Source organism: Pan paniscus, chromosome 5 (assembly GCF_029289425.2).
Source record: "Pan paniscus chromosome 5, NHGRI_mPanPan1-v2.0_pri, whole genome shotgun sequence".
NCBI lineage: Eukaryota > Metazoa > Chordata > Mammalia > Primates > Hominidae > Pan > Pan paniscus.
Window position 1 is genome coordinate 49,567,537 of NC_073254.2, and position 72,089 is coordinate 49,639,625.

General features: G+C 43.1%; 1 protein-coding gene across 3 annotated transcripts; it reads right to left on the reverse strand.

The window, feature by feature from the left end:
- Nucleotides 1–18,910: 18,910 nt before the first annotated feature.
- Nucleotides 18,911–49,796, reverse strand: TCP11 (t-complex 11). Of its 3 annotated transcripts, none has more exons than XM_003808532.5 (10): nucleotides 41,463–49,796; nucleotides 41,005–41,142; nucleotides 36,966–37,077; nucleotides 29,896–30,016; nucleotides 22,966–23,186; nucleotides 21,749–21,885; nucleotides 21,269–21,486; nucleotides 20,999–21,180; nucleotides 20,068–20,231; nucleotides 18,911–19,341 (listed from the first exon to the last, which is right to left on the reverse strand). In XM_003808532.5, exons 1-10 carry the CDS (start codon nucleotides 41,737–41,739, stop codon nucleotides 19,109–19,111), a joined length of 1,803 nt encoding a protein of 600 aa, XP_003808580.4. In that variant the 5' UTR covers nucleotides 41,740–49,796; the 3' UTR covers nucleotides 18,911–19,108. The 3 variants fall into 3 exon arrangements, with proteins under 3 accessions (XP_003808580.4, XP_008958847.3, XP_054969468.2); XM_008960599.5 differs by having other exon boundaries at nucleotides 36,966–37,062; nucleotides 41,463–41,657; XM_055113493.2 differs by lacking the exon at nucleotides 41,005–41,142 and having other exon boundaries at nucleotides 41,463–41,626.
- Nucleotides 49,797–72,089: the final 22,293 nt, after the last annotated feature.

The window sequence follows — 72,089 nt, forward strand, 5'->3', positions numbered from 1 at the left end:
GAGAGAGATATGAAGAAAGTTATAGGTATGAAGAGTATTTTTCATAAGTAAGTTAAAAAGAATAATTTTGTATGAGAAAGAATCTTGGGCCAGGTGCAGTGGCTCTCGTCTGTAATCCCAGCACTTTGGGAGGCCAAGGTGAGTGGATCGCTTAGCTTGGAAGTTTGAAACCAGCCTGGGTGACATGGCGAAACCCCATCTGTATAAAAAAATTACAAAAATTACCTGGGCATGGTGGTGCACACCTGTAGTCCCAGCCACTCAGGGAACTAAGGTGGGAGGATCACTTGAGCCCAGGAGGCAGAGGTTGCAGTGAGCCAAAATTGTGCCATTGTACTCCAGCTTAGGTGACAGAGTGAGACCCTGTCTCAAAAAAATAAATAAAAATAAATAAAATCTAAAGATTTTATGTTTTACCAAGATAAATTCCTATACTGTCTTTAATAGGTTTTTTTTTATTACTTAAGAAAACTGAGCTTTGAAAGGATTGTTTTTACATCCATATAATTTTCTCTATTTCTTCTGAAGTCTTGATTACCACTGTGGTTAAACGCATGACTATTATTTCACTGTGCCATATGATCCTGTTTTGATCAAGTGCTTTATATCTTTTGGCATCTTTGATGGGCTTCCCCAATATCAAAATTCTAAGTTAAGTCTTTTTAAGCTAGATTTAACTTTGGGATTTTCCAATTGGGCCCCAGAGAAGGTAAAAGAATGTTAGAGCTACTAAAATTAGGATTATTTAGAAAATGGTTTGGGAAACCTTGTCAAATAGTAAGTGAGGCAAGATCTTCTTTCAGTTACATGAATGGATAAGTTATTGATAAGAATGTTCCAAAATTGTATAAAACTCTTAGAAATCTAATTTATCAGTCATAAATCTGGTTATTATGTCATAAGCCAGAACATAGCCAAATTTCCTTGTCAATTGCTGATTATAATCAATTTCCATCCAATTTTTAATCATGATTATTCTAAGTCTCTGTCATCAACAGTTTTGACTTTTTCCAAAGATATCTGCAATCAGATTCACAGAAAAGACTGTAACAAAACTCTTCAGTCTAGGTTACTAATAACTATAAGATCAAGACTAAATAAAATTTTTTCAGAACTCTAATGAAGAGACTTGAATTCATGAAATTGCTAATCAAGATCAAGCAGAAAAAAATTAATTACATAAGATTAAGTAACACTGATGATGGTAATGTTTTGGTTACATTTTTTATTTTTTTTCCCCCAAGAGTTCCGCTCTGTCGATCAGGCTGGAGTGCAGTGGCGTGATCTGAGCTCACTGCAACCTCCACCTCCCAGGTCAAGTGATTCTCCTGCTCAGCCTCCCAAGTAGCTGGGATTACAGGCACGTGCCACCATGCCTGGCTAATTTTTGTATTTTTAGTAGAGACGGGGTTTCACCATGTTGGTCAGGCTGGTCTCAAACTCCTGACCTTGGGTGATCCACCTGCCTCAGCCTCCCAAAGTGCTGGGATTACAGGTATGAGCCACTGCACCTGGACTTTCTTGTTACTTTTATGTAAAATATTATTGGTTCTTTCCTTAAATGTTTCATTTTCAAGTTTAAGGAAATTTTTTCTCTTTAGAGTTTGGTAAAATATACTTTTGTGAAGAAACATGGAAGAATTTTCTTTTCTTCCCTACTTGATCCCTCCAAAATTTAGAAACTACTTGGGAGTATTCTTATTTTTTTATGGCAACATGGTTATGCGCATAAGTTCAATAAAAATTTGCTCTTTTTTTATAGAGTGCAATTGAAAATATTGGTTATATTACCAAGGCTCTGACTGGAACATCGTATTTGAGAACATAGAATGCCCTTCAAGGGTTCCCAGCCTGATAGTTTTGTTTTGTTTTTGAGACGGAGTTTCACTCTTGTTGTCCAGGCTGGAGTGCAATGGTGCGGTGTCGGCTCACTACAACCTCCGTCTCCTGGGTTCAAGCGATTCTCCTGCCTCAGCCTCCTGAGTAGCTGGCATTACAGGCATGTGCCACCACACCTGGCTAGTTTTTGTATTTTTAGTGGAGACGGGGTTTCACCATGTTGGTCAGGCTGGTCTCGAACTCCTGACCTCAGGTGATCCACCCACCTCGGCTCCCAAAGTGCTGGGATTACAGGCATGAGCCACTGTGCCCAGCCTCCAGCCTGATAGTTAATGAGTAAAAACTGTCACTTTCTAGCAGGCCCAAGAACTTTAAGACTATAGGTAAAATGTAAAATCTGCCTTGATTTGGCTTCTTAGCCTCAAAAGGTTTCTAAATCTGAAATTCCTATGTGATCAATGTAGAAAGAAAAAGTTAAGTTTCTAAAGAAATGCTACAGCCAGGCACTGTGGCTCATGCTTGTAATTCAGCACTTTGGGAGGCTGAGGCAGATGGATTGCTTGAGCCCAGGAGTTCAAGACCAGTCTGGGCAACATGGCAAAACCTCATCTCTACAAAAATACAAAAAATTAGCTGGGTGTGGTGGTGCGTGCCTGTAGTCCCAGCTATTCAGGAGGCAGAGGTGGGAGGATCACTGAGCCCAGGTGGCTGAGGCTGCAGTGAGCTATGATCGCACCACTACACTCCAGCCTGGGTGACAAAGTAAGATCCTGTCTCAAAAAAGAAAAGGCCAGGGGTGGTGGCTCACGCCTGTAATCCCAGCGCTTTGGGAGGCCGAGGCAGACAGATCACGAGGTCAGGAGATCTAGACCATCCTGGCTAACACGGTGAAACCCTGTCTCTACTAAAAAATACAAAAAATTGGCCAGGCGAGGTGGCTCACACCTGTAATCCCAGCACTTTGGGAGGCCAAGGTGGGAGGATCACGAGGTCAGGAGTTCGAGACCAGCCTGGCCAACATGGTGAAACCTCATCTCTACTAAAAATACAAAAATTACCCCGGTGTGGTGGCTGGTGCCTGTAATCCCAGCTACTCAGGATGCTGAGGCAAGAGAGTCACTTGAAACCAGAAGGCAGAGGTTGCAGTGAGCAGAGATCGCACCACTGCACTTCAACCTGGGAAAAAGAGCAAAACTCCGTCTCAAAAAAAAAAAAAAAAAAAAATTAGCTGGGCGTGGTGGCGATCACCTGTAGTCCCAGCTACTTGGGAGGCTGAGGCAGAAGAATTGCTTCTTCTGGAGGCGGAGGTTGCAGTGAGCCAAGATCACACCACTGCACTTCCGCCTGGGCGACAGAGCAAGACTCCATCTCAAGAGAAAAAAAAGAAAAAAAAATGCTGCAACATACCTGTTGTTAGATTCTAGCTCTATGCATTGTTTTCAAGTTCTTATTTTCTAACTATAATCTAGACTAGATCCTAAACCTAAATTCTTCCTGATTCTTCCAATCTAACTTTCTTCCATGGAATTAAAAAAAAAATAATTATTAAAAATTCTTCCAGCTACTCTACCATTCTATTCTTAAAGCCCTATGAGCTGAAACTAGATTAATTTTAAGAAACAAATGTCATGCCAGATTTATAGGCCACAAAAAAAGTTCAGCAAACCACAAGCTGAGATGAGAAGTTGACGTTCTCACACTATAGACAGCTTTTCCATAAGATTCAGTATCATGAGATGCTTACCCTCTTACTGCCTGCCATTTTCACTTGACAGGATAATGGTCATTTGATTTACACAACTGGTTGCCTTTTTAAGCCTGGTTTAATGGCTCAAAACCATTATGCAAACTGAGATTGTCATTACTATGAATTTTACTTTGTATTTTCCCTTTTTAAACTGTGTATCTGTTATGTTACTTGTCAAATTTTTGCAGAAGTACAACTCCTAACATAATATGCTTCTAACCAGAAATGCTGGTCCAGCACTTTGAGATGATAGCAAGACTACAGGAACAGACAAATTGAACTTAATAATGGACTCCAGGTAGACTTAATCTGACAGCCACTCCCTCAAACCTCCCTTGTTGCTCAAATGTGGCTAAAAAGGTTTTGACACTTACTCCTACTTGCCAAAACTCCTTCTAATGCAGAACCAAACCAGTAACCTGGGACAGGTTCATCCTGGCACTGAGGGACATCAAAATCTAACTACAGAATGATTGATCACTGATGCTTTTAGAGAAAGAATTTGATCAAAAGGGAGAAATGTGAAAGTTATCAGAATTAAAATGGAGTTACTTATGTTTAAAAAAAAAAAAAAAAACTCTGAAAAATAGAGCCAAGGTAGGCCATGAAGAGAAGGGTCATACATAAATACCTGATAACAAAAACTATTACAAAAGACTGCAAAAACCACGTTACACAAAAGCCATCACAACCACACAAAAAATACTTCTGTGAGGACATCTGCTCAACAACTGACTGTCCAACCTTGAACTGGCACACCCTTGTTATTGACCCTTGTAGCCAAGGATAATTTTTTTTTTATTTTTTATTTCTTTTCCTTTTGAGACAGGGTCTCTCCCTGTCTCCAGTCTGGCGTGCAATGCTGTGATCATATCTCACTGCAACCTCGAACTCCTGGGCTCAAGCAATCCTCCCACCTTAGCCTCCCAAGTAGCTAGGAGTACAGGTACATGCCACCATGCCCCACTAATTTATTTTTATTTTTGTAGAGATGGGTTCTCACCACATTGTCCAGGGTGGTCTAGAACTCCTGGGCTCAAGTGATCCTTTTGCCTCAGCCTCCCAAAGTGCAGGGATTACAAGCATGAGCCACCACACTTGGCTAGGATAATTATCTTAAAAGGATTTTATAATCCTCATTTTTTTCTTTAGAAACCTTTTTCTTCCTTTAATATGCACATAGTTTACTATCGCATGCATATTCTCATTGTAATGCCCTATTCCTGAATGAATATCATTTTCTTTTAGAGCACCTCTATTATTTAGGTTGACAACCCAAAGAAATTCACACCAAGATACCTCAAAATTAAATTTCTGAAAATGAAAGACAAAAAAAAAAAAAATTCATGGAAGCAGCTAGAGAAAAATGACACCTTACCTATATGGGAAAAGCAATTTGAATGACCGGATTTCTCCTCAGAAACCGTGGAGGCCAGAAGAAATTAGCACAATATTTTTCAGGTGCTGAAAGAAAACGCCTATAGCCTGCAAAAATATTCTTTAGGAAGGAAGGGGAATCAAGACATTCGCAGATGAAGGAAAACTAAGGAACTTCGTCAGGAGCAGATCTACCCTAAAACATTGGTGAAAAAAATTTTGGGTTTTTTTTTTTTTTTTTTTTTTTGAGAGAGAGAGAGAGACAGTTTCACTCTGTTGCCCAGGCTGGAGTGAAGTGGCATGATCTTCGGTCACTGCAACCTGTACCTCCTGGGTTCAAGTGATTCTTGTGCCTTAGCCTCCTGAGTAGCTGGAACTACCGGCACGCACCACCACGCCCAGCTAATTTTTGTATTATTAGTAGAGACAGGGTTTCACCATGTTGGCCAGGCTGGTCTCGAGCTCCTGACCTCAAGTGATCCACCCACCTCAGCCTCCCAAAGTGCTGGGATTACAGGCGTGAGCCACCATGCCCAGTGGTGAAAAAGAAGGAATGGAAATGATAAAAGAAGGAAACTTGGAACATCAGGAAGGATGAATGAACATTTAAGCAAAAATATGGGTAAATACACTAGACTCTCCTTCTCTAGAGTTTTCTAAATGATGCTTGATGGTTGAAGCAAAAATCATAACACTGTCTAATGTGGTTCTAAATGTATGTAAAGGAAATATTTAAGACAATTTTACTTTAAGCGGAGAGGGTAACGTGATATAAAGGGACATACAGGGAGGTACGGCTTCTATGCTTTCCTCAATTGGTAAATGGTGACACCAATAGACTTTGACAAGTTTTATGTGTGTATATAAATATCCAAGACAGCCACTAAAAAGTTATGCAAAGAGATATGCTCAAACACTGTCTAGGTAAATCAAAATTGGTTTTTAAAAATTGGTCAGGTAACTCACAAAGAGGCAGGCAAAAGAATAAAAAACAGGATAACTAGAAAATAATATAAAATGGCACACTTAAGCCCCAATATATCATAATTATATTAAATGTAAATGGTATAAAACACCAATTAAAAGAGATTGAGGCCAGGTGCAGAGGCTCATGCCTGTAATGTTAGCACTTTGGGAGGCTGAGGTGGGCAGATTGCTTGAGGTCAGGAGTTCAAGGCCAGCCTGGCCAACATGTTGAAACACTATCTCTACTAAGTATACAAAAATTAGCTGGGCGTGGTGGTGCGTGCCTGTAATCCCAACTACTGGGGAGGCTGAGGCATGAGAATCGCTTGAACCTGGGAGGTGGAGGTTCCAGTGAGCTGAGGTTGCACCACTGCACTCCAGCCCAGGCAACAGAGTGAGACCGTGTCTCAAAAATAAATAAAGAGATTGACAGAGTAGATTAAAAAGCATGAACCAACTATATGATGTCTATAAGAAACTCACCTCAAATAACAATATAGGCAAGTTGAAAGTAAAAAGATAGATATATTATGCAAACACTAATCAAAGGAAAGCAAGAGAAACTTTATTATTTTGGGGGAGACAAGGTCTCATTCTGTCACCCAGGCTAGAGTGCAGCGGCACAGTCACAGCTCACTGCAGCCCCAAATTCCTGGGCTCAAGCAATCCTCCAGCCTTGGCCTCCCCAAATGTTGGGATTACAGGTGTGAGACACCATGCCCAGCCAGGAGTGACTATATTAACAGCTCATAAAGTACACTTCACAGCAGAGAAAACTACAAGAGACAACGAGCATTATATAATGATAAAAGGGTCAATGAATCAAGAAGACATAGCAATCCTAAATGTGTATGCACTAAACAAAAGAGCTGCAAAACATGTGAAGGAAAAACTGACTGAACTGAGAAATGTAAACAAGTCTACAGATGTCATGGACTGAACTGTATCCCTCCCAAATTCATATGTTGAAGCCCTAACCTCCAATATGACTATACTTGGAGATGAGGTTTTTAGGAAGTAATTAAGTGTGGGGGGGATCGGTCAGAGTGGTGGGAAAAACTATAGGGAAAGGACGCAAACCTTCTGAAAGGTCAGAAGGTTTTGCAGAGCCCCAGGGGAGACTAGCTGAAGACAGCTGTTCTATATGAGCATTTTCATAAGCCAATTGCAACAATATCAGTGGCCTGGGCATGACTAATTTGTCTCTTAATTGCCTGGGTTAACCGATTGATAAATTCAACAAATGGCTCCTGAGGCCCTTGTCGAACATTTACAAAAGATCCCTGTTGAACTCTGCCTTCGGGAATTTGGTCCCAAGCCCTGCAGGTGCATAAGGACACTTGTACATATGCTTGGGGGACAATGTAATTGTTATTGTACATTGACATAGGGACCCCTCCCCTGGAGCATAGCAGCCTCGTTATGTTTTGCCCAGCCAATTGATTCTGGTTGGCTTGTTCTTCACACAACTCATCATATTCTGCCCTCCAGTAGAGGTACTGACTGGCCTCTAAAGTTGTTTTAGCTAGCACTGATAAGTCCCATGGGGTCATATGGAAGTTACCTGCTATGGCCTCAATTAATCCTTTCATACGTGGGCTAGCACTCCGTTTTCTCTAATGCTTTTTCTTGTTTCCTTGTAAGTGTTGAAAGTAATGGGTTCATGTACCTGATTGCCTTGTTGATCTTGCATCACCAGGCAGGCCAAGAGCTCCCCTTCTAATGCCACTTGCCTAAGACAGGGTGCCATAACTGTAGTGTATCTCTTGTCTTTTTTCCAATTTATTGGGGGAGGGGGCTCAGGGAAAATCTCTGTCTCCTCTGTGGCACCTTTACCCGGTAATGGCAGGCTGAGGGAAGAGGAGGAGGTGGTAAGGTAGATGATGGTTCTTCCTCCCTTTCCTTTTTAGGTTCTTCTGTGTAGAGCGGAGCCAAAGCAGCCCTAAGGCCCATAACGTTAAAGATGTTACTGGTATCCATTGCCCTTGCACATGATGTCGTTTAAGATTTCTTCCCACTTGTTCCCAGAGCTCTAGGTCTAGTGTGCCTTCTTCTGGGAAAACAAGTTTGTATTAGGTCCCTTAACTGGGCCTCCGAGACCAAGGCTCTACTTTAAGCAGCTGTTTCAATACTTTTATATACTGTTGCTGTTGAGCTTATAACTGTTGTCCCATGATGAAACCCTAGCTTGAAAATCCCCTCAAACATGGAAATCCCCAGCAGGCACCAATTACTTACTGCGCAGTCACTTCACTTTTGTTTTCAAGGGTTCTGTCGCGATCCATTGCAGCATTCCTCACGTGGGGCACCACCTGCCAGGTCTGTCCCGCAGACCCTGGCCGATGGATGAAATGAGTCCTCAGACACAGGTATGCAGTGTAAAAGCAGCTAGGTGACTGCTTGGCTCTAGTGGCTACAGAGCAGCCCCAAGAAGCTGGAGCTGCTCTTTTTTTTGTTTTGTTTTTTGAGACAGAGTCTCGCACTGTCTCCTGAGCTGGAATGCAATGACATGATCTCGGCTCACTGCAACCTCCGCCTCCCGGGTTCAAGTGACTCTTCCACCTCAGCCTCCCGAGTAGCTGGGATTACAGGCACGCGCCACCACACCCAGCCAATTTTTTTGTATTTTTGGTAGAGACGGGGTTTCACCGTGTTAGCCAGGATGACCTCAATCTCCTGACCTCATGATCTGCCTGCCTTGGCCTCCCAAAGTGCTGGGACTACAGGCATGAGCCACCACACCCAGCCCTGGAGCTGTTTGCTTTTATTCAGTGCAGGCACAATGCCAAAAACCTGGAGCCAACACAACCTGCAGATAATTAACATTTATTGTTCCCCTTTCAGGGAACACTCGCAGATGATAAAAGGTCAGTTCCTGGTCAACAAGCCTATTTAAGATAAACTCCCCCCACTCCCTTGTGCCTACTCCTTGCCCTCTGCCTCAGGGTTATCTATAACAGCTGCCTTCAGCTATTCTCCCCCAGGGCTCTGCAGAACCTTCCGACCTTTCAGAAGGTCTGCGTCCTTTCCCTATAGTTTTTGCCACCACTCTGACAGATCCCCTATACTTAAGGTTAAATGAAGTCATAAGGATAGGGTCCTTACCCGATAGGACTGGTGGCCTTATAGAAGAGAAAGAGTTTTCTCTCTCTTTCCCCTCACACACATGCATATGCATTACAGAAAGGCCATGTGTTGACATAGAAGAAAGCAACCATCTGCAAGCCATGAAGAGGACCCTCACCAGCAACTGACCCTGCCAGACCTTCATCAGGGAGTTAGTTAGCAGCCTCCAGAATTGAGAGAAATACATTTCTGTTGTCAAAACCACCCAGTTCATGGTATTTCGTTACAGCAGCCTGAGCAGACTAATACAACAAACATAGTTGAAGATGTCAACACACCTCTCTCAGCAATCAATAGAACAACTAGACAGAAAATAAGTAAGGAGATAGAAAAATTCAACACCACCACCAACCAACAGGATCTCATTGACATTTATAGAACAATCTAGCCAACAACAGCAGAACACATGGTCATTTTAAGTGCCCATGGAACATACACTAAGGTCATTTCCTGGGCCATAAAACTAACCTCGACAAATTTAGAAGAATTAAAATCATACACTAGCCAGGTGTGGTGGCTCACACCTGTAATCCCAGAACTTTGGGAGGCCAAGATGGGTGGATCATTTGAGGTCAGGAGTTTGAGAGCAGCTTGGCCAACATGGTGAAACCCTATTTCTACTAAAAATACAAAAAAAAAAAAAAAAAAAAAAGTTGGGTGTGCCCAGCTACTCAGGAGGCTGAGGCAGGAGAATCGCTTGAACCTGGGAGGCAGAGGTTGCAGTGAGCCGAGATTGTGCCACTGTACTCCAGCCTGGGCAACACAGCAAGACTCCATCTCAAAAAAAAAAAAAAAAAAAAGAATTAAAATAATATACAGTGTGTTCTTCGACCACAGTAGGGTCAAAGTAGAAATCAATAGCAATTAAGATAGGAAATTCTCTAAACACTTGGAAATAACACACTTCTAAATAATCCGTGGGTCAAAGAGCCAATCTCATGGGAAATAAAAATATACATTAAAATGAATGAAAATAAAATATTTCAAAATTTGTAGGACAAGGCAAAGCAGCACTGAGAGGGACATTTATAGCACTAAATGCAAACATTAGAAAAGAGAAAAAGCCTCAAATCAATAATCTAAGCTCCTCTCCCAAGAATCTTGAAAAAGAAGTGCAAATAAAAATAAATTCAAAATAAGCAGAAGGAAGGAAAAATAAAGATAAAATCATAAATCAATGAAATAGAAAACAGAAAACAATAGAAAAAAATCAATGAGCCGGGCGTGGTGGCTGCCACCTGCAATCCCAGCACTTTGGGAGGCTGAGGTGGGCGCATCACTTGAGGTCAGGAGTTTGAGACCAGCCTGGCCAACATGGTGAAACTCCATCTCTACTAAAAATACAAAAATTAGCTGGGCATAGTGGTGCACACCTGTAATCCCAGCTACTCAGGAGGCTGAGGCAACAGAATTGCTTGAACCCAGGAGGCGGAGGTTGCAGTGAGCTGAGATCGTGCCACTGCACTCCAGCCTGGGGTGACAGAGCAAGACTCCATCTCAAAAAAAAAAAAAAAAAGACAACAATGAAACAAAGAGCTGTTTTTTTGTTGTCTTTTATTTTATTTTATTTTTTATTTTTTGAGACAGAGTCTTACTCTGTCACCCAGGCTGAGTGCAGTGGTGCAATCTCGGCTCACTGCAACCTCTGCCTCCCAGGCTGAAGCGATTCTTCTGCCTCAGCCTCCTGAGTAGCTGGGATTACAGGCGCGTGCCACCACGCCCGACTAATTATTATTTTTTGTACTTTTAGCAGAGACGGGCTTTCACCACATTGGTCAGGCTAGTCTTGAACTCCTGACCTCGTGATCCACCTGCCTCTGCCTCCCAAAGTGCTGGGATTACAGGCATGAGCCACCACGCCCAGCCAAGAGCTGATTTTGTATATATAAATATCAATAAAATTTAGAAACCTATAGCCAAACTGACCCAAAAAACGAGAGAAAACATAGACGACCAATATCAAAATCAAATGGGCTATCACTATTGACCCTGCAAACATCAAAAGAATAATCAGAGAATACTATGCAGAGTTTGTCATATATAAATGGGACAACTTAGACCAAATAGATCAACTCCTCGAAAAACACACTGTCACAACTCAACCAGTGTGAAACAGATCATTCAAGCCTTATAAGTGTTGAATCTATAATTCTATTTTTTATCTTATTTTATATTTTGAGACAGGTTCTCTGTCGCCCAGGCACTGCAGCCTCGACCTCCCAGGCTCAAGCTACCCTCCTATCTCAGCCTCCTGGATAGCTAGGACCACAGGCATGCACCACCATACCCGGCCAATTTTTAAATTTTTGTAAAAACAGGTCTCAATATGTTGCACAGGCTGGTCTCAAACTCCTGGGCTCAAATGATCCTCCTGCCTTGGCCTCCCAAAGTGCTGAGATTACAGGCATGAGCTGCCATGCTGGCCTGAATCCATAATTTTAAAAAAACCAAATCTCTAAGTTGAGGTAATTTCACCAGAGAATTCTATCAAATGTTTAAAGAATTAAAACCAATTCCATGCAATCTGTTTTGGAAAACAGAAGGGAATGCTTCCTGATTCATTTATTCTATGAGGTTGACATAACCCTGATACCAAAACCAGACAAAGGAAATAGAAAAAAGAAAATTACAAACCAACACCCCTCAAGTATATAAGCACCAAAAAAATCCTTAACAAAATATTGGCAAATAGAATTTGTGTGTGTGCATGTGTGTGTATGTGTGTAGGATTATACATCATGACCAAGTAGAGTTTGTTCCAGGGCTGTGAGGCTGGTCACTATTTGAAGCTCAATCAATGTAATCCAACATATAGTCTAATAAACTAAAGAAGAATAAAAATATATCAATTGAGGCAGAAAAAAGTTTGACAAAATTCAACACCTGTTTGATAAAAACTCTCAGAAAAATGGAAATAGAGGATGAACAACAGCTCCCCAAATGTATCCACATCCTAATGAACGGAACCTGTGAATATGTTACCTTATATGAAATGGTACTTTGCAGATGTGATTAAATCAAAGATCTTGAGACGGAGGGTTTGCCCTGTCTGGAAGAGCCTGATGTAGTCACAAGGGCTACTAAAAGAGAGAAGTGATGATGACAGCAAAGGTTGTAGTGATGTGCTTTGAACATGGAGGAAAGGGCTACAAGCCAAGGAATAAGGTGTGCCCTAAATCCAATTGCAAGTATTCTTATAAGAGGCAGAGGGAGATTTGGTATACACAGAAAAGAACCATATGATTTCCATGTAACCATGGAGGCAAAGATTGGCATAATGGGGCCACATGTCAAGGAATGTCAGCAGCTACCAGAAGCTGGAAGAGGCAAGAAACAGATTCTTCCCTAGAGCATCCAGTGGACATATGGTCCTGCCAACACCTTGATTTTAGCCTGATGAAGCTGATTTATGGCCTCTAGAACTGTGAAATAATATATTACTGTTGTTTTAAGCTACCTAACTTGTGATGATTTGTTACACAAGCCAAAGGAAACAATTATGTCCATCCCTAGAGCCCCAAGAAGGAATTCAGCTCTGTATATTAATTTTAGCCCATGAAACACATTTCAGACTTCTCACATCCAGAACTATAAAAGAATAAATTTGCATTATCTTAAAGCACTAAATTTGTGGTATATTGTTATAATAGCAATACAATACTAATTCAGACAGGAACTTCCTCAACTTGATAAAGAGCATCTACAGAAAACCTGCAGCTAACATTATATTTAATGGTGAAAGACTCAATGTTTTTCCTCCTAAGACTGGGAACAGGGAAAGGATGTCTACTCTCACCAGTCTTATTAAACAAAGTGCTGGAAGTTCTAGCCAGTGCAATAAGGCAGGAAAAAGAAATAAAAGATATTCATATCAGAAAGAAGGAAAATGGTCTCTATTTGCAGCTTATATGACCATCTACGCAGAAAATTCCAAAAAAAAAAACTACAGAAAAACTAGAATAAATTAGTTAAGCAAGGTCATAGGATACATGATAAACATATAAAAAGCAATTGTATTTCTATACTAGCAATGAATATGTGGAAATATGATTTAAAATAAAAAACCATTAAGGATAAATATGACATGATTACACTTACATGAGGTATCTAAAATAATCAAACTCATAAAAGCAGAGAGTAAGGTGATGGTTGCCAGGGGCTGAGGGGAGAAGAAAATGGGGAATTATCCAATAGATGTAAAGTTTCAGTTATGCAAAATTAGTAAGTTCTAGAGATCCGCTGTATAACAAAGTACCCACAGTTAATAATATGGTATTGTGCACTTTATGTTAAGAGGCTAAAACTTAAATGTTCTTAGCAAAAAGCAAAACAAAACAAAAAAACACATGGAAGTTTTTGGAAATGATGGATATGTTTGGTACTTTGTGGTGAAAGTATCATGGGTCTATGCATATGTCCAAACTCATCAAGATGTATCCATTAAATATGGGCATTATTTGTGTATCCATTTTACTTCAACAAAGCTTAATATTAAAAAATAAACACCATTTGCAATCACTCAAAAAATGAAATCCATATGTGTAAATCTAACAACATACATACTAAACTTGTGTGTTAAAAACTATGCAATGCTGATAAAAGATCTACATTGATCACATAGGAATTTCAGATTTAGAAACCTTTTGAGGCTAAGAAGCCAAATCAAGGCAGATTTTTAGATTTTAGCTCTAGTCTTAAGGTTCTTGGGCCTGCTAGAAAGTGATAGTTTTTACTCATTAACTATCAGGCTGGAGGCTGGGCACAGTGGCTTATGCCTGTAATCGCAGTACTTTGGGAGCTGAGGTGGGTGGATCATCTGAGGTCAGGAGTTCGAGACCAACCTGACCAACATGGTGCAACCTTGTCTCCACTAAAAATACAAAAATTAGCCAGGCGTGGTGGCATGCGCCTGTAGTCCCAGCTACTCGGGAGGCTGAGAACCTGGGAGGTGGAGGTTGCAGTGAGCCAACATTGTGCCATTGCACTCCAGCCTGGGCAACAAGAGTGAAACTCCATCTAAAAAACAAAAACAAAAACAAAAAAACAAAAAACAAAAAACAAAATAAAACAAAACAACAGCTGGGTGTGGTGGCTCATGCCTGTAATCTCAGCACTTTGGGAGGCCAAGGCAGGCAGATCACTTGCAGCCAGGACTTCAAGACCAGCCTGGCCAACATAGTGAAACCCCATCTCTACTAAAAATACAAAAACTAGTTGGGGGTGGTGGCAGGCACCTGTAATCCCAGCTACTCAGGAAGCTGAGGCACGAGAATCGCTTGAACCCAGGAGGTGAGGCGGAGATTGCAGTGAGCCGAGATCGTGCCACTGCACTTCAGCCTGGGTGACAGAATGAGACTCCGTCTCAAAAAAAAGAAAAAAAGAGAACATATACATAATTAAAATCAGAAATAAGAGTGGGGAAATTACTACCAACTTTACAAAAACAAAAAGGATTATAAGAGTATACTATGAACAATCCATATGTAAAAAATTAGATAACCTAGATAAAATAGACAAAATCCTAGGCATATCAATTACCAAAATGGATTCAGCAAGAAAAAGAGAATCTAAATACAAGTAAAGAGTTTGGTAATCAAAACTTCCCAACAAAGAAAAGTCCAGTACTACATGGCTTCACTGGTGAATTCTACCACTCATTTAAAGAATTAACACCAATCCTTCTCGAACTCTTCCTCCCCCAAAAAACAGAAGAGGCCAGCATTACTTTGATTCCAAAGCCAGACAAAGACACCACAAGAAAACTACAGACCAATATCTCTTATGAATACAGATGCAAAAATCCTCCACAAAACACTAGCAAACTGAATCCAACAGCATATTAAAAGGATTATGCACCATGATCAAATGGGACTTATCCCACAAATGCAGTATTGATTCAATATAAGAAAAATCAAGGCCGGGTGCGGTGGCTCACGCCTGTAATCCCAGCACTTTGGGAGGCCGAGGCAGGTAGATCACGAGGTCAAGAGATCGAGATCATCCTGGCTAACATGGTGAAACCCCGTCTCTACTAAAAATACAAAAAGAAATTAGCCGGGCATGGTGGCGGGTGCCTGTAGTCCCAGCTACTCGGGAGGCTGAGGCAGGAGAATGGCATGAACCTGGGAGGCGGAGTTTGCAGTGAGCCGAGATCGTGCCACTACACTCCAGCCTGGGCGATAGAGTGAGACCCCATCTCAAAAAAAAAAAAAAAGAAAAGAAAATCAAACAACATATCATTAATAGACTGAAGGAAGAAAAGCACATGATTATCTCAATCGATGCAGAAAAAGCATTTGACAAAATCCAAGGCAAAGTGTGGTGGCTCATGCCTGTAATCTCAACATTTTAGGAGGCCAAGATGGGAGGATCTTTTGGGCCCAGGAATTTGAGACCAGTGTGGGCCACACAGTGAGACCTCATCTCTACAAAAAATACAAAAATTAGCCAGGCATGATGGCACACGCCTATAGTCCCAGCTACTCAAAAGGCTGTGGCAGGAGGATCACTTGAGGCCAGGAGGTCAAGGCTACAGTAAGCCGTGATCGCCCCACTGCACTCCAGCCTGGGTGACAGAGCGAGACCCTATCTACAAAAAAAAAAAAAAAAAAAAAAAAAAAAAAAAATCAAAAAAAAAACTCAATACCGTTTCATGATTAAAAAAAAAATTGTGAGCAAACTAGATAGAAGACAACTTCCTCAACACGATAAAAGGTATTTATGAAAAATCCATAGCTAACTGTATACTCAATGGTGAATGACTGAAAGCTTTCCCCCTAAGATCAGGATGCAAGACAAGTGCTTTTATCACTGCTATTAGACATTGTACTGGAAGTTCTAGCCAGAGAAATTAGGCAAGAAAAATAAATAAAAGGGATCAGAATTAGGAAAAAAAAAATGCAAAACTATTCCTATTCTCAGATAACATGATCTCATATGTAGAAAATACTAAAGAATTCACAGAGTATTCGATATAATAAACTCAGTGAAGTTGCAGGGTACAAGATCAACAAACAAATTGGTTTTACTTTTATACACTGCCAATGCACAATACGAAACGGAAATTAAGAGAACAATTCTATTAACAATTACATCCAAATGAATAAAATACTTAGGAATAAACTTAACCAAGGAAGTGCAAGGCTTGTACACTGAAAACTATAAAAGGTTGCTGAAAGAAATTAAAGACCTAACAAAAGGAAAAGACATTCTGTGTTCATGGATGGGAAGACAAGATAGCAATACTCCCCAAATTTATATATATATATCTCCTTATCAAAAATTCCAACTTCCTGTTTTACAGAAATGGATCCTAAAATTCATATGGAAATGGAAGGGATAGCCACATAATCTTGAAAAACAACCAAGCTGGAGAACTTATACTTCCTAATTTCAAAACTTACAAAGCTTACAGTAATCAAAACAATGTCTTACTGGCATAAGGATAAACATAGAGATAAATGGCATAAAATAGAGTCCAGAAATAAACCCTTGCATATATGGTCAATCGATTTTTGACAACAGTCAAAGACCAAGACCATTCATCAATGGGAATAGGACAGTCTCTTCAACAAATAATGCTAGGAAAACTGGATGTCCACATACAAAAGAATAAAGCTGGATCTGTTCCTTACACTATATACAAATACTAACTCAAAATGGTAGTTTCTCAATAAATTAAGCAGGGATTACCACAGAACTCAGCAATTCTATTCCTGGATATATGGGTAGACACTCAAAAACATAGAAGACAGGTGTTCAAACAAAAACTTATGTATGAGTTTTGTAAATAACGCCAAGTGTTCACTGTGGCATTGTTTACAAAAGCCAAAATGCTCAGCTCTATATGTTGAAAGGTACACATAGCCAGAGAAGAGAAAACTAAGGGCTTGCTGGCTTCTCAGCTAGTTGAGGGCTGAAGTCATACCCATGGACTAATGAGTGGATAAGCAAAATGTGGTATATTCATGCGACAGAATATTACTTAGCCATAAAAAGAATGAACTACCAATACATGCTAGAACACAAATGAATGTTGAAAAATGAGTGAAAGAAGCCAGTCACAAAAAGCTACATATTATATAATTCCATTTATAGGAAATATTCAGAGTCAGAAAGCCCATTGAGACAGAAAGATTAGTGGTTGCCAGGGGAAGGGAATGGGGGAAAATGGGCAGTGACTGGTTGCTGGAATGGGATTTCCTCTGGTGGTGATGAAAATGTTCTAGAACTAGTTAGTCGTGATGGCTGTACAACATTCTGAATGTACTCAATGTCACTAATAGCTTTCATATTACATGTATTTTCTCCACAATTTAAAATACAAATATACATTTTTTTAAAATTCCCTCAAACCAGTGGGCAGGATTGAATGGAGCTATCTTTCCTTGTTTAGGGACAAGATCCCTGTCTCCTCCATGAGAAAGCATAAGAAAATAAATTCAAATTTTCTAATGTACTGATGAGTCCCTATTTTAATTGTGAAGTACAAAGCAAGGTTCTATTATCAGTCCAGGGTCTGCACCTGCCAACTGGACAATCTTCTTCCCAGGAATCCCTTCAGAGTACTTTTACCTCTAAAATAATGAGGTTTCCAAAACGTGGATTTTTTAAAAATTCAAATTAATAGTTACAAATCAGAGAATCCAACTGGGCAAGCCTCACTGTTTATTAAACATACCACTTTATCTGGGCTTCCCCATCCTGAAGCTGTCTAGTTATAAGACGAAAAATGCGAATGATCCAGGCCCTCCAGCTTTTCTAGTCATAGTAAAAGTCACATTGTGTTGATCTAGCTCTGTCACCTACCTAGGATCTACCCTCTAAAAAAGGAAATCAATTAGAAGGAAACACTGGGCCTAATGGAACTCAAATCCCCCTTCTGTTGTTCTTCCTAGATTAGGTGTGTTAACACTCAGCAACTTCCATCACCTAAAATGATGAGAACATTGTTTTTCTTCACCTTGCCTTGAGAACACATAATTGAATTTCCATTTTCTAAATCTGAATTGAACATTTTCTTCATTTCAGCCATACTAGGTTGGAGCTGGTCTGCTGCAGTCAGCCTGAAAATGAGTTGGTCTCTACAATCTCAGGAGACAAGCCCAAATCCTTCCTAGAACCTCTCTTATTTGTGATGCCAACAACAGCTTACAACCACAACTGCCCAGAATGGAGAAGCCAGAAGGATGGAGGCTGCTCCACCTCTGAATGCCCACATCACCTCTGCCTGGAAAAACCGGGTGTTCTAAGCTTAGAGATGAGGGAAAGGAGACTTACTGGGCTAGAGAACAGGACCAGAATAAACCTGATACAAGTGAGTCACAGACCTAACTGTCCAAGTCTGAACTCCGGATAACTTGAGAGAGAGGTCCCATGAACTCTGAACTTGTCCTCAACAGAATGCTTGCTTGTAGCCAATATCCATTTTCATCCAGCCCCGGGTATGCATATTGCTTCAGACCATGCAACAGAAGAGGAAACTGAGGCTCTTAATATCCCTTGACTTCTTGTTGCATTCTCTGAAACCTTTAGGGAAATTTGGTCCTAGAAATGAACTAACTTCCCTAAACCATGTCCTCTCCTGAGGTGAACTGGACAAAACAAAGGCTTCCAAAAGAAACCCTTATATTCACAATTTGGATAATTCCAGAGGTATAAGAGCTCCCCAGGAGTAATGCTTTACCCTTAAAGAAAATAAGGCTAGCACCTGGGTATCTTGGCTGTTCAGCTCTATATGTTGAAAGGTACACATAGCCAGAGAGGGGAAAACTGAGGGCTTGCTGGCTTCTCAGCTAGTTGAGGGCTGAAGTCATTAGGGCTTGGCCTCAGCTGCAGCACAGGAAAAATGGAGGATTTCTTGCACTTAAGAAGTTTATTAATGAATGGGTATGGACCAGTTGGTGTTTACATGCTTGATCCCTACAGCCTTGGTGTACTGGCTGCAGGGCCTGGGATAGAAGCTCACTGTCTGCTGGTCACTGGTGATGTTACTCCAGGAAGATGAAGGGCCTCCTCTTGGGTCCAAGGTACCAGGGCTCTGAGCCGACGCTATCAAACAGACTCCACTTTTGTTTCCAGTGCCTGGGCTGGGGAAATGAGGGTTTTTAGGATCTCAGTGTAGTAGGGACCAAACACCTGCTGATTGTGTTGTGTCAAGTTGACAAACTTTTGGCCCAGTTCTGCCAGTTCTGCTTCAATGAGAGTAAGGCCTCCAGGAAGGTCTAATAGAGACCGCTGCACACCAAGAACCAAACAGCATTTGAGAAACAAATGGATCCGCTGATCTGTGAGCAGGAAAAGACAGTGATAAGGGAAAAGGCAAACAGATTTCAGGGAGAAAATTCCCCCTGCACTCTACTCACCCATGTTCTAAGTTAACAGATATGTACCAACCTGCCCACTTACCTATAGATAATGAAATTTGTTTTGTTTGGAAAGGGGGCTGCTATCTTGCTCTCAAGGACAAATATAAAAAACTAGTGTGTTAGTAAATTTCAGACTATTCAAAAGATTGTTTAAGTAGCCACCAGTTAGATCCTAGTGAGTGTTTGACATAACAGGAGGAACTTAGACTGATCCTTCAGATGGCTAAGGTTAGGAGCAAGCTGGCCAAGTTCATGGCCTCCACTCCAGCATGAGGGTAGGGGATTCCCCACTATAGGAACATGTCTTCCAGCTAAATTCAGCATTAGTTTCTTGTTGGGAGATGGGGGAATGTCAGATTTCTTGGGTGCCATCAGAGAATGACCTATAGGCCCAAGTGACTTAACCAGGTCGGTTGGACATATCCCACACCTAGAAGTCATGAATTTCTGGGTGCAAATCATCCTGAGAACCACAGTTAGTCTTTAAACTGAGACGGATATGATTTCAACCCAGCATTTTGAAAAAAATCAAGGCTAAACAATGACGTACCTAATGACCATGCTTCATGTTGTTAAAGGTTGGGGTTCCACAGTTGGGATCTATCTCTTCCCTCACCATTCTTACTACCCCACAAGCATACTCACCAATAACACTGCGGACACAGTTCTCCTTCTTGGCAATGTTCTGGAGCTGTCCCATTAGAGATGCTGTATTATCACTGCTTAGAGCAACAAGGCCCATATTCTTGAGGCTTTGATGGATTTCCTGAGATACCTGTTCACTCACAGTCAGTATAGCTTCCTCAGGCCTAGACCATGAAAGAAAGTAAGCTGGCACCCACCAGGTAACCCTGGCATAGGCCCAGGGCCCAGCACGCTGTATACCAGATGCCAGGCCCACTTGAGGGAGAATGTCAGCCACCCTCTCCACCCCTAAACCCCAGCCCCTGGCAGGCTATAGGGCCCAGTGGGTAAGTACAATGTCCTCACTGTAACCCTCAAGACACCAGCTATTCTCTATATGTGGCACTGTGTTCTACTTCTTAGCAAACAAGGTAAATGATAAAATCAACTCTGGAAAAGTGTTTAGTTGTGCTCTTGGATGCACTCAGCATTCTTTAGTCCCATGGACTTTATTTTTATATATATATGTTTAAGACTTTCTTAGGCATTTTCCAGAATCATCTGTCCCACCTCATCAGTTATAACTACAACCTGGCCTTCTGATTCCTCTTTTTCCTTTGGTGTGATGGCCTGCACACAGCGGGATGTTCAATAAATATTGCTGACCGACTGACCAAGTCCTGGATATATGTGATGATACCAGCCCACAGTCACCACTCAACTAGATAATGACCCTTTTGCAGCAAACTATCTTCCACACCCTTTTTGGAAGAAAGGTTTTTTTTTGTTACAGCCTCACGACCACTTATGGAAAGAAACCAACAATCTTTGTAGATGGTTCCACAGGGCCTTTCTGTGGTTTGTGGTAGACAGTAAGCAATCGTTCATTACCTGCCTATGTTCTAAATACCACATATCACCTTCTACTCTAAAAAGTAACTATGCAGCTCACCTGGAGTGAAAGTCTTCCAACAAGGATTTGGTTATGCGTTTCAGTTTATCTACAAATTGGGGTGAGCCAAACAAAACACTGCCAGAGAAACTACTGGCCACCAGCAAGACTGAGGCCATGACGGTTAACTGGTGCAACTGGGACTTCAGCTCCTGCAGCCGGGTTCTGTCCATCAGCAGGGTCTGGGAACCAGGGAAGAACAGGCTGTCAGGGGAAGTGCCGATGGAAGCCCTGAACACAAAACAAGGCAATGCCCCCAGACATTCCTACCTCAGGGAACTCTTCATTTTCAAGGTCCCAGAGAAGGAGGTTCAAGAAGCCCTGACACAGCACCATTGTGGGGCTGAGGGGCTCTGGGTTGTTGGCTGCCTCATTGGGAGAGGGGCCAGCCACACTGGAGGAGTCAGAAGTGTCTGGGCAAGTCGGAGGTGACATGGTGAGGTCTGCTGCTGCTTGGGTCAGCCATTTGGTGGTGTGATTAAGGAGACCTATGACAGGTAAGGGAGTGTGTAAGCATCTTTAGCATCTTCATCTCTGAGGCTTCAAGACCAAGGTTCTTTTCAAGTATACTCCTGGTCAATAAATAAATGCTTTGAGGGTCTTTCTGTCTTAGATAAATGTTCCTTCTCCCTCCCTTCACCTAATAAGCAACTTTCTATTCCTAAAAAGAGATAGAGTACTCTCTAACATTATAAAAGTCAGACCCAAGGTAATACCTTTCCCACTCCTGCCCTCACATTATATACATACTAGGCTGCTTATTGAGGAGTTCCTGGAATTTAGCCCGTTCATACTGAATGGAATGTTCCTGCAGGTGGGGTTGGAGGCTCTGGATAGTGTAGTTCACCATGTCCATTTTCATCCGGCCCAGAACCTGGAAGATCCCTCTGACACAGGGGGAAAGAGAATATTTATACTAGTAAGCTAGAAACCCACCCAAGGAGTCATTACATCACTGTATTTTAGAGTTAGGAGGGGCCTTAAGACTAACTTAGTCTTACCTCCTACATTTTCAGAAGATGACATGTGGCCCAGAACCCAATACCCAGGGTGAGTCAGTGGCAGAATTGGGAACAGCTAAGTCTCTGGACCTTGAAGCCTTCAGTCTAGATCTCCTTCACTATGGTCATTCTGTTGCCTCTTAAAAAGGGTAGTCAGTGGTAAGAAATACACCAGCATGCTAACAATTCTCTTCAGGAAGTAGGATTATAGGTGATGCTGTTTCTGACTCATTGGACCAACTGCTTTTTTTTTTTTTTTTTTTTAAACTTTCTGGGTCTTGGTTCCTAGAGTTGTGAAATACGGATGACCACCCATCACTGTCTCCTCATAGTGTGTGAACCGAAAGAAGAGAAAACCTGGGAAAGGGCCCGAGGGCTGGGCATGGTGGCTCATGCCCGTAATCCCAGCACTTTGGGAGGCCGAGGTGGGTGAATCACCTGAGGTCAGGAGTTTGAGACCAGCCTGGCCAACATGGTGAAACTTTGTCTCTATTAAAAATACAAAAGTTAGCCAGGTGTGGTGGTGTGTACCTGTAATCCCAGCTACTCGGGAGGCTGAGGCAGGAGAATCGCTTGAACCCAGGAGGCACAGGTTGCAGTGAGCTGAGATCTCACTGCTGTACCTGGGCAACAAGAGTGAAACTCCATCTCAAAAAAGAAAGAAAGAAAGAAAGAAAAAAAAACCTGGGAAAGGGATGTTTTAACTCCTTAAAAGAAAGAATATGTACTATAGTGTCTTATGGTATTACAGAGCGGGGGCCCAATCAAGCTAAGGATAACCAAAAGGCCCTGTGGGGCCATCTTTGGAAAAGAAGAGTGAATTGACCAGAGGGGAAAAAAAGGGTGTTAGTCAGGTCTTTAGCAGGGAAGAGCTGGTCAAGACGATGGCTATAATCTAGGTCTGGCCCAGCTTTTCCTGGCTCAGGGGCTAAAGCAGGTTTTTGGGGGCAGTATCAAGTTTCATACCTCAGTAGCCAAACAGGATCCGTAATGTTTTCTAGTTTCTGCACTGCTTCATCTCGAACTGGTGCACACAGCAAAGCCATCATGTTGAGAACGTACTTAGAGAGATAGAGGACTTTCAGGGCCCCATGTTCTGCCTCCTGCTTGAGCAAGTCCATGTCCAGAGCTTCTTCAATCTCAATTCTCAGGCGGTTCTGGCGTGGTAATAGCAGTGATATCAAGATCTGCCCAGGAAAGAAAGTCAAAGGAGTTGATCTGTTTAGATCCCCAAACTTTATCCAATGGGCAATCCCTTTAGCTAAAGACATACCAGCCTATGTTTTTTAAGGATCAAGAAGCTGGGTCCCTAAATTTCCCATGGAATATTATTTATCTTTGTTTAGAGGCCGGTGATAATTCAAGGATCAAGGGGATCAATTACAGGAATAGTATATCATTTTCTAGGCAGAATGAGATATAGAGATGAATAAAATCAAGGAATGTGGTAAAAAGACATACAGGGTACAACAAATATAAAATACCCACCATCACATGGTGATGAGGTCTCTTAACTTTAAAAGGGAGGCATTTTTTAGATTATTTTACTTCAAAGGGCAAGGATGAAATAGGCATAGGAGCTGTTGCAAGTCACTGAAATAGCCTATTAACCCCCAAAATAAGTTCATGGTAAACAGGGACTCTTATTCATCCCCTGCCTCTGTAACACACAGGACATGGTGGGGGCCTAGGGTATAGGATTCAATGAATATTTAATTGAATAGAATATGGTGTTGTCATAGCAAGATCTCAACTGTTTACCTTCATGTTAAACAAATAAAATCAAAGTTGCTCCATACTATCTACTTTAATTGCCAAACTCTGCCAGTTACCAATTTGGAGCCTCTCAGCTCCAAATCTACCCTTCAGTGCCTACTCTGCAAAAACGGAGCTGGGCCCTTGAATTATTTTTCCTTTGCTAGCTGACACAATGTTAGATTTTGTCAAAAGAAGGTGGTAAAAAGAAACTGCAAGAGAAAAGGGCCTTCCTTCTTGGCTCTGGTATGCTCCTCTCAGCAAGCTCCTGCATTGTGGAAGCTTCTTTGTTCAAATTACTGCATGGTTTCTGTCTCTTGATTGGCTCTGACTGGTAAAAAGTTGAGTGAGGTTTGATGACCAGCAAGTTTCAAGTACTTTAGATGCCTTAAACACATGCAAACTTGAGGATAGCAGATGATCTCCACAAAAATTCAGGGGCCTGTCACCTCAGTAAAGTTTCTAGAGTTTCAGTGGTCAGGAGCTTTTCAAGTGATATCCTCCAAGGTGAAGGACAAATTGCTGTACCTGAACCACCCACCATTAAAAAAAAGGCATAACACTTAGTAGGCCTTTTATAATATTTTTTTTCTTTTGAGACAGAGTTTCAATCTGTTGCTCAGGCTGAAGTGCAGTGGCATGATCATGGCCTCCAACTCCTGAGCCCAAGTGATCCTCCCACCTCAGCCTCCTGAGTAGCTAGGACTACAGGCACATGTCACCATGTCCAGCTTAGTTTTCTTTCTTTCTTTTTTTTTTTTTTTTTGGAGAGATGGGGTCTCGCTGTGTTGCCAGGCTGGCCTCAAATTCCTGGTCTCAATCTATCCTCCTGCCTTGGCCTCCCAAAGTGCTGGGATTATAATCATAAGCCACTACACCTGGTCCTCCTTTTTGGATTCTTTTGAGACAGAGTCTCACTCTGTTGCCCAGGCTGGAGTGTAGTAGCATGATCACAGCTCACTGTAGCCTCAACCTCCTGGGCTCAAGTGATCCTCCCACCTCAACCTCCTAAGTAGTTGGAACTACAGGTATGACCACCATGCCCAGCTAATTAAAAAGATTTTTTTTTTTCTAGAGATGGAGGTCTTGCTGTGTTGTCCCTCCTGGTCTTGAACTCCTGGGCTCAAGAAACTTACCCTCCTTGGCCTCTCAAAGTGCTAGAATTACAGGCCTGAGCCACCACAGCCAGCCCCTTTTCGGATTTTTGAGGCAACATGCACCACATTTGTGTTTGCTACTTTGACATTCATTTGAGTGATTTTGATTTATTTAGAATCACTCGAGGTTACTCATATGTCGTGGGGGATGGGGGAGTGCTAACTAACTAGAGCAAGAGTAGGCTCTGCAGCAAGTTTAGACTGTAGTACAAGCCACTCTACCATTTGGGCCTTATGATCCTGCAGATCCAATGACACTTTAAGTGTCCATAGCAAATAAGGGTGCTGTACAGAATGTCTTGCAAGCACCAATAAGGGAACCACATATGGACCTTTAGGAATTGGGAGCAAATCTATTCCTTCTTTACTGATAATTATTCACCTTTTGAGAAACAACTTCTTGGGCCTTGGTAGAAAGTAAACACCTTACTATAGAACACTGGGTAACCATGTGGCCTAAGCTTCCCATCAGGAATTAGGTATTGTCTAACTTACGTAGCTACAAGACTGGACATGCACAGCAGCAATCTATTATCAAATGAAAATGGCTTATAAGAGACCAAGCATATACTGGTAATAAGAACAGATACACAGACCAAAAGAATAGAGAGCTGATAAATAAAACCTGGATATATAAGGTCAAATAATTTTCAACAACAATGCCAAGAACCAATGGGGAAAGGACAGTCTTTTCAACAAATGGTGCTGGGAAAACAGGATATTCACATGCAAAAGAACAAAGTTGGACCTTTACCTTACCCCCATATAAAAATATTAATTCAGTTGTGCACATGTACCCTAAAACTTAAAGTATAATAAAAAATATATATATATTAATTCAAAATGGTAGTGGCTCACGTCTGTAATCCCAGCACTTTGGGAGGTCGAGGCAGGCAGATCACCTGAGGTCAGGAGTTTGAGACCAGCCTGAGCAAAATGGTGAAACCCCATCTCTACTAAAAATACAAAAAATTAGCCGGGCGCGATGGTGCACACTTGTAATCCAGCTACTACTTGGGAGGCTGAGGTGGGAGAATAGCTTGAACCGGGGAGGCAGAGATTGCAGTGGCCAAGATCGCACCACTGCACTCCAGCCTGGGTGACAGAGCAAGACTCTGTCTCAAAAAAAAAAAAAAAAGAAAGAAAAAAGAAAAAAAGGACCTAAACATAAGAGCTAAAACTACAAAACTCTTTGGAGAAAACATAGGTGTAAATATTCATGATCTAGGATTTGGCAGGATTTGACACCAAAAGCATAAAATTCAATAAAAGACAATCCAATTTAAAAATGGACAAAGTACCTGAGTAAACATTTCTTTGAAGAAGATGTACAAATAGCCAACAAACACACGAACAGATGCTCAATATCACTAGCCATTAAGAGAAATGCAAGTCAATGAGATACCACTTCACACCCACTAGAATGGCCATTACCAAAAATGGAAAACAGCAAATGCTGGCTAGGATGTGGAGAAATTGGAACCCTGGTACATTGCTGGTAGGAATATAAAATGGTGTGGCTACAACAGAAAACAGTTTGGCAGGTCCTCAAAAGTTAAACATAGAATTACCATAGGATCCAGCAATTCCAACTTTAGGTATATACCCAGAAAAATTAAAAGCAGGGACTCAAATATATACTTGTACACAAGGTTTACAGCAGCATTATTTACAATAGCCAAAAGGCATAAAGAACCTAAACGTCCATCAACAGATGTATGAACAAAATGTATTCTATCCATATAATAAGAATATTATTCAGCCATAAAAAGGAATTACATTCTGATATATGCTACAATATGGATGGACCTTTAAAACATTACACTAAGTTAAACAAGTCCAAAACTAAAAGGACAAATATTGTATTCCACTTATAAGTACCTAGAGTAGTCAAATTCATAGAGACAGAAAGTACAGGTGCTAGTGGGAGAGGGGAAAGGGAAATTATTCTTTAGTGAGTACAAAATTTCTGTTAGGGAAGATTCAAAGGTTCTGGAAATGGATAGTGGTCATGGTTATATTGTAAATATACTTAATGCCAGTGAACTGTAACACTAAAAAATAGTAAATTTTGTTATGAATATTTTGCCACAACAAAAACAAATCCTAAAAAAATTAAATAAATTTTTTAAAGCCCCCAATATGGCCCATTCCCCAGGGAGGATCAGTCAGCCATCTTATGGCAGATGATTTCACTGGACCTCTAACAGTTTAGAGAGGGCGAGATTCATCCTTACTGGGATAGACATATATTCTGGATATGGAGTTGTCTTCCCTGTTTGCCATGCTTCTGTCAGTACCAGCATCCACATAATCACAGAATGCCTTATCAGCTGTCCTGGGTCTTTGCCTACTCCATTGCATTGCATCTGCTCAAGGAACTCATTTCACAGCAAAGGAAATGCAGTGAATTCATACCTACTAAATTAACTGGTCTGACCAAAAAGCTTTCACTGAGAATCAGCTGGCCCTAACTAAAAAGTAGAATGGCTTATTTTAGACTCAATTACAGCATTAGGTGAGCAACAATACCTGAAAGGAAGGGAATTGGTCTTACAGGATGCAATATATGCTTTGAATCAAAGACTTTTTTTTTTTTGAGACAGGGTTTTGCTCTGTTGCCCAGGTTGGGGCACAGTGACACAATCATGGCTCACTGCAACCTGTGCCTCCCAGGCTCCAGCAATCCTTCCGTGTCAGTCTCCTGAGTAGCTGGGAATACAGGCATGTACCACCACACCCAGTTAATTTTTCTATTTTTTGTAGAGATGGGTTTCACCACATTACCCAAGCTGGCCTCAAATTCCTAGACTCAAGCATTCTGCCCACCTGAGCCTCCCAGAGTGTTGAGATTACAGGTGTGAGCCACTGTGCCTGGCTTCAAAGACCATTCTATGGTGCTGTCCCCTAATGCCAGAATACATGGGTCCAGGAATCAAGCAGTAGAAGTAGGACTGCTTCCTCTTACTAGCACACCTGATAACCCACTTGCAGGATTTTTGTTTCCCATTCTGCCAACTTTGAGGTCTGCTGATTTGTGTGAAATACTTGCATTGGTTCCAATGAAACAGAAGATGAAACTGACCATTGGGGGCTCCTTATACCACTGAACCAAAAGGGTAAAAAAAGGAGTTACTGTACTGGATGCAGTACTTGCCCCTGAGTACTAATGAGAAATTGGACTGTGGCCACACAATGGGGGTAAGAAAGACTATGCCTGAAACTCAGGAGATTCTCTGAGTTGCCTCTTAGTACTTCCAAGCTCAATATTAAAGGTTAATGGAAAACCACAACAAACAAAGCAAAATGTCTCAGACTCTTTGGCAATGAAGGTTTGGGTCACTGCACCAGATAAAGAACCCCAACTAGCTGAAGTTCTGGCCAAGGACAAGGGAAATATGGAATGAATGAATAGTGGAAGAAGGAAGCCATAGATAACAACTATAGCCTTGTGACCAGTTATGGAAACAAGGACTATAAATTTTATCTTTGCTTATTATATGTATGTTTATTTATATATGCCAACATTTTGTTCTTCCTCTTTCTTTCCATTGTTATTTTATATACAAGTTGTTAGAAGTTAAATTTTATTATTTAGCCTTTAGGTAACACAATAGTCAGTGAAACTGGCTGAATTTGAGGAGCGGCCAGTGATGGATACAATAACTATTTGGGCCATGTCTCCTCATTTTGGGGGAGGATAAATAATAAATAGCTATCTGTCTTGTAAGAGTTCTTTTCAGGAATTCAAATGTGTATAGAAGAGCGCATGTGGAAACTGAGTGGCCGAAGGGGTGGACTGTGCCATTTATCAATATATTGCCTCACAGATCCAAATCCATTGTTCTTTGCTCTGTGAAAATGGAACTAAGTCCTTTCCATAGCTTTCCTTTGCCAGATAGCACATTTTAAGCTTCACCGGCAGAAAGTGTTATTTAGTTTTCTGTGCTGTATAACATACTGCCATAATCCTAGCAGCTTATAACAACACACATTTATGATCTCAGTTACTGTGGGTCAGAAGTACAGACGCAGTTTAGCTAGGTCCTCTGTTCAGGGTCTCACAAGTCTGCAAGCAAAATGTTAGCTGAGCTGCATTCTCATTTGGAAACATGACTGGGAAAGATTCCGTTTCCAAGCTCATTCAGATTGTTGGCAGAATTCATTTCCTCACAACTGTACACTTGAGGGCCCCAGCTTCTTACTGGCTATTGTCTGGATGCTAACCCCGGGTCCTAGAAGCCACCTGCAGCTCCTTGCTATGTGGCCCTCTCGATAGGCAGTTCACAACACAGCTGTTTGCTTCTTCAGGGCCAGCAGGAGAATCTCTCCCTCCAGTCTCCTAAGACAGAGTATTACATGATGAAATGTAATCATGGGAGTTATATCCCATCACTTTTGCCGTACTGCTTAGAAGTTGCAAATCTCATCCACTCAAGGGGAGAAGACTATACAAGGGTGCAGAACATTGTGGGTCACCTTACGGTATGTCTGCCACATACTAGAAAGACATTGCAAAGGCAAGAGCTTTTATTCCCGGTTCTGGTGTGTTCACTCAGCAGGCTCCTGCAGTACTTGGCTCCTGCAGCATGAATAGCTTCTCCAGTGCTTGGTTCCTGCAGTGCACTGTGGTCAGCAGCATACACAGGCCAGTAACTTCTCATGGCATAGCTATGCCCTCTCAAATGAGGTCCTTGGTTGGCCTCTCTCAGCCCTAAGGGTATGATAGATGCCCTTTTATCTGATATTCAAGGATTCTTTAGTTTTCCTTACTCTTACTAGCCAAGCCCTCATTTCTCCTACTCTCTGTTATAATAATTTTTATATTAAACCCTCCCTGCTAAAATTACTGTATGATTTCTGTCTATTGCTTAGTCTCTGACTGATTCATGGACCATGTTCAGTTAAGATTTGCTAGCCACTGACACTCCAATGAGCTGGAGATGTCTAGAAACTTTACATTTACAAATGGAAGGTCACTCACCTCTTTAATTTCTTTCAGAAGTTCAAGAGCACAGCTGAAGTCAGGGGGAGTTGCTGATAGTTGCTCTTTAAGATGGTCCCAAAAGGCATTGTGCACTGTCTCCTTGACCTTGCCTTCCAGACTATAAGAGGGTTAAATGAGCAGATTACTCTCTCTCTCTCAACCCAAAAACAGTTACAGTGTCATAACCTCCTAAACCCCAAACTGAATTTGATATGGTAAAAGGCCATTATAATAACAGGGAAAGGCCAGGAACTATGTTGGAAATGCAGCAGAGTTGAACAAGCTAGGGTTAGATTTGTATTTCAAGGGCAATGGCAAAACCTCTCAGAAGGGCTCCTTGTCGTTCCAGAGCAGCCCTCTCTCTGCAGTAGAAAGAACCCTGAATGGAGAGAAGTCAGGCTGACTTTTAGCACTGACTGTGCATCTAGCCTAGATAACTTGATTTCCATTTGTGTATACACATAGCATTGAGCTAAATGATCTTTCATTTTCTTATACTCCTGAAATCTAGGAAAGGATATTGCTTCTTTGAAAATACCAAAGGTCCACAGATATTTCCAAATCAGCGTATCTAAAACTAAATTCATTATCTTCCTCCTCCAAACCTGCTCCTCTTGTATTCCCAATTTCAGTGGCACTACCATCTATATAGTAATGGAAGCCAGAAAGAAGTCTTTTTTTTCACCTTGAAAAAAATACAAGGAGCAAAGGAAATTTGTTTTATTTTATTTTTTGAGACAGGGTCTCACTCTGTTGCTCAGGTTGGAATGCGATGGCACAATCAAGACTCACTGAAGCCTCAACCTCCCAGGCGCAAGCAAATCTCTTGCCCCTGCCTCCTGAGTAGCTGGGACCACAGGCATGAGCCACTGTGCCAGCTAATTTTTTTATTTTTTTATTTTTAGTAGAGATGGGGGTCCCGCTATGTTGCTTGGGCTGGTCTTGAACTCCAGGGCTCAAGAAATCCACTTGCCTCTGCCTTCCAAAGTGCTGAGATTACAGACGTGAGCCACTGCACCCAGCCAAGGCAATTCAATTTAGAAATGAGGGTCTTTCAACAAATAATGTTGGAACAACTAGATATCTAAATACAAAAAAATAAAGAATCTAAACACAAGCCTTAAACTCTTCACAAAAGTTAACTCAAAATGGATCACAGACCTACTTGTAAAATACAAAACTGTAAAACTTGTAGAAGATAACATAGGAGGAAATATAGGTAACCTTGAGTTTGGTGATGACCTTTTAGATACAATGCCAAAAACATAATCCACAAAAGAAAAAATTGCTAAGTTGGACTTCATTAAAATTAAAAACTTCTGCTCTGTGAAAGACACTGTTAAGAGAACAAAAAAACAAGACACACACTAGGAAACAATCTTTGAAAAATACATATCTGATAAGGATATATATCCAAAACATACAAAGAACTCTTAAAACGCAACAATAAGAAAATGAACACCATTAAAAAATAGGCCAAAGACCTTAACAGACATCTCACCAAAGAGGATGTTCAGATGGCAAATAAGTATATGAGAAGACGCTCAACATCATTTGTCATTTGGGAGTTGCAAATTAAAACAACAAAAAGAAAAAAAAAAAGACACCGCTATATGACACCTATTAGAATGGCCAAAATCAGAAAACTGACAACACTAATGGCTGACCAGGATATAGAGAAATAGGAACTCACATTCACTGCTGGTCAGATGTAAATGGTACAACCAGTTTGGAAGGCAGCTGGGCAGTTTCTTACAAAAGTAAATATACTCTTACATATGATCTGGCTATCACGCTCCTGGGTATATACCAAAATGAGTTGAAAGCTTATGTTCACACGAAAACCTGCACACAAATGTTTATAGCAGCTTTATTCACAAGTGCCAAAACTTAGAAGCAACAAAAATGTCCTTCAACTGATAAATAAACTGTCCATAAAATGGAATATTATTCATTGATTAAAAAATGATTTGGGAGGCTGAGGCAGGTGGATTACTTGAGGTCAGGGGTTCAAGACCAGCCTGACCAACATGGTGAAAACCTATCTCTACTAAAAATACAAAAATTAGCTGGGTGTAGTGGTGTACGTCTGTAATCCCAGCTACGCAGGAGGCTGAGGCAGGAGAATCGCTTGAACCCAGGAGGCAGAGGTTGCAGTGAGCCAAGATTGTGCCACTACACTCCAGCCTGGGCAACAGAGCGAGACTCCATCTCAAAACAAAAAGAAGGCCGGGCGCAGTGGCTCATGCCTATAATCCCAGCACTTTGGGGGGCCGAGGCGGGCAGATCACCTGAGGCCAGGAGTTCGAGACCGGCCTGGCCAATATGGCAAAACCCTGTCTCTGCTAAAAATACAAATATTAGCAGGGCGTGGTGGCACACACCTATAATCCCAGCTACTTGGGAGGCTGAGGCAGGAGAATCACTTGAAACTGAGAGGCGGAGGTTGCAGTGAGCCGAGATTGTGCCACCGCACTCCAGCCTGGGTGACACAGCAAAACTCCATCTCAAAAACAAACAAACAAACAAAAAAACACAATGAAAAAGAAAAGAAAAATAAGCCATCAAGCCACAAAAAAACATAAAGGAAACTTAAATGAAATTACTAAGTGAAACAACTAATCGGAACAGGGTCCATACTGTATGATTCCAACAATATGACTTCCTGGAAAAGTCCTCCTGAGCAGCGGGGTTTACAGCTGCCTCATTTTTAAAAAATGTTTAGTACAGACAGAGTTTTGCCATGTTGGCCAGGCTGGTCTCCAACTCCTAGTTGCAAGTGATCCACTCGCCTCGGCCTCCCAAAGTGCTGGGATTACAGGGATGAACCACCGTGCCTGGCCCCCTCCTACCATCATCTCTTACAATTAACTAGTCTCCCTGCCTCTAGTCTTGTTGCTTTATAATCTGTTTTCCACACTGCCACCAATTCACTCTAAAAACAATGCTGTTTCTCAGATGCCATATTCAACATGATGTAATGCTTATTTAAAGTCCTTCGGGGGCTCCCCCATCACCAGCAAGATAAATGGCTTATGTTACCTTACATCATACTGCTCTGGCCTCTCTTTCCAATGTATTTTCTTCTACCTTGTAACACCTTGTGCTCAGCCATTGCAAGTCGCTTGTAAAGAACATACCATGTTCTACCACCATTCTCTGCCTCTGACATGTTGTCACCACTACCTGGTGCAACCTTTCACACCAAGACCACCTGGAAAGCACTTATTCAACATCCAAGACTCAAGTCTTCATAGGCCTAACCTTCCTCTGTAGGCAAATCTTCCCTGATCTTTCATAGGTAGCTGAACACTCTCATTAAACTCTATATATGCATAGCTACAAGTGAACTTATCAGTCTAATCAGTCATTTTCTATTATTCAACTGTCTCCCCTACAAAAGCTTCTTGACAGCAAAAACTGCCTTATCTATATCTCTATCCTTAGCACCCAGCATTTTGCCTGTGACATAATAAGGACTCAATAAATGCCTGGTAAATGAATATCTGAGAATGAAATTTCCCTTAGGAACCTACAATTGTAATTAACATCATCCTATGAACCTAAGGTAAAGCCAACTGCCAATAATGAGTAACCTCAAACAATTTCAGCCTTTTTCCCGACATAATTTTTTATATCACCATACCTGGAAACCCAGTTCTGAATACTATTTCTCCGGCTTCATTTCTCCCTCTCTCGTTTCTTCTACCTGCCATACCCCTCTATCCCTCCATACGCCTGCAACTCCCTCACCACCACCCTATCACAGACCTCATTCTCCCAGTTTCAGTTTTCTCTCCTCCCCTGTGAGCAACAAACATATCTAAACAGTGAGAGAGAAGCTGAGAGACCTGAGTTTGGTGAAAACTTGTTCCCAGAGTTGTGCCCGGCATGGAAACTTGCTAACATCAGTCAAGAACAAATCAAAGAAGCATGAAGACCAGAGGAGCAACATGTGATGGAGAAAGGCCCTTTAGTAACAGATACCCCACAATGGCCCTCTGACAAAAGCATTTAAGGACGCAAATGAATCACGAGTTGTTATTATTTGTCTTTTGGTGGAAAATTAGAACAATTTTATTTTTCAATTGTTTTTTCTTTTCTCAGCCTCATCTGTGATACAATATTTACAATCTTTTTTTTTAGAGACAGAGTCTTGCTCTGTTGCCTGGGCTGGAGTGCAGTAGCACTATCACAGCTTACTGCAGCCTTGACCTCCCAGGCTCAAGTAATCCTTCCACACCAGTCTCCTGCATAGCTAGGACTACAGGCGTGCACCACCACATTTTGCTAATTTAAAAAAAAATTTTTTTTTGTAGAGACGAGGTCTCACTATGTTGCCCAGGTTAGTCTTGAACTCTTGACCTCAAGCGATCCTCCCACCTCAGCCTCCCAAAGTGCTGGGATTACAGGCATGAGTCACTGTGCCTGACCAAGAACTGTTTTAAAATATAAAATCTGGGCCAGGTGTGGTGGCTCACGCCTGTAATCCTGGCACTTTGGGAGGCCAAGGCGGGTGGATCACGAGGTCAAGAGATCGAGACCACCCTGGCCAACATGGTGAAACCCCACCTCTGCTAAAAATACAAAAATTAACTGGGCATGGTGGCGCACACCTATAGTCCCAGCTACTCGGGAGGCTGAGGCAAGAGAATCGCTTGAACCCGGGAGGCTGAGGTTGCAGCAAGCTGAGATCACGCCACTGCACACCCCAGCTTGGCGACAAAGTGAGATTTCATCTCAGAAAAAAAAAAAATCTGACACTGAAATTTACCCACTTAATTGTCAATAAACCAGCAGAGCCAATTCAATTCATACTTACTGAATGGTTCTTCTTTACCACAATGTCAATATAACTAAGAATAATACAAATAAAGCCTGGTGTGGGTATGGAAGCATTCTTTATCAACAGTGTTCAGATTTTGATAAATAAGCTGAGTTATGAAGCTGGGGGAAAAAAAATCCCAAGAGTCAAAACACCACTAACCGAAAATCTTTATCTGTGCCTGTTTAGTATGAAGCCACTTAAAAGGGTAGCTGATAGGAGCTATACGGTAGGCAGCTGACAAGATAACCCCAAAGATCTCTGCTTCCTGATACAGTCATCCCTTGGTATCCAAGAGGGATTGGTTCCAGGATCCCCCTCGGAAATTCACGGATGCTCAAGTCCCTGATACAAAATGGCATAGTATCGCATATAACCTATGCACATCCACCCATAAGCTGTTTTTTTTTTTTTTTTTTTTTGGTTTTGTTTTGAGATGGAGTCTCGCTCTGTCACCAGGCTGGAGTGCAGTGGCGTGATCTTGGCTCACTGCAACCTCTGCCTCCTGGGTTCAAGCGATTCTCCTGCCTCAGCCTCCTGAGTAGCTGAGACTACAGGCTCGCACCACCATGCCCGGCTAATTTTTGTATTCTCAGTAGAGACAGGGTTTCACCATGTTGGCCAGGATGGTCTTTATCTCTTGACCTCATGATCCACCCGCCTTTGCCTCCCAAAGTGCTAGGATTACAGGCGTGAGCCACTGCGCCTGGCCCCATAAACTTTAAATCATCCCTAGATTACTTAAATATCTAATTCAATGTAAACGCTATGTAAGTAGTTGTTATACCATATTGGTTTTTAATTTTGTATTATTTTGTATTTTTTATTATTGTGTTATTTTTTATTTTTCTAATATTTTCTATATGCACTTGGTTGAATCCACGGGATGCAGAGCCCACAGATATAAGGGCCAACTGTATTCACATCTTTGTGGAAACCTCTTCCCTTGAGGGTGGGCAGGATGTAATGACTCATTTGTAGCAAACAGAATGTAGCAGAAGCGGGCCGGGTACGGTGGCTCACGCCTGTAATCCCAGCACTTTGGGAGGACAAGGCGGATCATCTGAGGTTGGGTGTTCGAGACCAGACTGACCAACATGGAGAAACCCCATCTCTACTAAAAATACAAAATTAGCTAGGCGTGGTGGTGCATGCCTGTAATCCCAGCTACTTGGGAGGCTGAGGCAGGATAATTGCTTGAACCTGGGAGGCAGAGGTTGCAGTGAGCCGAGATCGCGCCATTGCACTCCAGCCTGGGCAACAAGAGCAAAACTCCATCTCAAAAAAAAAAAAAAAAGAATGTAGCAGAAACAATGGGATGTCACTTCTGAGATCAGGTAACAAAAAGACTGGCTTCTGTCATGGGCACCATCTCTCACACACACTCTTGTTCTCTCCCTTGGAGGAAAGCCAGCTGCCATGTTTAGTATACATATACACACCATGTTTAGTATATAATATATAGTACATTATATATAGCTGCCCTATAGTAAATTCCATGTGGCAAATTGAGGGAGCCTCTGGCCAGTGTCAGCAGACTGACTACAACTCATGAGAGACTATAAGCCCGAGGTATACAGTTAAACCATGCCCATATCTCTCATCCACAGAAACTGTGACATAATGAATATTATTTTGCTGGGCACAGTGGCTCATGCCTGTAATCCCAGCACTTTGGGAAGCTGAGGTGGGAGGACTGCTTGAGCCTAGGAGTTCAAGACAACCCTGGGCAACACAGTGAGACCCCATCTCTAAAAAAAAAAAAAAAAAAAAAATCGAAAAATGAGGTAGGAGGATCACTTGAGCCCAGGAGGCCATGACCACACTACTGCATACCTGCCTAGGTAACAGAGTGAGACCCTGCCTCCAAAAAAATAAAAACAACCAAAACGGAAAAATGAAATGTTATTTTAAGATGCTAAATTTTGGGGTAATTTGTTATGCAGCAGCAGATAGTACTACAGGCTGCTTCCTCCAAGTTTGTCAGAGATCTGAAATCCACCATATTTATTCCAACAAGTGTTGCTTTGGTTTATTTGTTGACTAAGTAACATTTGCTTCTTGGCCTTCTTTGGTACTAATAATTACAACTTAGTACTCTTCTGTTTAAGTTGTTGAGACCTCTCAAGTTTAAATACTGATTGTATCATTAAATAAAAATGCTTCAAGTCTGATCTGAAGCCATCAGTGCTAAGTACCTAAGCCAGGATGAGCAACATGAAGAAAGAAGAAGAGTCTATACCTGCTTGGAGGTAAAACCTTCTCTTCCATGTAGTAATCACAATTCATCCCAATCTTGTTGCTCAGCTTGGAAACTTCATTAACGGTTTCTGTCAGACCTGTGACAGAAAGAACTGATGGTGGACAACAATGAGCCCATGCAAGTCTGAATTTCTATTTTATTCAGAGATTCACTCAATCTAGTAGGCCCCAAATTTAGATTAATCAAACTGGTCTTACACAGACTCACCCAACTATTCTAGTGATTTATGTTTTCTGCACTCTATGCCCCACGACAGTGCTAGAAACTTTCAGAATAGTAGTCTAACACTGGGGGAAGGCAGGACAAATAGCTAGTTTATAAAAAAAAGCAGGAAGTGAAACAGATGAAAAACTTTTCTCTTAAAAAGTAAAATCGTATTTATAGCAGCAAAGAAACAATAATTTGAAATTTGCAAAAATAAACATTTATCTAAGTATTAAGGTTCCACGTTCCTTTTCCTGTCTCTGATGCTATACATGATGAAAGCTAAACTCTCCCTACAGATAATACTCAGATGTTACTGAATAGTGCCAAAGTCATTTGGTCTTCTAAAGCGGTAGTTCTCAGATTTTAGGAATTCACAGACTAATAAAATTTCTGAAAATATTTTAAGCAACTGAAAACAACTTGCCAACTTTTTGTTTTGCCTAGTATGGACAGTGAAACAAGCAAATAAAAATCATCTACCACCACCAAAATCATCATTTCATCAAAGAAAAGATAGCTTAACCTCCGAAAAAAAACCAGAAAGGAAATATTGTCAAAATAAACAGCAGTCCCTTAAATCGAATTAACTTTAGGAAAACTCATTACAATATCTTTATGATTTCATTTCACTAAATAGTGCTAAGAATTTTGTCACAGACCAGCATGGGTATTTGGCAACCACTGTTCTAAGTTTTTAGTGCACACCTATAGTACAGCTGATAGCATTCACACATAATAGGTATATATGGTAGTTACAATGATTACGTGGTGTATAAAATGCAGCCGTATACAATAAATCATATTTTATCACTCTCTTTCGATGCAGCATCATGATTTTTCACAGAAAATTATTTGGCCCCAAGATGTGGAGGAGATGTAGATGAACAAAGATTGGCCACGAGTTGATCATTGTTGAAGCTGGATGATGGATAAATGGGGGCTCATTGTATTAGTCATTCTATTTCATAAATGTATAATTTTTCTATAGTAAAAAGATTTGAAAATGTAAAAAGGAAAAATAAGGTTACTGTAGAAAAGTTACACAGGAGAATGCCCCTGTTCTTAGATACATGATGAAATATTTAGAGGTAAAGTCATGACTTTGTATCTCACCCCAGTTAAAATGGCTTTTATCCAAAACTCAGGCAATAACAAACGCTGGTGAGGATGTGGAGGAAAGGGAACCCTCATACACTGTTGGTGGGAATGTAAATTAGTACAGCCACTATGGAGAATAGTTTGGAGGTTCCTCAAAAACCTAAAAATAGAGCTACCACATGATCCAGCAATCCCACTGCTGGGTATATACCCAAAAGAAAGGAAATCAATCTATCGAAGAGATATCTGCACTCCCATGTTTATTTCAGCACTATTTATGATAGCCAAGATTTGGAAGCAACCTGTGTCCATCAACAGACAAATGGTAGATATACACAATGGAGTGCTATTCAGCCAAAAACAAAAAAACAACACAAGATCTTGTTATCTGCAACAAGGCAGATGGAATGGGAGGTCATTATGTTAAGTGAATTAAGCCAGGCACAGAAAGAAAAACTTCACATGTTCTCACTTATTTGTGGGAGCTAAAAATTAAAACAATTGAACTCATGTAGATAGAGAATAGAATGATAGATAACCAGAGGCTGGGAAGGGTAGTTGGGTGGGGGGTTGGGGGGTTGCAGGGAAGCACAGATGGTTAATGGGTACAAAAAATAGAATGAATAAGATCTAGTATTTGAGAGAACAGAATGACTGTAGTCAACAATAATTTAGTTGCACATTTAAAATAACTAAAAGAGTATAATTGGATTGTTTGTAACACAAAGGATAAATCCTTGAGATGATGTATACCGCATTTACCCTGATGTGATTATTACACATTGTATGCCTGTATCAAAATATCCCATATACCTGATAAATATACACACCTACTATGTACCCACAAAAATTTAAAAATTAAAAGAAGTCAAGGCCAGGTGCTGTGGCTCTTGCCTATAATCCCAGCACTTTGGGAGGCTAAGGCAGGCAGATCACCTGAGGTCAGGAGTTCGAGACCAGCCTGGCCGACATGGTGAAACCCCGTCTCTCCTAAAAATAAAAAAATTAGCTGGGCATGGTGGCACATGCTTATAATCCCAGCTACTCAGGAGGCTAAGGCAGGAGAATCGCTTGAACCCAGGAGGTGGAGGTTGCAGTGAGCCGAGATCGCACCATTGCACTCTAGCCTGGGTGACAGAGACTCCGTCTCAAAAAACAGCTAGTTTATAAAAAAAAAAAAACCCATCAACAACAACAAAAATTAAAAGAAGTCAAGACGCTGTAATTTTAAAAGGCAGGAGGGGGAAATACAGGGAGAGAGAAAAAGCAATACGGCAGAATATTAACACTGTGGGCATTCACTGTATTATTTTTTACTTTCCAGCAGACTTAGGATATTTAAAAATAAAAAGTTAAGGGGATTGTAGACCTTTACCAAAAATCCACTGAGTCCCTGCTTAGGTAAACATGAAGGTGAACTGGACCTTAAGTGGATGCTTGAGGTTCCCTTTATTTCTGCAGCCTCTCTGAAGTCTTTAGTTTCAGCCAAAATGGCAAAACACAATCAAATATGTAAACAGACTCACTGCTAATTCACTAATGCTAAATGAGAGCTAAGAGAAAATCTTCAGAAGGGGATTGAACTACAGCAGCTTATTGAGGGACGGAGGGAAATATACACAGAAACACTTTCCAACTACAACAAATCAAAGTTCATAGCCTGCCTTGATAAGACTTCTGTTGCTCAAAAGTTACACAGCACTAAGCAATTCCAAAACAGCTCTAAAATTCAGGAATGAGGAGAGCTCAAAGAGAAATTAGAGATAAAATTTAACCGAAATAGATTTTAAAAATCCAGATCCCAAGGACAAAGACATTTTCAAGTAATATAACAACCAAGTCAACCTAATACACAAAATTTCAAATTTTTAAAAAAAGGAATTTGACTATTCATTTTACTGAGAGTTGTTTTATATATGGACTCATTTAAATAGACACCTCAAAAACTTAAATTGTATGTACAAAAAAATGGATTTTTCATCCTACATCAGGTTCATAGCTGTTGGAAATGCCCCCAATATGCCTTTTGGTGCCATTCAGTTAACCAGCAGCGACCTCATGTGGCCACAAGAAAAACCAATCTAATTCAGCCGCAAAGCCTCAATCTAATTTTTCGCATTTCAATAGTCAAGAATTTTATCTTGAGTTGTTGCACACGGACAGCTCCTCAGTTTGATGACTAGTTACGTTCTCTGGAGATTAAGAGAAATACAGCATGAGTCCCAGTGAGACTGGACCTACCACGAAGCGCGGAGAAGACCTTGTGCCCCAATAAGAACACAAAAGAACACCCACTACAGAACCGAGCTAGAGACTGGGCCCAGGACACTACTATTTCTTGAGTCAGCAAAGCGCTGAGAAAACCCAATTCCCGTCTGGGATCATTTGGGTTCTTTAAAATCAATCCCAGATCTATCTGCCAATCCCCTCTACATATTCAAAATACAATACAAAGGAGGGCTTTGAACCGACTCAGTCTCAAATCTTGTCAGATTCAAGTAATCACGCTTGGGTCACTTCTTTCTCTAGAACCAAAAACTCTTTGAAGACCTCTGCCCTCGGGCCTGTAAGTAAAGGCGGGTGGGGGAGAAACGGAGAAAGACAAACGAGAGAGGGATAGTGAAGAGAGAAAACTTGGGGGATGGGGGGGCCTGCGGACCCCCCACACTAAGCACCCCCTAGGGGGCCACAGGGACTGCCGAGCTGGACCTACAGGGAGGGGGATCCTCGGAGCCGCTCTTGTCTTCCTGGGGGAGTCCTGAGGTTTCGGGCTTACAGGACCCGCCCTCTGAGTCGCCAGGATATTTCGGGGGCACACTCTCCTTGACGTCTGGCATTTTGCTGATGGTATCTGGGTGAGGGAGAAAGGCGTGTTGCTGGCGTCGGGGAAGGGGCCTCCCCAATTGCCAAGGGGGTCCCTGGGGGCGGCGGGAAGGGGGGTAGCGGCCTCAGGGTCTTGGGGGTGCTGAGGGGCAGAAAGGGGCAAAGGAGCGTGGAGGAGCGGAAGTCGAGAGTGGGACAGAAGTGGAGCGCTGGGCGGCAACGAGGAAACTAAGGCCACAGAAGCCCGGCGCAGGGCGGGAAGCGTGGGAAGGCCCCTTCCTTCGCGGCGAGGTGCCCCCCTCGCCCGAAACGCCGGCCCAGGCCCGCCTCCGGCTCCCAGGCCGTCACCTCCTCCTCCCCTCCTCCTCCCCCGCCGCGGGTCATCCACTGGCGTCCGCTCGGGGGCCTCGCGGCCTGGCGGCCTGGAGCGTACCACCGCGGCGGAGCGGCGGGTTGGGGCGTCGCGCGGTGGGAAAAGCCGGGGCCTGAGAACAAACCGCCGCGGTCGCCGGGGCAACGGGGCGGGGCACGTGCCCCCCCGCCAGAGCCGGAAGCGGCAGGCTCGTGCGTCCCTCCTGAGCTCGAAGCCAACCAGGCCTCGAGCGGCTCGCTGCGGCCGGTTCATGCCGGTCAGCTCCCGCCCCTCGAGAAGGATGGCCTGGAACTGCTGAGACGAGGCCAGAGCATGCCTGGGGCTTTTCTTCAGGCTGTTTGGACAGCCGAGAAGCCGAGCCACACCCAGGAGGGTTGTTTCACAGCGTGTGCCACAGGGGCGCAGGGGCTGCGCTCTTTCCTCACATGTGGGAGAAGCTCACATGTGGGAGAAGCGGAGGAGCCGCCAGGGCTGGGGCCAGGCTCTGCCCACTGGGGTCTCCGCCCGTGGTCGCCCTCCGCCTCCTGGGCTCTAGCCCTTGCCTTTCTTGACTCTAAGTCTACTCTGTCGCCCTTGCAGTGATGTGAAGACCTGGAGTGCCCCAGCCTGAGAAAATAGAAAGGAAGCGTTTCCTCTTCACCTGCTCCCGTCCCTCTTTATTACTCTGTCATGACTTCTTACCATAAAAGTGTACAGTAACAAAACAAAAGATGAAAGTATTATGGTAAGAATCCGGGCGCGGTGGCTGACACCTGAGTCCAGCAGATCTCCTGTCAGGAGTTCGAGTCCAGCCTGGCCAACATGGTGAAACCCCGACTCTACTAAAAATACAAAAATTAGCCGGGCGTGGTGGCGGGCGCCTGCATTCCCAGCTATTCGGGAGGCTGAGGCAGAGAATTGCTTGAATCCGGGAGGCCGTGGTTGCAGTGAGCTGAGATTGCGCCACTGCACTCCAGCCTGGGCAACAGAGCGAGACTCTGTCTCAAAAAAACAAAACAAGGCCAGGCGTGGTGGCTCACACCTGTAATCCCAGGGCTTTGGGAAGCCGGGGCGGGTGGATCACCTGAGGTCAGGAGTTTGAGACCAGCCTGACCAACATGGAGAAACCCCGTCTCTACTAAAAATACAAAATTAGCTGGGCGTGGTGGCTCATGCCTGTAATCCCAGCTACTCAGGAGGCTGCAGCAGGAGAACCGCTTAAACCTGGGAGGCAGAGGTTGCGGTGAGCCGAGATCACGCCATTGCACTCCGGACTGGGCAACAAGAGCAAAACTCCGTCTCAAAAAACAAACAAACAAACAAACAAAAACAACCTTTGCCTTGTTAGTGTGGAGTGTGGATGTTTCTTGCACAACTCTTGGGTTTGGAGGGGGAAATTATAAAGACACCCAAAAGCATTTGTGCTTAAAAAAAGTCCATTCCACCTTGAGGCCCAGGCATATACCAGGGGAGTGGCCTAGCCAAGTTACTGTTTATCCAGAGCATCTCAGACTCATCCATACCAAACCTACCCCTTCCTCCTCCTCGCCCTCTCCTGCTATTTCCCTCAGGGATGCCAGCTGTGAAGCAGGCCAGCCTTCACCCTAAAACCACCAGAAGTGGGAGGAAGTTGCATGATGACTTCGGCAAAGAGTTCAATGAAATATGATGCTTCCTTATTACATAGGGAGATATTTAGGCTGGGTTATTGATTTCTCTTTAAAAATGCAAATCAGGAATTCCATTTGGCATTTTTACTTCTGGGAAAGTTTCCAGAATAACACCAGTTCGTTTCCCCCACAAAAATTGCATTGCTGTAAAACTCCCTACTGATGTCTGAAATTCCTCTAACAATTCTTTCATATATGTTAAATTGTCTATTTAAATATTCTCTTAATATTCGAATTGTCTGGGAAGGTCAGTGGGAAGAAATAGCAGTCCAGGAGCACATGGTAGTGTGAGAGGGGGTTGGGGGAGGGTGGAGAGTGGGGAGGGGACCGAAGCCAGAAGAGGAGGGAAAGGAGGTAGCAGAGAAAGACAAAATTAGTTTTCCCAGGGTCAGCCCAGGTACAGCATTTCATGATCTTTATCATTAATAGTCATCAGAACCAACCAAGCAAAAGTTAGAGGTTGAGGGGAGTAGAAAGATCAAGTAAGAGATATGCACTTCTTCCCTTTGGGGTCTTAGTTAATAACTGATTTCTCTGTAATGATTTACAGAATACTTTTACATCGCAGATCTATATGCTCTGCACACAATCTCATTCAGTAGGCAAGGCAGGTGTTATACTGGACTGTCTGAAAGGTGAACAAGCTGGGGATCAAAGAGGTTTCAGAGAGTAACCAAAAGTCACACAGTAAGCAAGATCTTGACTCTTGATCAGATACTTTTTCTTAATTCACACGACCTCCTTGACTCTGGTATCTATTATGTACACAATAAAATATAACATATAATGGCATGGTAAGTACCAGGGCCGGGGCTATGAACAAGAAGTGCTACCTGAGGACTGAGAAAGGGTGAAAGATCTTGCTAGTGTTTGGGTCAGTTCAAGCCTAGCCTTTAGCCAGGGTCCTCAGTAAGATTCTCTAACTCGGCTGGGCTCGGTGGCTCACGCCTGTAATCCTAGCACTTTGGGAGGCCGAGGCAGGCAGATCACCTGAGGTCAGGAGTTCAAGACCAGCCTGGCCAACATGGTGAAACCCTGTCTCTATTAAAATACAAGAATTAGCTGGGCATGGTGGTGGGCGCCTGTAATCCAAGCTACTCAGGAGGCTGAGGCAGAAGAATCGCTTAAACCCAGGAGGCAGAGGTTTCAGTGAGCTGAGATCGTGCCACTGCACTCCAGCCTGGGCAGCTGAGCGAGACTCTGTCTAAAAAAACAAAACACTCTTGGAAGCGAAGGCGGGTGGGGATCACTTGACGCCAAGAGTTTGAGGCCAGGTGTTTGAGACCAGCCTCGGCAACACAGCAAGACCCTGTAAAAAAAAAAAAAAAGAAAGAAAAAAAATTCTCTAACTCATTTGGTCTTTGGTTTATGTTAGGCCTGGCTCTCCCTCAACCTCAGGACCCTCTTTAAACTCTTCTAATGGGTAAAACTGAAGTTTCTACGTATGCCCATTATTTAGCAGGAATGCCCCTCCTGGATAACTTCACACCTTTGCCCTATTAAAGTGCACATACCTCAAATGACCCATAATGCAAGTATTTCCAAGCAACCCAAGAACAGAAGAGAAGCCCTGTTTCCTCTTACACTGAAATATGACCAAAGTTGTCCAGCCCAGGGTTCCCTTTTTCTACCAAGATGTTGTATGACTTTTCTATTCATAATACATCCATTTGTTTTAATACTAAAGTCTATTTCCCTTCCTCATTTTTTTTTTTTTTTTTTTGAGATAGAGGCTCACTTTGTCCCCCAGGCTGGAGTGCAGTGGTACAATCTTGGCTCACTGCAGCCTCGACCTCCTGGGTTCAAGCAATCCTCCTGCCTCATTCCTCCAAGTAGCTGGGACTACAAGTGTGTGCCACCACACCCTGTTAATTTTTGCATTTTTTGTTGAGACGGGGTTTCATCATGTTGCCTAGGCTGGTCTCAAACTCCTGAGCTCAAGCAGTCTGCCCACCTTGGCTTCCCAAAGTGCTGGAATTACAGGCGTGAGCCACTGCGCCTGGCCCCTCCCTCAAATCTTTGAATAGAATTCTTGTTCCAGGAGGAAGGGCTTCCTGTACTTGTTGGTACACCTCTGTATATCCCTATGGGTGCCTACAACCCAGTTTGAGAAGCAGTTCATGGTAATTTCAGGCCTGCAACTAGAATTTTCCTATTCTTCAACCATGTTCTCACATATGAGAGCTTTAACTCAAGCCCAGTAGTGTGGTCTATTCTCATTATTAAATACTATTCTGTGTACACTACCCCACAAAAGCACATTATGTAGAAAGTCAGTCCTATCCACAAAGACATTCTGAAAGAGGGGTGTATAAAGACAAAGATACAAGCGACATACTTGGAGGTGGCTGTAAGAGGTAGAGAATCACAGAATTTAAGAGGAATCCTGGATACAAATCTGCTAACTAAAACAAAACAAAAATGAAAAACCCCTCACTTTACAAAGAAACATTTTAGGCTCAGTGAGGTTAAATGACTTGGCTAAGGTCACCACCAGTTTATGGAAAATTCAGGACTAGAACCCATATCACCGTCTGTTTACTCTGTAATGTATAGAGGTATGCAAGAGTAAAAGCTAATACTGTAAATAAATATTTACATTTCCTAAAGAAAAATGTAAATGATAGGGCATGGAATGGAGAAAGTAAGGGATGAAGTTAAATAAAGGCCAAGATGCAAGTACAGTCGAGTATACTGGAAGATAAACAGTCAACTAAAGTGGTAGGGACACATAAATACAGGGTGGGACATTTAAATGGAACCATTTGGAGTCATGTAAACTCGGACTGACTTCATTATAGCCTCCCTTATGATACAGAACCGCACGTCAAAACTATTTGCTTTAGTCTTTTGACAAATGTGTTTTCTCCACAGAACCCAAGAGTAGGAGAAGGGTTGAGGGAATCTGGGGGCAGTCTGGAGGTGGTCCTTTGAAGCTGAATGTGAAGTGTGATGGATGGGAAAACCATTACAAATCTCTAAGGGAGGAGGCTCAAAGCGGAAGACAAAGAAGATTCTGGGAGCAATGTTTACTGCCTCCTTTTCTAGCCACATCTCACTCCATTAGCAACACCTCACAGGCTCTGCTCTTCCGACCTCAGGGTCTTTGCATATGCTGTTCCTTCCACCTAGCATGTTTCTCCCTGCTCTAAAAGCCCCTTTCGCCTCCCTGACTCTCATCCTTCAGAACTAGCTTACAAGGCCTAACTTCCTCAGAGGACCTTCCATGGCCCTCCATTAGCTTCTCTCAACACCCTGCATGTTTTCTCCATAGCACTCATCACATTTTGTAATCATATGTTTGTTGGCATACTTAACCTTTATTGAAATGTGACTCTCCCATGAGACTAAGCTTTCTGGGAGCAGGGACTGTGTGCATTTTATTCACTGTTGTGCCTGGGACGTAATAGGTGTCCAATCAATAATTATGGAATGAATGAACAGGGGAGACTGCATTGTAAGGGGAGTGACAGAGAATGGGCCACTGCTCCCCTCACACACCCAAGATGTCAAGCAAAGTATCTCTCTCTGGATCCAGTCTCGGTTACCAGGGTCTGTCTTTCTCTTTTTGTCTCATAAGCATATAGCCATGTTTTCTCTCTTTCTGTGTCTCCTCTGTCCTTAGCTTCCTGAGAGAGCCTTTTAAACCAGCAAAGACAATGTCTGAGAGAAAAGGACTTTTGAGGCCCTGTGACACTGGAGTGCCTCCCACCCCCAATCAGAAGGTGGCAGCAGGGGGCAGTGGCACCATGGGAGTAACTTAGAACCTGGCTCCTAGATGAAGGAGTTTCTCTCTCTCTCTCTGCAGAGCAACCCAGGGTCAGCAGCAGCCGAAAGCCACAAAAACTGACTTTAAAAGTACTCCTAAGAGCTGCATCTTTTGAGTCCCCAAAACAATCACGCCTTGTGCCCCAGGACACGGCGCGAGTTGCACACTTAAAGCAGTTTCCACAGAACCGCATTCAGTTGGTTTTAAACTCTGGGGAAAGCTGGCAGCCTCTTTGTGGGTTTTTTAAAAAACTAGTTAGAGGGACAATTAAACCTTTATGGGCCCCAGAATGTACCTATGCAGACATAAATAAGGATCATTCTTCATCACTGGAGAATCCACTTTCTGGCAACAGATATATTTTTCTGCCATTGCAGGACAGAGCTGAGCTCACGTCTGAGAACCTTTATGATTAAATGGGCAGGTGATGGGGGTTAGCATGAGCAGCGTTAGAACTTTGACCCTAAATTTGGCACAGGCCTTTTCTCAAAATGGATGTATCACAGGCCTTGGGCTTAGCTGGTCTTAAATAAATCACATAAACTCCCAAAGCCTTTCCAGAAAGCCGCCAGGATTTTAGGCCAAGAAAACTCATCTTGCTCTCTCTTTGTGTTACTTCAGGCCAAAATGCTCCATTTGTCAAAGAATCCTGACTCTTTTATTCCCACTCTTAACAACACAATACAATGTATTCATATATTTACAGTGCAGTGCCCTTCAATGGTCCAGATGATTTTTTTAATCCAATAACATCATTAAATGCACCGGGGGCTCTCTTCTTAAAGAACTTTTGAGTAAACTCTTTTGTTAAGGGAAGCGATCTTTCATAAGGCAAATCATCAGTCTCCAATTTGTTTTCCAAATCTGAGATTTTCTTAAACCAGGGTCTACTTTAGATGATGGCTTGTGCATTTTCTTTTATTTTTCTGACTTTGGTTAAGACAAGCTTTTCCTGACTAGACATTATTGGGTAGGGATGAAGGAACCTCAAACACTTGAGAAATAAATCAGTTTCAGTCATTTGTGTCATCCATAATTCTTTAGAACCACCAGCTTAAAGCAAAGCATAATGATCTCCTGACAAAGAACCCAGCCGCACAGATTCGAGGGCCAGCCTATTTGAAGTCCATCTCAAAAGAAATGTGGGGGGAGGGTGTTTAGGACATTATTGTAGTTTTTTTGTGTGTGTGGCCAAGTACATGGCATAATATTTATCATTTTAACCATTTGTAAGTGTGTACAATTCAGTGGCATTAAATAAAATAAATTCACAATGGTATGTAATCATCACCACTATCTATACCCAAAACTTTTTCATCGCCCCCAACAAAAACTCTGTAATCATTAAACAATAATTCCCTGTCCCTTGCTCCCTCCAGACCCTGGTAACCTCTATTTTATTTTCTGTCTCCATAAAGAGAGAACAGTTTTATACTCCAGTTTTTCTCTGGGACTTTTTTTCTTTCCACAGCGGTGTGGCAGGGGAATGGGGAAAGTCGTGGCCATCCTTTTTCACCTTGTAAGTCCTTCCCAGTACCGCCTCTCCACTCCCCTTTCCTTCACCGACAGCGTCTCTAAGATGAAGCCAGAGCTCATTTGAACAGTTTAAACTTGCAGAGGGGCTGCAGTCCCCAGCAGGAACAAAAGGAGGTCACTGGGTCTGAGTCTCTGTTACAAGCTCAGGAATGGCAGGAATTTTGTGACTTCAATAGTCTGAGGAAGTGGAACGCAATGAGCTAGATGGCTGTTTTGGTGTCTGAAGCCTATGTGGCCCCCTGTGTAGCACCAATCAGTTGCAGAGTTACTCACCTGAGATCTGTCAGGGCTAACAGAGATGGGATTGCAGTAAGAGGCACAGAGAGCTCCCTTGGGCACCCTCAAATTCCATGCTGTGGAATTTCTCATTGAAAAACACTGGCTAAGCCACTCACAACCTCTGCAGAATTTACATCTCTTGTACCCATTTGTGGCCAACAGAGGCACACTCAGAATGACTCATATCCTTCAGTTTGGGTTTGACTTTGCTCATAATGCTTGGAAACTCTCAAAGGAGCTAACCTCCCCCGTCTCCCCCACCCTCACACAACTCAGGATAAACAAGAGATTCAGCTTATGAAAAATCTGATTTTTGGTTGTTTCAAGAACTACTTGGGCACCCCCAGTCGCCCCTCCCCAACTTCCAGGACTGTGAGCCTGCTGAGGGGGCCCTTAGGACAACCATGGCAGGGCGATTCAATGGCTCAGAGAAACTGCAAACCATGGGATGGTGGAAGGATAGTCACCTTGAAGGCAGGAGGCATGGATTTCTTCTGCTTCCCACTTGCTAGTGACCCTGGGCAAGTCACGTCACAGCTCTGGCCTCATTTCCCTTATGTTGAGTGGAAGTGCCCTGAAACTCTGAGAATTTGGGAGTGAGGGGGTGGGGGAGCAAGGCTTTCTAATGTCTGGAACTCTTAAAACAGGGAACAAAACCTTTTGTTTCCCACAGGTGCTGACCTTAATGGAAAGAACGGTTGTAAGGAGGAGGAGGAGATTTGGGGAATGAGGAGAGTGGATGGGTGTTTTTAAGGTGTATTTTAGGATAGATTGAGAATTAAGTTTTGGCTGGATCTTTATGAGGAATTGTTCAGCAGGTATCTGGAAATAAGCACCTGGAGTTAAGAAGAGGGATTGGGACTGACAACAGGAGTAGAGTCAGGAGTCATGGTTGATAAATGAAATGGTAATAATACAAGAGACATCTATCAAGTGCTTACCATAATGCTAGGACCTTGGGGAGCCCTTCACGTAGACATGTTCCTACCATACACACAACAACCCTATGACAAATATGTTGTTTTTACACCACTTTACAGATGAGGAGAACTTAAATATCCCCCCAAGGCCATAGAGTGAGTAAGTGGTAAGCCAGGGTCTTGAACCCAGGGAGTCTGACTTCAGAACCCTTAACCTGACTTTTCTATCACCTTCTGAAGCTACAGTGCTGGAGAAGCATGGGAGAAAAGAAATACTAGTGAACAGAATCTTGACAAATACCTGTAACAAAGTACTCCTATACTTGATCAACTGCGACCTAAAATCAGATTCTGAGAAGATGAAGGGGTGGGTCAGAAACAGAGAACTATCCACTTCTATCTAGTGATGTTGGCAGTTGGGATGACTCTGCACAAGTTAAATAATAATGATACCCAAAATATATTGAGCACTCATTATATGCTAGGCACTGTACTAAAAGGACTTCACGTATAGTATCTCATTTAGTTATCTTACAAATCCTACATAAAAGCTACTATAGTGCCCATTTAACAGGAGAGGAAACTGAAGCTTCCAGAACTTAAGGGACTTAACCAGCTGGGAAATCTCAGGGCTGGGAACTCAAAGCCAAGCTGTGTGCTTCCAGAGACAGCTCAAGATTTGCCTCCCGAAAGCAGCCTTTCCTGACCGCCTCTCATAACAGACATGGAGTGAAACCTCTTGGCATTCCTGATTTGTTTCGTGTTAAGATACTCCCTAGTTTGCAGTTAACGCCAATATTTGAAGTCAGTACGTCTGGAAGCTGTTAAAGCGTTATCAGCTGTCTTGAACTACTGTTTAAGTTTATTACGTGCACCTTCGAGTTAATTTAAGACAACTAGAATAAGCAGTAACTAATTTTTGGTCCCCCGAGGCACGCCCAACTGATTCCCACCACACCCAGTTCCATGGAGAAGCTTGATTGGTCCACAGGTTCTGTCTCCCTTACAGTGATTGGTTCAAATAAAAGCACGTGACACAAGTCAGGCCAACGAGGCACAAGGAGAGGTCAGCTGTAGCGGCTTTCGGCAAAGTCCCTCCTCTTTGTACTTCATCAGGAGTTTTTTGGAAAGTGAGAGTCCTTCCTGCTCCAGACTTTGTCCTGCTGGAGTGGGAGGCCGCCTGACTACCAGCTTCACTAAGCGTGGAGAGGCAGGGAGCCCCTGAAGCCCACCCTCCTGCCCGAGATTCCCCAGCATCCAACCAGTACATTCTTGTTGAAGCTGGTTTGTTTTGGGATGCTTGCCGCTCCCCACCCGCGCTGAAATGTGAGCACCATGAGGGCACGCACCCTGTCCGTCTCCACTGCTGCACCCCTAGCCCTTATACATAGCTGGGCACGGAGAGATACCTTATCATGTAGCTGAATGATGAACGAGTGAAGTCATGAATGAACCTAATATAAGCTCAGAGCGGAGCGGGGCGGGGCGGGGCGGTGGGGATAGCTGGAAAACACCTTAAAATAATCTAATCCACATCTCTCTTTTCTAGTGTATAGTAAGAAAAGAAACAGGAGCTGCGTGTTAGAAAGTAGTTATCCTAACTAGGGCAAACACTCTCTAGTGCCATAATGAGGATCTTTGGTTACTGTAAGTCAAGCATCCCAGAGGGGCTCTGATGCCACGCCCGGTTCAAGTCGGAGAACAGGACACCCCGAAGGATCCAGCTAAATAAAACTTCAGCGTCAGTTGATGATAGAAATGGAGAGTTGGTAAGAAAGATACAAGATTTTGTATTCAGCATTTATTTTTTATTTTTTATTTTTATTTTTGAGACGGAGTCTTGCTCTGTCGCCCAGGCTGGAGTGCAGTGGCGCAATCTCCGCTCACTGCAAGCTCCGCCTCCCGGGTTCACGCCATTCTCCTGCCTCAGCCTCCCGAGTAGCTGGGACTACAGGCACCCACCACCATGCCCGGCTAATTTTGTATTTTTAGTAGAGACGGGATTTCACCATGTTAGCCAGAGTGGTCTCGATCTCCTGACCTCGTGATCCGCCCGCCTCTGCCTCCCAAAGTGCTGGGATTACAGGCATGAGCCACCGAGCCCGGCTTTTTTTTTTTTTAAGAACATACAATTTTTGTACTAGTTGATTAATGTTTAATGTTGGCTGTTTTGATGAATAAACTTTAGGAAACACACGGTTATGATTCCAGGGGCCTTTAGCATATAGAGCTCCATCTGCATCCCACTTTGGACTTAGGGGCGAGACTATGCAAAGCCTTGTGTGCTGGGAATGCACCTCTCTAAACATTCAAAATTGCAGAATGGAAGTTATGAAGCACTGGCAGACTTCACAACTCCCTTACATTCCATTCCATAGTTTGTCTATGCTTTTTACCAAATATTTTGTTTCCTTTTCTGAATATCAGACATCCACATTCCACAGAGAAATATTTTCTTTTAAAATCAACTTTATTGAGGTATAATTTTCATAAATGTGCCAATTTTAAGTGTACATTTTGATGTTTTACAAATACATATATCCATGCAGCCACCACCACAGTAAAACAGAATATTTCCATCATCCCCAAAGGTTTCCTTGTCCCCGTTTGCAGTCAATATCTGTCTCCTTATCCCAGGGCCCAGGCAACCACTGATCTGCCTTACCTGTTCTAAAACTTCATATAAATAGAATTGTACAATATGTAGTTGTATTTGGCAGGTAGAGCTGCCAAAAAATACCACAGACTGGGTGGCTTAAGCAATGGAAATTTATTTTTTACAGTTTTAAAGACTGGAAGTCCAAGATGAAGATGTCGGCAGGTTTGGTTTCTTCTGAGGCCTCTCTCTTTGGCTTGCAGATGGCTGTCTTCCGGCTGTGTCCTCACATGGCCTTTTCTCAGGACACACACATCTTTGGTGTCTCTTCCTCTTTTTATAAGGATGCTAGTCCTATTGGGTTAGAGCCCCAATTCAATAGGTTCCTATTGGATTTGACTTATTGGCCCTTTGACTTCATTTAACTTTAATTACCTCTTTAAAGGCCCCATCTCCAAATACAGTCACATTGTAGGAAAGGATTTCAACTTACGAATTTTGCGAGGGACACAATCAGTTCATAACAGTAGTCTTTTGTGTCTGACTTCTATGACTCAGCATGTCTATGTGATTTATCCATGCCATGGCATCTATCAGTAGCTTGTTCCTTTTAATTGCTGAGTAGAAGTCCATTGTATGAATATATCACAGTTTATCCTTTTATCTGTTGATGGACTTTGGGCTATTTCTAGTTTTTTACTATTATGAATAAAACTCCTGTAAACATCCTAGTATATCTTTTTGTGGACATATATCTTAGTTTATCTTGGGTAAATATCCAGGAGTAGGATTACTGGATGATATGGTGTTTAATTTTGTAAGAAACTGTCAAACATTTCTCCAAAGTGGGTGTACCATTTTATATTTCCACCAGCAGTGTATGAAAGTTTCAGTTGTTCTACATCTTTACCAACACTTGGAACTGTCAATTAAAAAAAAAAGTCATTCTAGTGAGTGTGTGATGGTTCCTTGTTGTGGTTTTAACTTGCATTTCCCTGATGACCAATTGTTGAGCATTTCTTCATGTACTTATTTATCATCCAGATGTCTCATTTAGTGGTGTCTGTGCAAGCCTTTTGAGCTTTTTTTTTTTTTTTTTAAAGGACTTTAGGCCAGGTGTGGTGGCTCATGCCTGTAATCCCAGCACTTTGGGAGGCTCAGACACGAGGACCACTTGAGCCCAGTAGTTTGAGACCAGCCTGGGCAACATTGCAAGACCTCATCTCTATGAAAAAAATATATTTTTTAAAAGGACTTTATTTTTTAAGAGCAGTTTTAGGTTTACAGCAAAACGGAAAGGAAGATACAGATTTCTCATCTACTCCCTGCCCCAACATGTGTAGACCTCCCCCATTATCAATATCCTCTACGAGTGTGGTGCAGTTGTTGCCATTGATGAACCAACAATGACACATCACAATCACCCAAAGTACATCATTTACATGAGGGTTCTCTCTTGGTGTCGTACATTCTGTGAGTTTGGACAAATGTATAATGATGTGTATCCATCATTATAGTGTCCTACAGAGTTTTCACTGCCCTAAAAATCCTCTGTGCTCTGCCTATTCATCACCCTTCCCCACTCCATCTTTAAATTGGCATTGGCAAAGTTTTTTTTTAAATTTTTTTAAATTTTCTATATATTTTTTTGAGATGGAGTCTTGCTGTGTCACCCAGGCTGGAGTGCAATGGTGCAATCTCGGCTCACTGCAGCCCCTGTCTCCCAGGTTCAAGTGATTCTCCTGCCTCAGCCTCCCGAGTAGCTGGGATTACAGGCGCCCACCACTATGCCTGGCTAATTTTTATATTTTTAGTAAAGACGGGGGTCTCACCATGTTGGCCAGGCTGGTCTCGAACTCCTGACTTCAAATCATCCACCGACCTCGGCCTCTCAAAGTGCTGAGATTACAGGCATGAGCCATCACATCCAGCCGGGCAAAGTTGTTTATAATAATCTCTTACAATATCCTTCTATTACTTGTAAAATCTGTCATTAAGTCACTTCTCTTATTTCTGATACTCTTAATTTGTGTTTTTTCTCTTTTTTCCTGATCCATGCCTAGAGGTTGATCAATATGATCTTTTCAAATAACTAGCTTCTGGTGTCATTGAGTTTCTCCATTGTTTTTCAGTATTCTATTTCATTAATTTCTGTTTTGATCTTCATTATTTCCTTTCCTCTGCTTACCTGGGTTTCATTTTCTCTTCTTTTTCTCATTTCTTAAGGTAGAGGCTGAAGTTATTGACTTGAAACCTTTCAAGTGCTGATTTAGTGGCACCCACAAATTTGGATATGTTGGGTTTCCATTTTCATTCCATTCAAAATACATTCTGATCCCTCCTGCCTTTTTGACTGATAGGTTATTAAGAAGTGCCTTATCTAGTTTCCAAATATTTGGAGATTTTTCTAAGACTCTTTCTATTACTCACTATTTATAACTTAATTCCATTGTGGTAAGATAAGTTTTTTATTATGACTTGAATCATTTCAAATGTTTGAGACTTGTTTTATGGCCCAGAATATGGCCTATTTTGTTAAATGTTCCTTGCGCATGTGAAAAGAATGTGCATTCTGCTGTTGTTGGATGGAGTGTTCTATAAGTGTCAACTAGGTCAAGTCGATTGATGGAGTTATTCAAATCCTCTATACACTTGCTTATTTTCTACCTAATTATCTATCGGTTATTAAGAGGGAGTAGTGAAATCTCTGATTATAATTATGATTTTTCTATTTGTCTTTGCAGCTCTATCCATTTTTGCTTCATGTATTTTGAAGCTCTGTTATTAGGCGCATAAACTTTTAGAATTTTGATGTATTGACTTATAATTATGAAATGATATTTATACTTGATAATATTCTTTGATCTAAAATCTTCATCTGATACTCATATAGCCATCCTATCTTTTGATTAATGTTAGCTTGGCATATCTTTTTCCATCCTCCTTTTACATTTTAACATATTGTGTCTCTATATTTTGTTTCTTATAAGCATTATATAATGTCTTGCTTTTTAATCCAATCTGACAATCTCTGCCTATTAATTAGAACATTTAGACCACTTACTTTTGTTTCTCACCTCAAAGAAATATGCGGGTTGTTTTGTTTTAATTGTGGTAAAATATATATAACATGAAATTTATCATCTTAACCATTTTAAGTATTCAGTACAGTAATGTTAAGTATATTCACATTGTTGTGCAACCAATCTCTAGAACTTTTTCATCTTGCAAAATTGAGACTCTTTGCCCATTAAATAACAACTCCCCATTTCCCTCCTCTCCAACTCCTGGCAACCACCATTCTACTTTCTGTTTCTATGAGTTTGGCTGCTCTAGATACCTTGTATAAGTGGAATCCTACAATATAGACCATTTACTTATAATGTGATTATTGACAGGTTAAGTTTAAGCCTATCAGCTTCTTTTTGTTCTATATTTGTTCCATTTCTTTTTTGTTTCTTTCTTTTCTCTTTTTCTCCCTTCTTTTGGATTGATTTTTTTTTTATAATTTCACTTTATTTTCTTTGTTGGGTTAATAGCTATAATTCTTTGTTTTGTTATTTTAGCGGTTGCTTCAGGGTTTATGGCTTGTATATCTTATCACAGTCTGCCTTCACCATTTTACATATAAGAATTTTAATATACTTCCATTTCTCCTCTCCTGACTTTTCTGCTTTCATTATCATACTTTTTACTTATTCATATGTTATAAACCGTACATCATTTTTTTTATTTCAGCAGTCAATTATCATTGAAAGAGATATAGTTTTTTATAAATCTTACATATTTGCCCATGTATTTACCTTTATTCCTTTGGGTAGATCCATGTTTCAATCTGGTATCATTTTCCTTCCGCTTTAAGGATTTTCTTTAACATTTCTTGTCTGTTTGTTTGAGACAGGGGCTTGCTCTGTCACCCAGGCTGGAGTGCAGTGATGTGATCACGGCTAACTGCAGCCTTCACCTCTTGGGCTCAGGCAATCTTCCTGCCTCAGCCTCCTGAGTAGCTGGGACTACAGGTATGTGCCACCACACCCAGCTAATTTTTAAATTTTTTGTAGTGACGGGGTCTAATCTTGTGGCCCAGTCTGGTCTTGAACTCCTGGGCTCAAAAGATCCTTCCATCTCAGCCTTCCAAGGTGTTGGGATTGCAGGTGTGAGCTACCGCGTCCAGCCTAACATTTTTTATAGTACGGTTTTGCCATTGATGATTTTTTTCAACTTTTGCATATCTAAAAAGGTCTCTATTATAGCTTCATTTTTGAAGATACTTCTGCTGATATAGGATTCAGATTGACAGATTTTTTTTTTTCTTTCAGCATTTAAAATATCTTGCTGAACTGTTTTCTCACTTGCCCTGTTTCCAGTGGGAAATCTGCTGCTATCCTTATATTTGTGCCTTTATATGTAATATGTCTTTTTTTCTCTGGCTGCTTCTAAGATTTTCTCTTTATTATATATATTGAGCGATTTGATTATATGTGCATTGGTGTAATTTTCTTCAGATTTCTTTTGCTGGGGCTCATTGAGCTTCTTGGATTTGTGGGCTTATAGTTTTCATAAAATGTAGAAAATTTTTGAGTGTTACTTCTTCAAATATTTTTTCTGTACTCCCTGTTTTTCAGGGACTCCAATTACATGTATATGAGGCTGCTTGAAGTTGTCCTGTAGCTCACTGATGCTCTTTTTATTTTTTAAGCATCTTTTTTCTCTGTATGTTTAATTTGGCATAGCTTCTATTGTTATATCTTTCTAATAACTAAAATTTTCCTCTGCTACATCTAGTCTGCTATCAACCTTAGCCAATGTAATTTTCGTCTTACTCATTGTAGTTTTCATGTTACTAATTGTAGTTTTCATCTCAAAAGTTCATTTTGCATCGTTTAAATATTATGCATGTTTTTGAACATATGGAATATAGCCATAATAACTGTTTTAACATACTCGTCTGTTAATTCTAACATCTTTGTCAGTTTTGGGTCAATTTTATTTTTTATTTTATTTTTATTTATTATTATTTTTTGAGACAGAGTCTCACTCTGTCCCCCAGGCTGGAGTACAGTGGCGCGATGTCGGCTCACTGCAACCTCCACCTCCTGAGTTCAAGCAATTCTCTTGCTTCAGCCTCCCTAGTAGCTGGGACTACAGGCATGTGCCACCACGCCCGGCTAATTTTTCGTAATTTTAGTAGAGACAGGGTTTTACCATGTTAGCCAGGATGGTCTCGATCTCCTGACCTCGTGATCTGCCCACTTCGGCCTCCCAAACTGCTGGGATTAGAGGCGTGAGCCACCGTGCCCAGCCAGTTCTGGGTCAATTTTAATTGATTGATCTTTCTTCTCATTATAGGTTATATTTTGCATGCCTGGTATTCTTTCATTAGATGCCTAATGTGAATTTTACCTGTTAAGTACAGGATATTTTGGTATTTCTATAATATTCTTGAGCTTTGTTATAGGATTGTTATAGGATTCGATTAGGTTACTTGGCAACAGTTTGATTCTTTTGTTCTTTCTTTTAAGAGTTACTAGGTGGGAGCCGGGTGCGGTGGCTCACACCTGTAATCTCAGCACTTTGGGAGGCCAAGGAGGGTGGATCACGAGGTCAGGAGATCGAGACCATCCTGTCTAACACAGTGAAACCCCATCTCTACTAAAAATACAAAAAAATTAGCTGGGCGTGGTGGTGGGCGCCTGTAGTCCCAGCTACTCGGGAGGCTGAGGCAGGAGAATGGCATGAACCCGGGAGGTGGAGGTTGCAGTGAGCCGAGATCGTGCCATTGCCCTCCATCTCAATAAAAAAAAAAATAGTTATTAGGTGGGAGCCAGGCGAGTTGGATCATGCCTATAATCCCATCACTTTGAACATTTTGGGAGGATGAGGCGGGAGGATCACTGGAGCCCAGGATTTCAAGACTAGCCTGGGTAACATAGTGAGACTCCATCTCTATTTAAAAATATAAAAATCAGCCAGGCAAGGTGGTGTGGGCCTATAGTCTTAGCTACTCAGGAGCCTGAGGTGGGATGATTGCTTGAGCACAGGAGGTTGAGGCTGCAGTGAGCCAAGCTTGTGCCACTACACCCCGGCCTGGGTGACAGAGTGAGACCCTGTTTACAAAAAAATTAAAAAGCATTATTAGGTGGGACCAAAGCAGTGTTTTGTGTTGGGGTAATTATTCCTCAATACCAAGGCAGTACCCTTTTGAGTATTTTACCCATGCCTCATGAATTATGAAGTTTTCCAGTCTGGCTGGTGGAAACACTCTTCCCACCTCTGTGTGAACACATAACATTGCTCTCTCATCCTCTTAGAAGGTTCTCTCCCTAGCCTTGGGTAGTTTTCTCACCCTATGGGTCAATAATGCCAGACACTTGTGGGAGACCTTCTACACATCTCCAGGCCTCTGTGTAGCTCTCTCCTGTCTAGTATTCTGTCCTGAAAACTCTAGCTACCTTGGTATCCTTTTAGCTCTGTCTCTTCAACTCAGAATTGGCTGAGACGTGCCTGGTTTTCTCTCCCTCTACCACAGCCTGGAAGCCTTCATAAAGCAGTAAGCTGTAGGGAAGTTGTGGGGCTTACCTTGTTTTTCCATCTCTCAGTAAATGTCCTTTCTTGCCTGAAACAGTCTTGAAAACCAACTTACCTTCTTTCCTTCCTTCTCCCTTTCTTCCCATTCCCTCCCTCTCTTATCTCTCTCATTCTTTCCTTATCTCCCTCCCTCACTTCCTCCTTTCTTCCATCCTTCTTTGTTTCATTTCAGGAAGGAGAGGAAATCCAGTCACTGTTGCTCCATCTTGGCTGGGAGCAAAATTCCTGTCTGTTCAAATTCTTTCTTATCCTTTGTTACAACTGTAATAGTGCTGGGCACATGGTTGGTTCATTGATTGAATGCTGCTTGAGTGCATTCATCTTTTAAGTAATAATATCCAAGTAAAAATTTGTTTAGAAATTCAATTGTAGGGCCAGGTCCTGTGGCTCACGCCTGTAATCCCAGCACTTTGGGAGGCTGAGGTGGGTGGATCATTTGAGGTCAGGAGTTCGAGACCAGCCTGGCCAACATGGTGAAACCCTATCTCTATTAAAAATACAAAAATTAGCCAGGCATGGTGGTGGATGCCTGTAGTCCTAGCTACTTGGGAGGAGAATTGCTTGAATGCGGAAGGCGGAGGTTGCAGTGAACCGAGATCATGCCACTGTATTCTAGCCTGGGTGACAGAGCGAGACTCCATCTCAAAACACACACACACACACACACACACACACACACACACACAAAGAATGATTGAGTGGGTAGGATACTTTTTTTTTTTTTTTAAGATGGAGTCTCCCTCCGTTACCCAGGCTAGAATGCAATGATGTGATCTTGGCTCACTGCAACCTCCGCCTCCTGGGTTCAAGCAGTTCTGCCTCAGCCTCCAGAGTAGCTGGGACTACAGGTGCCTGCCTCCATGCTTGGCTAATTTTTAATAGAGACAAGGTTTCACTATGCTGGCCAGGCTGGTCGCGAACTCCTGACCTCAAGAGATCTGCCCACCTCAGCCTCCCAAAGTGCTGGGATTATAGGCGTAAGCCACCACCCCTGGCCTAGAATACTTTTTGTTTCACCAAACAATGTAATTTTATTTTAATAACATCTCTATCTGATGTTCCTCTTTCCATTTTATAAATTGAAACTCTAGTTCTAATAGACTCATGTCCCTTCTGGTTTCTTTACAGTGTGCACTGTTGGCCCTCACTTTGTAACATTTTTTGTCAGATGAAGTTAACACAAATCAATATTTCTTCTTCTACAAGAGAGGCTGACATTTTGATTTGGAAATCTTCATTGAAGAAATTTGGCTTATACTCTTGGAAACTTCCGGCTTGCATAACACTTTGACTTCTAGCTTAATTCTTGTGGAATCTTGGGGTTCAGGCCCTTCTCCTCAAGTTCTTTCTGTGGCCCAGCCAAATCTTGTGCATCCTTCCAGCCCAGCGCAAGCCTTCCTTCCTCTGTGAGGCCTACGGCCACAGTGATCTTGTCCTTCTACCTGCTCCTTGGAACTTCATTGTCTTTTCCACTCACTTGGTGCCTAATTGACCGTCCTGCCTTGTCCTACCCTTTGTGTTTAGTCAGAGCATCTGTTTCAACCAGCTTGCAACCACCTTCAGACGGGAGGCCCACAGTGCCTAAAACAGAAATAATAATAATAATAGTAATAACTAGCATTTATTGAGTATTTACCATGTGCCAGGCCCTATTCTAAGAGCTTGCTATGGATGACTTCAGTTAACCTTCACCCCATTCAAAGGGGTTAGTGCTGTTACAATCCCACTTTCCAGATAAGGGAGCAGAAGACCAAGGGAGCTGGGTCACTTGCCCAGGGTACCTAGCAGAGCCAGGATTTAAACTCAAGCACTCTGAGACCAGAGCCTGAGCCACCCTCAACCCCTACACTCTGCCGTGGCACTGGGGGTGCAGTAGTTGCTCAATACAGCTTTGCTGAATGAATGAAAACATGGAGGCTTGGCCTGTGCAGGAGAGAAACCTCCAGAGGAGGCCCTGTTCTGTTACTCTTACAGCTTTGCTGTTTGCCATCGCTACTTGCACATTATTGCTGTTGTTTCAGGAGCAAGATCCTGTGTGGTCCAGGAGGGAAAAGAGGTTAGGAATGAGATGCCCACACCCCTCTCCTGCCTTCCTCCCTTGCAGGTTGGGCAGAGAGCAAGTTGGGGCAGTTCTTCTTCCTGCCACCCCTTGCTCTCAGAGCTAGCCAGCAACCTGAAGCAGGGAGAGGTGGAAAGGAAGGCATGGGGGCAGCAACAGCCTCAGGATCACTGGTTCCTGGGGCCCTTGCCTCCCGAGGCTCAGTCAACCGGATGTTCCTTTAGCTTGCCGGAATTTGGCCGGATTTACAGAGATAAGATCAATCTGACCCTTAATTCCTTAAATGTAATTTATGGGCTTGCCTCCTGTGTGCTACAACACGTCTGGCTATCCAAAATCTGGTAATTATTTATGTAAACACAGGATCCTGCCTTTGTGGATTATAATTGGACTTGAACAGCAAGAAGCAGGGACTTACATGGTTGAGGCTGCACTGAAACTCTTCTTTTGAAAACACTCACCTGAGCCTTTGAAATCTTCCCTGTGGCTCATGGATGGCTTTAACCAGACCAAAAAAACTTTTTTCCTCCTCCTCCTGCAGGCCTGGGCAAATTTGTTCCCAAACACCGCCAGGCTTTCTAGGTCCTCTCAGATGATGGGCTGAAGATGCCCCGTCATCTGGGCTGGACTGAGAGGACAGGTGCCCTGGGAGGGAGCCTCCATGGATCTCCTCATTGTCTGTTGGGACATGAATTTTTATACCCCCTCTAAGAAGAAACAGGATTAGGAATTTTATGCTGTTTGGAAAAGAGGAGAGGTGGCTGGCACAAGAGAAAGATCTTTGCTTTTTATTCATGCTGTGAGTTCCCCCAGGAGCCTTTGCTGTACAGACACACACAAGAGCCAGGAGGATTAGAGGAAAGAAAATGAGCTGATTGAACCAGATGGTTCAGGAAGCACTCCCAGGAGGCTGCTGGGATGGATGAATCTGCATCTTTAAATAACATTAATTTCTGAAAGGCCCAAATTGTTTCCTAAATTACTACACTGAACTCTTACCTTTCATCTATTTTTATGGCACCTCTCTGGTTGAAGGCAGGAGCTACTGCTTTCTGACAAACCATCTTTGGAGAAATTCCTCATCCTTGGTGCAGCTGGTAAGGAGTTGTTTTCCAGAAGGAAAAAGGAATCCTTAAGAATCAAAGTGCTTTGAAAAACAGATTTAGGCAGAAACAACCAGCCCTGGGTGATCTAAACAAGCTACCAAGTTCTAATGCCAGCTGAGACACTCATTTCCTCAGTGGCTGGGGGCAAACCACTTAACCTCAGTTTCCCCATCTGTAAAATGGGGTTAATAATGCTTACCTGCTGCAGGAGTGCTGTGAGGTTTTAATTGGGTAATGGCTGTGGAGCCCTTTGATGTAGTAAGTTTTATTAACTTGCAAGGGATTCCCTGAGGCCAGAAAAAGCAGTTAAACCCAAGAGAGAGAAGAAAGGCACTGAAATGAAAGCAAAGCTCAGCTAAGCGTTTCACCTCCAGCTCCAATTTCAGAAGTGCAGAGTCCAGCTGCTCCACTGTGAGTGGAAAGCAGTGGCCGGGGCTGGGGACTGTCTGAATAGCATCTGGGGAGGGAAAGCTTCAGGGTCATCTCAGAGGGAGCTTGGCTTTCAGATTGTGAAGGGTGAAGGTAAGCAAGTAGTCTTGCTTGATCAAGCCAGGATCATTCTCTGGACCCACTGACGTTCTTTGTTAAGAACCTTCTCCAGTAAGAGAATTATTTTGCTATTAATCCAAGGTCCTTGTAATTGAATTTAGAAACCCCTAGCCTCTGGCCTCCCGATTTCCAAAAATTAAATAGAGAACTGGCCTCTAGCCAGGGTTGCTGACCAGAGAAGAATTGGAAGGACGGCACCAACCAAAGGTCAGAAAACTGGGGCATTTTCCAAGCTCCACCATTCACAGCTAGGCAGACCAACCTAGACTGCTCGGCCAGCTCTGTGCTTCAGTTTCCCACTCCATAAAATTGATTGCTGTTAAGGCCCAAATAATTAAGATTTGGAATGTGAAATGCACTAAAATGATGAGGAACAAACCCATACTCACCCTTCAGTAAGTTAAAAAAATCAATTATTTGAATACTTTTACTCCAAGCCAACTCATTCAGCATAAGAGACTCCATGCTCCCCTTCCTCCTTTCTAACTTTTGTTGGGTGCCCACCACACAGCCACAGTCATTCAGCATCAGCTACATGAACACAGCCCAGGAGGGTGATCAACTTGTCCTGATTTGCCTAGACTATCCTCGTTTTAGCTCTGAAAATCTCATGTTTCAGGAGCCCCTCCTAATCTCAGGCAAACAGGGATGGTTGGTCACCCTAACATGTCCTTGGGCTGGTTGGAAAGTGCTGGGTACAGTTCCTGTCAAGCAGCTATTGACCTACCATGGGCATATCTTAGGAAAAGGGGCACTGTGGTGTGGCAGAGGTGAGGGAGTCCTATGATCCAGACTGTCATTTCTGGCTCTGCCTCTCTCTCTCTACTGACTTCAGATCAGACCCGTGGCCTCAGTTTGCTCACCTGCAAAGGGAGGTGGTGTGACATGATGCCTTTTCACCTTTCCTCCAGGAGACATGGCTGCAAAGACATGCCCATCAACTTGCCCAGCTCCAGGGCGGATGCTGTGTGCTTTGCAATGAGTGGCAAAACACACAGTGTGGGGACACACTGGGGACCAAAGTCCATCCCTGCTTGTGGGATTCAGCTCCTTGGTGCCCACTGACTCCTTTAATGCCCTTTCTTTGTGAGAAGGAAGAACATGGCTGGGAACGTGTTAGCCCTCAACTAACCAGTTGAGTGTTGTGCATATCTCTTTAGATCACTTTCCTTCCTAAAATGAGCACATTATATTCCTGAGATCTGAAACTTTACTTTTCCAAGACTGTGTTCAAGTTTGGCAAAATGAGCGCTGAGTCCAAAAATTAAAGCAATTTAAAAGACCCACTATTTCCCTTATCATAATTTAGGCTACATATTTTTAGTATGGTTTTCTACTCCTGTGTTTTATTTTACAATATAAAGAAAAATACCTGCTGTAAAGGAAGTAAAATTCTATAAATTATACATATGTTTTGTCTTCATTGTCCAGATTCTCCAGCCAGCCCATTGCTTGGATATACCCTTTGTTTGATCCATGTAGACAGAGGAGATAATCAGGGTTGGGATTATTTTGATGGAGGTGGCTTTCTTTTTGGGGATTGATTCTTTTAAAAATGCCCTTGATAGGCGCTTATCTTAATGAAAACAGTCTTCTCGTGACAGACCGGAACCTGGCTTTCATAGCATTAAAAAAAGTAATTTACATTAAGAAATGGGAAACAATGATTGAATCAAAGCCACCCTGAGCAGCTTCCCCCTGCTCTGCCCCATCTGAAAACAGCCCTGTTTCCATTTCACCGCTGAGCTCAGCCTGCCTGCTCCAGACGTCCAGACCTCGCACTCTATAAATTGTCTCTGCCCTTGCCCCGGAGTTGCTGACTATATGTATTTTTGGGCCCGGCATTAATTCCCTCATCCTTGGCTGGTGACATTAAGATTTGTAACTGATAGAATGTGTTTTTAATGTATTTCCTGCAGGTTACCATTAAAGAAATCTAATTCTTCTGAACTTGCAAAAGGTTCTGCTGCCATTAAAAAAAAAAAAAAAAAAGGTATTACGGGAAGAATTTCCCCGAAGCCTCCAGATGGACTGGGCAGCCAGAGGGGTCTGGGGCTCTGGAATTCTCTGCTTAGCTCTGCCACTCACTCTTCCTCCTCCTGCCCAGTCTGTTCTCTCTCTGCACCTTAGTATTCCTGGGTATGAAATGAGGATAAATATTTGTCTATGAGATGAAGGTGTTGTAAGGATTAATTGGTTGGTGCTTCGGGAAGCCTTTGAAGATGAAAGACGCTCTCTGCAGATGCTAAGTAAACTCATAACGTGTCTGATTTTAATGAGCCAGGTGAAGCCAGTGGGGATGGCTGGAGATTAACTGTGCCTAGTCCAGAGCCTGCCTGCATGGGCTGGACTGAAAACGGGGTGGAGCTCCCCGCTAGTCCCCTGCGTTTGATCCCATCACTGTTTCCCCTGACTCCTGGCACAGAGCCTGGCACATCAGTTCTCTAGAAATATATGCAGAAGGTAGTGAGTTAGAATTTAACCTAGCCTCTCATGCCGCAGAGAGCAGGGCTTCAGACTTCCTAAATTATGCTTATTGCCTCTCATTCTAGCACATGGCTTGGTTGCAAGTTACTTAACCTCTAAATCTCAGTACCTCATTTGCCAGTGGGGATAGTCAGAGAAGGTCTGTGGTGAGGATTTGTCATAAACATGGCTAACAGCAATTGAGCACTTGCTTTACATCAAACACAGGTTCTAAGCATTTTACGCTCATGAACTCAATAAACTCTCATGCAGCAATCCCACCAGGGAGGGACTGTTATCCCCATTCTACAAATGGCAAAACTGAGGCAGAGAGAGGTTACTTGGTAGCTTACCCAAGGCCTGAGTTCTTCAGTGTTAGCTAGACCACTGCTCACGAAGTGGAATACTGCCTGTTATGCTTAACAGAGTGCTGGACACATCATAAGTGCACAACAAACAAGTTGCTTGAGGGGTTCTCAGACTGCCTGATTTGCCCAGCCAGGAATATAGGAGCTAGGAGAGAAGGGACCAGAGTAGACAGAGACAGGGGCCCCAAGCTGGGGGAAGTCACCAGGTCTGTGTGCAACAAGCCAATGTGCAGGTTTTAAAAGGTGTAAGTCTGGGCCTGCTCAGGGTGACCACATTTGGGACCCATGATACTTTGTCAAAAAATTTTCCTACCAAATCATGGTACCTCAAAGACAATCTGAGCTATGAGGTTTGAATGCTGACCTATGGGAACTCCTGGGATTGTGCCATGGCTTATGGTGGAGGATCGTGCTGTATGCAGTGTTGCTATTCCAGGTAATTAACAAACCAAGGATCAGAATGAATCAACATACATTAAGACTCTGGCCCAAGCAGTCCTCTGCATCCACCTGAAGAGCCAGAAGGGAGACTGAGACCCACAGAAGAATGATTTCATACTCCAGCACTGTGACATCACAACCCAGGCTCTGGCATAGGAAGGGAACCAGCTGAAACGTGGGTTGGGGGAAGCCTTTGGTCAGAACAGAAATATCTTCAGTAACTGCTGCTGGTGATAGAAGGGGAAATGGAATTTTGTTTAAATATTATGTTGTTTTGAAAAGTCTGACTAATGTGAAAGTCCCTATTTAAAAAGGAGTTGACTCTACATTGAAATTGGTTGGTGTTTCCACACCCACATGTTGACTAAGGCCTTGAAAAACAAACTTCCTGGTAGATCCTGATGCAAATCACCTGGGAGCAAATGCTTCAAGGTACAATCTGTGAGCTGTGAGCAGATGTGCCTAGCCAAGAAAAATCCTGGGTCTGTGTTTATGAAAAGGCAAACAGATCCCAAAAGGAGGCCCAAGCCCTAGCTGGCTTTGGGCACTGGCCCTCCAGGAAAGAACACACAGATTGGAAGGAGGCCCTTGCACACATCTCTGGGACCCCAGTGAACCCCTATTTCAGACCCCCTCTCAGAAACACAGAGAATGGGGGAAGAGGGAGGGCCACATGGAGCCTTCTCTTACTGAGCGTCAATGTGTGTCATTCACTGAATCTTTAGCACAGCCCCATGAAGCATGTGCCTATTACTATCACAATGTCCATTTTCCTGATGTAGAAATAGGCTTAGGGAGTTTTAAGCAGTGTGACCTATGTCCCAGTTTGCCCCAGAGAGTTTTGATTTATGCTGTTGTTTCAGCATAACTGGTAATAGCCTTTCCCTTCATTCTCATAAGGGCCCCATTTGGACATTCTAGGTTAAGTGACTTGCCCAAATTCACCCCACTAGTGAGTGGCAGAATTGGGATTCAAATCCTGGTTTTCCTCTGCTCAGAAAGCAGACCCCAGGGCAATTTCTCCTCATTCACAATAACAAAGGTGGTTCAGGGGCATGATTTCCAAAGTCTCAGCAGCCCTTTGGGAGCTGAGTGCCTGCTCTCCTCCTCTCTTTCACTGAGGGCCTCTCCAAGTCTGTCTGATTGTCTCTCTGTGCAGGAAGGAGCCTGATGGGTGGCGTCAGTGCTCAGTAGACAAACCAAACATGTTCACCAGCACCCCACCTTGCTATGTTTGTTTTGTCTGCTGAGCACGTTTCTACCAGCTCCTCCACAATAAAAAATGCAAGATGGGGCTTCCCCATTTGGGCCACCAGCCCAGCTCCCGAGCCCTAGCCTCGGCCAACACCACTTCAACCAACTGAGTAGACCCCTTTCCTTGGAAGACTGCCCTGGGGCCGGTCCTCAGCTGTCCGGACTTCCATGGCCTCTGTTTCTCCAACACTTGCCTTGAGACACAGTGAGGATTTGTCTGTTGTCCCAAGTTCCTCTGCAACTATCTATGTTTTAGGACCACAGAACTGGTCCAATCCAAGCTCATTTTTCTGGTGAAGAAACTCAGGTCCAGAGACATCAAATGACTTGCCCACAGCTGAAAGTTGAAGGCAAAAAACCAGGTCTCCTGACTCTGAGGCTAGTTTCAAGCTGTGTTAGTTCTCACTTCGGCCTGAGACCGCTTGGTAGGGGGAGACCTCCAGTATATACCCGGAGAAGGCCTTTACGTGATGATGCTTGGATGCCAGAGGCCAAGATTTGTCTGCGTGAAACATCCCTCAGCCCAATTGCTAATATCTCAGGATCAGCAGCAGGGCCTTCATTCAACCACCCACTGAATCCATGTACCTGCCTCTGTGCCAGGTGGTTATGCACAAACACCTCCAACCAAAAGAAATCACTACTCCTGAGGTGGCCCTCTGTCTTCAGACAACTGGCTGCTAGAGATCCCTTCTGATCATTGAGTGGGAGATGCTTTCCTTTCACCCAATCCAGGGCAAGTTTGGGGCCCCTTCTTCACACCCTTAAAGTTGAAGATTCATAACTACCACTCTTTTGATTGTTCCTCATGTGATGTTGTTTTGGAATATGCATTTGGAGTGCAGACTAGGTGGTCAGACCTGAGATTGAAGCCTACCTCTGCCTTTTATCTGCTGTGTGGCTTTAGGCAGTGACTTAACCTCTCTGAACTTCAGTTTACTCATCAGAAATATGATGAGATCATGCTTAGTGTTTACTTCATTGGGTTTTGTGAGGATCACAAAATGATGAGATTATCTACATTACTGGCTAGCTCCAGGATCTGGCACAGTAAGCACTTATAAAGGGGAACAATTAATATTCTTACTTTTTTTTTTATATAGACAGCCTCTGTCACCCAGGCTGGAGTGCAGTGGTACGATCATGGCTCACTGCAGCCTCGCCTTCCCAGGTTCAACAAAGCAGAGGCTCCCACCTCAGCTTCCTGAGTAGCTGGGACCACAGGCATATGCCACCATGCCTGGCTAATATTGTTTATTTTTTGTAGAGATGGGTCTCCCTGTATTGCCCAGGCTGATCTCAAACTCCTGGGCTCAAGTGATCCTCCCTTCTTGGCCTCTAAAGTGCTGGGATTACAGGTGTGAGCCATCACGCCAGGCCAATATTCTCACTTTTCCTCAACTTCATGCTGTATTTCTCTAAATGCAGCACCAAAGTTTTTGTTTCTCTGGAAGCCGTATCACATGACCAACTTTTATCATGAACTAAAACTTGTCCCTTTTTCATACACACAAGTGCTAACACACTTCACCCCTAACATGTCCTCTCACAATTTTGTTTTGCTTCATTCTCCCCCTCGAGCTTGCAGTCCTTGGACTCTTTTCATCCGTTTAGAGGCTGCCTATCTTTCTGGCCCATCAAGACTCTCTTCTGGATCGGAGATCTGGAGACCAGGGGAAGACGATAACCATGTGAAAACCACAAAGGCTCAGCCGTGTGAGGCTCTTGCCTGCATCTTTCTGCTTTCCCCCCTTGTGGGTCCTTAAAAGCCTGCCTAGCTGCCCAATGAGGTGACCCCTTAGAGCCTGTCTGGCTGTGTTGACGTTCCACAAGCAATTGTCTGCAGAGGAGCTCTTGTGCTCCTTTTGAAGTTCAGTGGAGTGAAGTGTAATCTAAGTGAGCTGGAACACATTTCGATAAAACAGCTTCCATGGCCAGGGCCCCCTTTAGGCAAAGCCATTAACATGGGAAGCAGAGCCAGGCTCAGCTGAGCTTTCCAGTCTGGACTCCCCAGGCCTTCCACTGGCTTTTGATCACAGGACATTAGGATTTTGGTGCTCGGAGGGATAGCTCAGTATAACCCCCTTATACACAGATGAGGAAACTGAGGCCCAGGGAGGGGAAGTAACTTGCCTGAGGTCACATAGCTGGTGAGGTGCAGAACCAGTGTTGGGACACTTGTCCACACTGGCTAGACCCTCCCTGTGCTATACAGAATGGCAGATGGGCAGGGAGGAAAAAGATAGAAAGGACAATGCAAACATGGAAGGGTCAGGTTCCCTCCCTGGAGGATGCCTGGTGGGCCTTGGTGTCCACACACAGGCCAGACTGGCTGAGGAGGGGAGGATAACAGCATAAGTCTGATGAGTCCTCACAACTTTTTCAAAGCACATTTGCATTGTTGGTCTCAATTGAGTCCCATAACACCAGGAGGAACTCAACAGGGCTGGTGTCTTGCTGATGGGGAGTCTACCAGAAAGGTGAATTGACCTGCTCAAGGTCCCAAAGAGCAGGTGGGATGCTTCCATGGGAGTGTTTTGCCCTGGAAAATGACTTAAAATCACTTGGGTAATATATGGGAAGTAACAGAATCAACTTTGTAAGGTTGTTGTGAGGATTAAATAAGTGCTTAGAATTGTGGCTCAGTAGGGCTGGCTTCTGTCATCACCATCATCACCACCATCACTATCACCACTATCATTACCAACACCACCACCACAACCACCCCATCATCACCACCACCACCACCATCACCATCACAACCACCATCACTACTACCACTATCATTACCAGCATCATCACCATCACCACCACCACCATCCAACCATCATCAACATCACCAACACCATCACCACCATCACAACCACCACCACCACCATCACAACCACCATCACCCCCACTACCGCCACCATTATCATCACCATCACCACCACCACCATCACCAACACATCACAACCACCACCACCACCATCACCATCACAACCACCACCACTACCATCACAACCACCACCACCACCATCATAACCAACATCACCACCATCACAACCCCCATCACCACCATCACAACCACCACCACCACCATCACAACCATCACCACCATCACAACCATCACCACCATCACAACCACCACCACCACCATCACAACCACCATCATCCCCACTACCACCACCATTATCATCGCCATCACCACCACCACCATCACCAACACATCACAACCACCACCACCACCATCACCATCACAACCACCACCACTACCATCACAACCACCACCACCACCATCATAACCAACATCACCACCATCACAACCCCCATCACCACCATCACAACCACCACCACCACCATCACAACCATCACCACCATCACAACCATCACCACCATCACAACCACCATCACCACCATCACAACCACCATCACCCCCACTACCACCACCATTATCATCACCATCACCACCACCACCATCACCAACACATCACAACCACCACCACCACCATCACCATCACAACTACCACCACAACCATCACAACCATCACTACCACCATCATAACCAACATCACCACCATCACAACCCCCATCACCACCATCACAACCACCACCATCACAACCACCATCACCCCCACTACCACCACCATTATCATCACCACCACCACCATCAACACATCACGACCACCACCACCACCATCACAACCACCACCACCACCATCACAGCCACCATCACCACCATCACAACCATCACCACTACCACCACCATTACCATTACCATCACCACCACCACCATCACCAACACATCACAACCACCACCACTACCACCACCATTACCATCACCATCACCAGGACAGCTGTTGTTCTTACCCACCCTCAGGACTGATCCAGCCAGCAAGGCCTACCCTCTCTCCCTTCCCCTGGGAGAAAGGAAAGCTGCTCTAGCAAAAGGTGGCCTCATTGCTGAACTTCTTGCCCAGACTTCTAATCCACTGATCAGAGGACCTTAAGAGTACCCTACGGAAACTCTGGATCCATGGTGGCCCCCATAGTAGGGGAGTTGAGGCTGACATTCTGAGGTGCCCAGACTGTGTTCTGGCTCTCTAGATACCCCTCTGAGCTTCCAGAGCCCCTGAGAAAGGGAAGCCATCCTGTCTTACATGTTCCCCCATCCTTGTTCTCCAGGGAGGCTTCTCAAGAGTAGAGGGCTGGAGAAGGGCTTTCCCTACTCCTGAATGCCAGCAGGTCCCCCAGAACAAGACATGCAGCCAATCCCTCACCACTTGGGGAGTGAGTGGGGGCAGGAAGGCAGGGGGGACCTGATCTTTCTCTTCAGCCTGGGAATCTCTGTGTTCTGCTCTCTGGCAGCAGATGGTTCTTCCTAACTATGTCTGACTCAGGCTGATGTTAGAATGAGTTGGCCTTCCTAGGAATTGACAGGGTGAAGAGAGCCAGGGCCTGCTGGGGGCCCCAGGGGACCCTTTCCATAGACAGAAGCAGAACCTTCAGTTCATCTTTTTGTGTGTTCTGTATTTGAATTCTTCTTAGCCTCATTCTAGTATCTTAGCTTTTTGAGGACAAAATTCAAGGACATTTTCTCTCTGCAAAACTCTTCACGGCAATGGTCAGCTGACTTTTCATTATGTATGCATAAATGGACGGATCAGTTCTGAGCTGATCCCTCACTTTGCTGCATCCTAGCATCTCTCCCTCCACCCCTCCATCCTTGAGTGAGCAACACGTTTCAGACCTCATGCTGATCAGCAAAGGTACACAGAAGACAGAATCCCTCCCTCAAGGAACTCTCTCGCAGTAAACATCACACCTCAGACCATGTGGTGGGTGCCACCAGAGGATGGTACAGGTGTGTGGAGGAAGCAAGAGGAGAGGGACCTGGTCTGACTGAGAAGGTTATAGTCAGGGAAGGCTTCCCGGAGCAGGGGATGTCTGAGCAGAATCCTGCTGCAGGGCTCTGAGCCAGCAGGCATAGGGGGTAGGGATTTGGAAGGATATTCAAGGCATCCCAGGCCACAGGGTCACCTA

Excerpts from the sequence above, each read along its gene's own strand:
- TCP11 (XM_003808532.5), bottom strand. The coding sequence starts at position 41,739 with ATGAACCGGCCGCAGCGAGCCGCTCGAGGCCTGGTTGGCTTCGAGCTC. Across the intron at positions 30,017-36,965 it reads AAGGTTTTACCTCCAAGCAG|TCTGGAAGGCAAGGTCAAGG; the intron begins GTATAGACTCTT and ends ACCCTCTTATAG. Across the intron at positions 19,342-20,067 it reads CTGTGTCCGCAGTGTTATTG|ATCAGCGGATCCATTTGTTT; the intron begins GTGAGTATGCTT and ends TCCTGCTCACAG.